The sequence below is a fragment of the Oncorhynchus masou genome, chromosome 4, assembly GCF_036934945.1.
Source record: "Oncorhynchus masou masou isolate Uvic2021 chromosome 4, UVic_Omas_1.1, whole genome shotgun sequence".
Lineage (NCBI taxonomy): Eukaryota > Metazoa > Chordata > Actinopteri > Salmoniformes > Salmonidae > Oncorhynchus > Oncorhynchus masou.
Window position 1 is genome coordinate 4,344,060 of NC_088215.1, and position 72,089 is coordinate 4,416,148.

The window sequence follows — 72,089 nt, forward strand, 5'->3', positions numbered from 1 at the left end:
GGTATAAACAATATGATTTCATGTGGCACAAAATAAAAACACATTCTCAGTCAAAAATATAAGTCAGAATACAGCCTTTCTATTCTCTCATGTGATTTCAGGTTCTCTGACTGGGAAAATGTCCTTCCACACAGAGAGTTTTATTGTGTCTTCTTATGCTCCTTCAGGCTCCTTGACCAGGTAAAACTCTTTCCACAATGGGAACATTGGAAAGGCTTTTCACCTGTGTGTCCTCTCATGAGCCTTAAGGTCCCCCTACTCTTGAAAATCAGTTTTTACACTGGGAGCAGTGGTAAGGCTATTCTCCTGTGTTTGCCCACTCATGCTCCTTCAGGCTCCCTAACTGAGTAAAACTCATTCCACAGTGGGAACAGTGATAAGTCTGGTCCCTCTCTTACCAAAGACAGAGTATTTAGTTAAATACTAAGAAGAGAACTGAATTAAACCTCCATAAAATTAAACTTTCTTCCTGCGAGGCTAGATTCCTCAAAGACCTGAAGTCAGTTTTCAGAACATATCATAATTTTCAGAACTTGGTGGCTGCCCTAATAATAAAAATGTAGAACATAAAATGTAACCTTGCTTTCATGTTTATAGGCTGAGCAGAGCTCTATAATATGGAATGGGAAAGGGGGATACCAAGTCAATACCATTCAACTGAAATGTGTCTCTGAATCAGAGAGGTGCGGGGGGCTGCCTTAATCGACATTCACATCTTCGGTGCCCGACTTTTCTTCTGTGTGTATTCTCTCATGCCTTTCCAGGATAGCTAACACGGTAAAACTCTTTCTACACTGGGAACATTGGAAAGGCTTTTCTCCTCTGTGTCCTATCATGAACTTTTAGGTCCCCTACTCAGGAAAATCTATTTTTACACTGGGAGCAGTAGTAAGGATTTTCTCCTGTGTGTATTCTCTCATGCTCTTTTAGGTTATTTAACAAAGTAAAACTCTATTCACACTGGGAACAGTGGTGAGGCTTTTGTCCTGTGTGTACTCTCTCATGTCTTTTCAGGTTAGCTAACACGGTAACACGGCTTTCTACACTGGGAACAATGGAAAGGTTCTTCTCCTGTGTGTGTCCACTCATGAGCTTTTAGGTCCCCTGATCGGAAAATCTCTTTTCACATTGGAAGCAGTGGTAAGGCTTTTCTCCTGTGTGTATTCTCTCATGCCTTTTTAGGTTATTTAACAAAGTAAAACTCTATTCACACTGGGAACAGTGGTGAGGCTTTTGTCCTGTGTGTGTCCATGCATGCGCCTTCGGGCTTCCTAACTGAATAAATATCTTTGCACATTGGAAGCAGTGGTATGGCTTTTCTCTTGTGTGTGTCTTCTCAAGCAGTTTTTGGTTCCTTAATCAGCAATAACTCTTTCCACAGTGGGAGCAGTGGTGTTGTCTCACTGGTTTGGGTGTCTCTGGGTCTGGTTCCCCTGAAGGACTCTTCCCGCTGTCAGAGTGAGAGTCTGGTCTCTCTCCTGCCAAAGACAGAGTATCTCGTTAAACAGAGACCTGAATGAAACCTCCACATGATAAAAGTGTCTTCCTACGAGGTTTAATCTAGACTTGATCCCTCAATAAAAGAGCAGAACTGGTCATCACAGAGTGGCTGGAGTGCTTTGTAGGCTGGCTTAATCTATTTGAATTCAATACATTTTTTTACAGCTTCCCTTTTGATAAAAAAAAAGCTTTCCTTACATGTTTGCCTATGGAAGAAGTGGTAAGAAAGTGACTTTTTGTAACTGAATGCAAAAACATTCATGAGACACACCGTACCAGTCAAAAGTTTGGACACACCTACTCATTCATGGGTTTTTCTTTATTTTTACTATTTTCTACATTGTAGAATAATAGTGAAGACAAGCCAACTATGAAATAACACATATGGAATCATGTAGTAACCAAAAAAAGTGGTAAATAAATCCAAATATATTTTAGATTCTTCAAAGTAGCCACCCTTTGCCTTGATGACAGCTATGATGACAGCTTTGCACACTCTTGGCAGTGTCTCAACCAGCTTCACCTGGAATGCTTTTCCAACAGTCTACCCACATATGCTGAGCACTTGTTGGCTGCTTTTCCTTCACTCTGCGTCCAAATCATCCCAAACCATCTCAATTGGGTTGAGGTCGGGTGACTGTGGAGGCCAGGTCATTCGATGCAGCACTCCATCACTCTCCTTTTTGGTGAAATAGCCCTTACACAGCCTGGAGGTGTGTGGGGTCATTTGTCCTGTTGAAAAACAAATGATAGTCCCAATAAGCGCAAACCAGATGGGATGGCGTATCGCTTCAAAATGCTGTGGTAGCTAGACAGGTGTGTGACTTTCCAAATCATGTCCAATCAATTGAATTTACCACAGGTGGACTCCAATCAAGTTGTAGAAACATCTCAACAATGATCAATGGAAACAGTATGCACCTGAGGTCAATTTCAAGTCTCATAGCTAAGGGTCTGAATACTTATGTAAATAAGGTATTTCTGTTTTTAATTTTTAATAAATGTGACATTTTTTCTCCAAACCTATTTTCTCTTTGTCATTACAGGGTATTGTGTGTAGATTGATGAGGATTTGTATGTATTTAATCCATTGTAGAATAAGGCTGTAACGTAACAAAATGTGGAAAGACTTAAGTGACAAAAAAGGAGGTTAAAGACATTGATATATATATATTTTTTATCTCTCTTAGATTCAGGACAGACAATTCAGAACAAACTCCCTTTAGATGTTTTGGGGGAAACAATGTTACTGTGGTTACTGTTGTTCCATGTAGTGAATGTTATGCAATGCATTAGTATATGGGTTATAGCAGTATGGCCAAATATTTTTTGTTGATACGTCCATGGGTCTTACAGTTCAAAATCCAATAGCAAAATGATCCTTGGTATAACCTTCTTAAAACAGTACAATACAGGGGAAGCCCTTCATGTTGCTTTGAGAGACTAGTCAAGGATCATATCACCTCCACCTTACCTGTCACCCTAGCCCCATTTCAATTGGATCTGGACAAGAGGAATACCTATGTAAGAATGCTGTTCATTGACTATAGCTCAGCATTCAACACCATAGTCCACTCCAAGCTCTTCATTAAGCTGGAGGCCCTGGTTCTGAACCCAACCCTGTGTAACTTTGTCCTGGACTTCCTGACGGGCCACCCCCAGGTGGTGAAGGTAGGAACAAAACACCTCCACTTCGCTGATACCCACAAGGAAGGGTGCGCAGCCCCCTCCTGTACTTCCTGTTCACCCATGGCTGCGTGGCCACGCAAGTCTGAATCAACAAGTTTGCAGACGACACAACAGTATTACCAATATTATGCAAATTAATTACTTAAAAATCATACAATGTGATTTTCTGGATTTTTGTTTTAGATTCCGTCTCACAGTTGATGTGTACCTATGATAAAAAATGACAGACCTCTACATGCTTTGTAAGTTGGAAAACCTGCAAAATCGGCAGTGTATCAAATACTTGTTCTCCCCAATGTACATAGACTTGGAATCACTGGCCATTTTAAAAATGGAACACTATTCACTTTTGAATAATATTTACGTATTTTGCATTACTCATCTCATATGTATATACTGTATTCTATCATATTCTACTGTATCTTAGTCTATGCCGCTCTGACATTACTCCCCTAAATTTGTATATATCTTTAATTCCATTCCTTTAGATGTGTGTATTGTTGTGAAGTTGTTCGATATTACTGCACTGTTGTCCTTGAGTGTCCCAGCCAGTATACCACTCAAGGACAACAGTGCGAGCCTGAACTCCTTCCACAGTGGGAACAGTGATAAGGCTTCTCTCCAGTGTGTCCCCTCTCATGTGCGCCGCCCGGACTTGAACCCGATCAAACATCTCTGGAGAGACAAGAAACTAGCTGTGCAGTGATGTTCCCCATCCAACCTAACAGAGCTTGAGAGGATCTCCAGAGAAGAATGGGAGAAACTCCCCAAATACAGGTGTGCCAAGCTTCTAGCAACATACCCAAGAAGACTTGAGGCTGTAATCGCTGCCAAAGGTTTTTCAACTAAGTACTGAGTAAAGGGTCTTATGTACACTTATGTAAATGTACGAATGCGCCGTTGTCATCACACTTCCATGATTAGTAAGAACTAGGGTAGACTTGTAGGAATATTGTTTTTTATGATTCATACATACTTTCCTAACACTAAAATGTACCTAAGTAATCTACAAGATCAGAGTATTTTTAAATCTACCACTTGGAGACGGATGATGACTTCCTTTAATCAATAGATTAGATTCTAGAACTAGATTCTGTTCTCTCCATGTATTCTATAGAGTATGTTGACAACATTCTAATTAAAAGGTATTCAACCGTATTTAAATGGCTTAAGATGGTATGTACTCTAAACCCTACTGAATGAAAACTCCATGACAAAATCTGTTGGCCAACAATTGTGAGGGTTTTCAGCAAGGTAGCAACACATGCAGAGTGTGCGTAGGCAAGGCATCGAGATCGGCCCCGGTCTCCTGGTAAAACACCAGACACCTCCTCCTACTAAAACACAGACACCTCCTCCTGCAGCATTTATGTTCATTTTGAGAAATTGGCACTAGTCTCAGGGTAAAAAACTACTATGCCCCCAAAAAAACACAACACCTGTCTATGAATTTGAGAGGTTACATTGCTCCAGATACTCAACTAGTCTAAAGAAGACCAGTTTTATTGCTTCTTTAATCAGAATAACAGTTTTCAGATGTGCTAACATAATTGCAAAAGGGTTTTCTAATGATCAATTAGCCTTTTAAAATGATAAACTTGGATTAGCTAACACAATGTACCATTGGAACACAGGAGTGATGGTTGCTGATAATGGGTCTCTGTACGCCTATGTAGTTATTCCATTTAAAAAAACAGAAGTTTCTAGCTACAATAGTCATTTACAACATTAACAATGTCTACACTGTATCTCTGATCAATTTGATGTTATTTTAATGGACAAAAAATTGCTTTCTTTTAAAAACAAGGTCATTTCTATGTGACCCCAACCTGTTGAACGGTAGTGTACATCTACATCCTCCCATGTCGCTGAACCATTGATCAATAATTCCCTTTTACAGGAAAAAACACTATTTCCATTGATTGTTAGTACTGTATTGACCTCTCGTCCTCTGTCTCTCTCGTACTCTCTGCCTTGTGTATTTATCTTCAAAATATTCTTATAGTCCCAATTTAGAATCAAATAGACTTCCCAAAAATAATATGGCATTTACTTTATTTCACCTTTATTTAATCAGATATGTCAACTGAGAACCAATTCGCATTTACAATGACAATCTGAATGAAGATATACTAATATCAATCTATTTAATAATTAACATGTTTGAAATTATATAGTGAACAACATTTAGGGGTTTACACTTGCATTCAATCAATCTTAAATTCATAATCAAAACCTAATATTTTTTAAACTATTGTAATCTGATTTTCGACATGATCATGTCTTGAGCTTAACAAAAAAAGTAGATCTATTTTTCAGTATGTTTTCATTCATACAATATGATTTAACGGAGCATGAACAAAAACAATTTCTCAATAAAAAAATAAGTCAGAACATAGCCTCTCTATTCTCTCGTGTGATTTCAGGTCCTCTGACTGGGGAAATGTATTTTCACAATGAGAGCAGTGGTATGTCTTCTCCTCCTGTCTTAGTATGTTGGAAAAGCTTTTCTCCCATGTGTATTCTCTCATGCTTTTCAAGCTCACTAACTGGGTAAAACTCTTTTCACACCGGGAACATTAGTAAGGTTTTTCTCCTGAGTGTATTCTCGCATGCTCCTTCAGGCTCGCATACCACCTAAAACTCCTTCCACAGTGGGAACAGTGATAAGGCTTCTCTCCAGTGTGTCCCCTCTCATGTGTTTTCAGGCTCCCTAACTGAGTAAAACTCTCTACACAGTGGGAACAGTGGTAAGGCTTCTCTCCAGAGTGTATTCTCATATGTATTTTCAGGTTCGCTAACCCAGTAAATATCTTTCCACACTGAGAGCAGTGGTAGGTCTTCCTATCTTCTGTGCGTATTTCTTCATGTTGTTTCAGGTACCGTAACTGGGTAAACCTCTTTCCACACTGGGAACATTGGAAACACTTTTTTCTTGTTTGTGTCCTCTCGTGCTCTTTTAGGTTCCCTAACTTGGTAAAACTCTTTCCACAGTGGGAGCAATCATAAGGGTTTTCTCCTGTATGCGTTCTCTCATGTACTTTCAGGTTCCTTAACCCCTTAAAACTCTTTCCACACTGGGAACAGAGGTGTTGTCTTGCTGGTTTGGGCGTCTCTGTGTCTGGTTCCCCTGAAGGACTCTCCCCACTGTCAGAGTGAGAGTCTGGTCCCTCTCCTACCAAAGACAAACAGAGTATCTAGTTAAATACTAAACAGAAAACTGAATTAAACCTCCATAAAATAAAACTGTCTTCCTGTGAGGCTAGATTCCTCAAAAACCATGTTTATAGGCTGAGCAGAGCTCTATAATAATAGATAATGTCATGTTTATAGGCTGAGCAGAGCTCTATAATAATAGCTAATGTCATGTTTATAGGCAGAGCAGAGCTCTATAATAATAGATAATGTCATGTTTATAAGCTGATCAGAGCTCTATAATAATAGATAATGTCATGTTTATAGGCTGATCAGAGCTCTATAATATATAATGTTTATAGGCTGAGGCCTGAAGTGTTCAGGGACCAGTTGAAGTAGAACAGAGCTCTATAATATACACTGCTCAAAAAATAAAGGGAACAGTTAAAAAACACAATGTAACTCCTTGTCAATCACACTTCTGTGAAATTAAACTGTCCACTTAGGAAGCAACACTGATTGACAATACATTTCACATGCTATTGTGCAAATGGAATAGACCACAGGTGGAAATTATAGGCAATTAGCAAGACAGCCCCAATAAAGGAGTGGTTCTGCAGGTGGTGACCACAGACCACTTCTCAGTTCCTATGCTCCTGGCTGATGTTTTGGTCACTTTTGAATGCTGGCGGTGCTTTCACTCTAGTGGTAGCATGAGACGGAGTCTACAACCCACACAAGTGGCTCAGGTAGTGCAGCTCATCCAGGATGGCACATCAATGCGAGCTGTGGTAAGAAGGTTTGCTGTGTCTGTCAGCGTAGTGTCCAGAGCATGGAGGCGCTACCAGGAGACAGGCCAGAACATCAGGAGACATGGAGAAGGCCGTAGGAGGGCAAAAACCCAGCAGCAGGACCGCTACCTCCGCCTTTGTGCAAGGAGGAGCACTGCCAGAGCCCTGCAAAATTACCTCCAGCAGGCCACAAATGTGCATGTGTCTACTCAAACGGTCAGAAACAGACTCCATGAGGGTGGTATGAGGGCCCGACGGACGTCCACGGGTGGGGGTTGTGCTTACAGCCCAACACCGTGCAGGACGTTTGGCATTTGCCAGAGAACACCAAGATTGGCAAATTCGCCACTGGCGCCCTGTGCTCTTCACAGATGAAAGCAGGTTCACACTGAGCACATGTGACAGACGTGACAGAGTCTGGAGATGCCGTGGAGAACGTTCTGCTGCCTGCAACATCCTCCAGCATGACCAGTTTGGCGGTGGGTCAGTCATGGTGTGGGGTGGCATTTCTTTGGGGGGCCGCACAGCCCTCCATGTGCTCGCCAGAGGTAGCCTGACTGGCATTAGGTACCGAGATGAGATCATCAGACCCCTTGTGAGACCATATGCTGGTGCGTTTGGCCCTGGGTTCCTCCTAAATCAAGACAATGCTGGAACCCATGTGGCTGGAGTGTGTCTGCAGTTCCTGCAAGAGGAAGGCATTGATGCTATGGACTGGCCCGCCCGTTCCACAGACCTGATTCCAATTGAGCACATCTGGGACATCATGTCTCGCTCCATCCACCAACACCACGTTGCACCACAGACTGTCCAGGAGTTGGCGGATGCTTTAGTCCAGGTCTGGGAGGAGATTGCTCAGGAGACCATCCGCCACCTCATCAGGAGCATGCCCAGGCGTTGTAGGGAGGTCATACATTATGAGTTAGTGATGGCAGTTTAGCAGTCTGACGGCCTTCAGATAGAAGCTGTTTTTCAGTCTCTGGGTCCCTGCTTTGATGCACCTGCACTGACCTTGCCTTCTGGATGGTAGGTAGCGGGCTGAACAGGCAGAGGCTCGTTTGGTTGTTATATTTAAAGGCTATATAGTGTTTACATTTATCAAGGGTGCCAATAATTCTGGACCTGATTGTATATCTTAAATGACCACGTTTTCACTAATTTGATGACAAATCGCCAAGTAATTCAAAAAGGTCAGGGGACCCTGGCTGGAAGTATGATGTAATGCCACTTTCACACGGTATGGCTGAGCAGACCCCTATCAGGCCTCTCAGTTCCATTACAATACACAGAAGGCATCTTCGGTACGGGGGGGGGGTTTAGAGCCCCTATGCTCGATCTGAACATTTACGCACAACGCTTGCGGTACGGTTTTGGAAGCATAAGGACCTATTCATTCATATCAGCCAGAAACTATTTTTTTAAACTAAAGGTTAAATTGATACACACCTTTATAGGGTTAAAGTTGTGTTCCCACTCGGCCATATCTCCATGTGCCATGGAACACAGAGGGGTTCAACTGTGCTAAATAGGTCTCTAACATGCTCTGAACACCCGCGTGGAATGGAAGAAGGCCTCCAGAAATGGGTCGTAACTGAAAAATACAGTCGGCTGCAACTGTGACGAATCACTGAAACATACTGTCAGTTGCAACTGTATTAAAACACTGAAACATACTGTCAGCTGCAACTGTGATGAAACACGGAAACATACTGTCAGCTGCATCTGTATTAAGACACTGAAACATACTGTCAGCTGCAACTGTTATGAAACACGGAAACATACTGTCAGCTGCAACTGTATTAAAACGCTGAAACATACTGTTGGCTCCAACTGTGATGAATCACTGAAACATACTGTCAGCTGCAACTGTGATGAGTCACTGAAACATACTGTCAGCTTTAACTGTGATGAAACACTGAAACATACTGTCAGCTTTAACTATGATGGATCTGGTTAAAACAGTGTGCAGTAAGTGTGAAATTATTTTGATATGATATGAAAGTATTATTTGAAATGATTTTAGATGTGATATAAAAGTATTATTTGAAATGATTTTGATGTGATATGATAGTATTATTTGAAATTATTTTGATGTGATATAGAAGTATTATGTGAAATTATTTTGATGTGATATGAAAGTACAGCGATTTATGTTTCTAGAAATGTATCGCAATTGAGAACCGATTCACATTTAGAAGGAATATTTGACTATTTTGGCTGCCCGAGCCAGTCTACCTCTGAAAATAACATACAGTCCTTGGACCTTGAGGAGTAACGGGGGCAGCAATCAGCAGTTGAAACAATAACAAAGCGTACTCCTTGCCTGTTTTGGTAAAAAGCTGAGGGATGGGGCTGGAGAAATGCAACCATCCATGATATCAACATTATAGTTTTAACCATGTTTTGAGGATATACAGTGTTTTTTTATATTTACTGGCAAACATTAGAATTAAAAAAAAAACTTGTATTTTGGGTTCTGATGGGGTACAACAGTTGAACTAAGCTCATGAGGAATATATAAGTGAATACTTCAAGAAACAGATGGTACTTATCATTAATGTATACGTCCCAAAATGGATGTAACAACTGCTGATTGCCCCTTTACGACTACATATTCGGCTAATCTAATAGGAGATATTGAGGACTACAGTATTTCAAGCATTGTCATTGGATGCATTTGATCAATTATAAGGTTTTGTTGATGGTCCACTCTTGCTGTTCTACACGTTACAGTGAAGCATCAGCGATTCCTACAGAACAACATTAAAGTGTAGAACTCCTTTACTGCATATTGGTTCAACGACTGCAGAGACGGTACTTACTGGTGTTAAACAGATCTCCAACCTCCACTTGTTCCTCATTCTCCTCTTTCAATGTGACAGTCATCTCCCCCTCCTCCTCTTTCACTCCAAAAACTGCATCCTCCTCTTTCTCTTCCTCTTCTTTTACAGTAACATCCTCCTCCTCTTTCACTCTGAACGGTCTTTCTCTTCTCCTTTCACTGTAACAGCCTCACCCTCTACTTGCTTTTGTATTGTAACATCCTCCTCTTCTTCCTCCTCTTTAATGAGAGCTTCTTTCTCCGTCCAGCAGACCTCCTCTTCTTTATCAGGAGGAGAGTAACTTAGTGAACTCATGGTCGGAGATGTTAGCTAGCTAGCATTAGTGACTAGCCTAGTTCTAAGCTAATTTAGCAAACCAGCTAGCTGACAAACAACATAAATATATAATTAAATGGGCCAACAAGTACATACGGAAGAAGTGTGTTTAATACACAGTTTTATTTTTCATTTATTTAATAAAAGTTTAATATTAAGTCGTTCAAAGAGAAGCATATGTTGATTGATTCGTGTTTAATGAGTGAGTATTTAAAACAAACTTTACACACCACTACATATTTCCATTGAACCATACTTCTGACATGAGGCATATCTTTTATCATAGCCAAAATGTGGTTTATTCAATTCTTACAATTTTCACGACTTTGTCAATCAACTTGTTATTAATAAACCAGCTATGGTTTAGTGTTTCTGTATCAAAATGGACTTTTAACAAATTCAAATCCTTTGGAGTAATTTTGACCCAAGCCAAAAGCACCTTTGATAAATAGGACATTTATTTCAAATCAAAATCACATTATAATTGGTCACATACACATGTTTTGCAGATATTTTTATTATTATTAGCGAATTGCTTGCGTTTCTAGCTCCGACAGTGCAGTAATTTCTAACAAGTAATATCTAACAATTTCACAATATATACCCAATACACACAAATGTTAAGTATTTGAATCTAGGTTTCTCTGTAGACATGATCCATCCCACCAGAGGGTGGAGGGGCACCTTATCAGTGGTTTTGACCAGATTGACACCTGCAGACACACAGTATAGTGCCTCCCTTGTATTCTCCTAAGATTGGATTTTTCTATACCATGTATCACATGACTGTGTACAAAACTGCCAGCGGTAGAATAATCTGCCCAGTGATATACAGTGCATTCGTAAAGTATTCAGACCCCTTCACTTTTTCAACATTTTGTTACATAACAGCCTTATTCGAAAAGAAGTTCCCCTCATCAATCTACACAAACATAATGACAAACCATTTGCAAATGTATTTACTTAAGTGTTCAGACCCTTTGCTAAGAGACTTGAAATTGCTTTCAGGTGCATCCTGTTTCCATTGATCATCCTTGAGATGTTTCTACAAATTGATTGGAGTCCACCTGTGATAAATTCAATTGATTGGACATGATTTGGAAATGCACACACCTGTCTATATAAGGTCCCACAGTGTCGGAGTGAAAACCAAGCCCTGAGGTCAAAGGAATTGTCCGAAGAGCTCTGAGAAAGGATTGTGTTGAGGCACAGATCTGGGGAAGGATACCAAAACATTTCTGCATCATTGAAGGTCCCCAAGAACACAGTGGCCACCATCATTCTTAAAATGAAAAAGTTTGGAACCACCAAGACTCTTCCTAGGGCTGGCCACCCAGCCAAACTGAGCAATCTTGGTATTTTGGTATTTTATTAGGATCCCCATTAGCTGTTGCATAAGCAGCAGCTACTCTTCCTGGGGTCCACACAAAACATGACACAAATCAATAGACAAGATCAGCTCAAGTACAGAACTACATACATTTGGGAGAAGGGCCTTGGTCAGGGAGGTGACCAAGAACCCGATGGTTACTCTGACAAAGCTCCAGAGTTCCTCTGTGTCGATGGGAGAACATTCCAGACGGACAACCATCTCTGCAGCACTCCACCAATCAGATCTTTACGGTAGAGTGGCCAGACGGAAACCACTCCTCAGTAAAAGGCACATGACAGCCTGCTTGGAGTTTGCCAAAAAATACAGAAAGGACTCTGACCATGAGAAACAAGATTCTCTGGTCTGATGAAACCAAGATTAAACTCTTTGGCCTGAATGCCAAGATTCACATCTGGAAGAAACTTGGCACCATCCCTACTGTGAAGCATGGGGGTGGCAGCATCATGCAGCGGAGAAGTTTTGCAGTGGCAGGGACTAGCAGACTAGTCAGGATCGAGGGAAAGATGCAAAATACAAAAAAAAATCCACTGATGAGGCTCATAGAACAGGGGAGAAATAATTAGGGTTCTACATTGTGACGTCATTAAAATACTCCTATTACAATGTTACAACATTCTACATTGTGACATCATTAAAATATTCCTACTACAATGTTAAAACATTCTACATTGTGCCATTATTTCATTGATATCAGGAAACAACTCCTTCATGTATGTATTTTCTGATGCTTGATCAGAGATCTTTTATCAGAGTATCTCTTGTCACATTGATCACAGCTATGAAGTTTCTCTCCTGTGTGTGTTCTCTGGTGTGATACTAGGCTGCTTGACTGAGTAAAACTCTTCCCACATTGATTACAGCTGTAAGGTTTCTCTCCTGTGTGTGTTCTCTGGTGTGATACTAGGCTGCTTGACTGAGTAAAACTCTTCCCACATTGATTACAGCTGTAAGGTTTCTCTCCTGTGTGTGTTCTCTGGTGTGATATCAGGCTACTTGACTGAATAAAACTCTTCCCACATTGACAACAGCTATAAGATTTCTCTCCTGTGTGTGTTCTCTGGTGTAGAGTCAGATGGCTAGATGTAACAAAACTCTTCCCACATTGATTACAGCTATAAGGTTTCACTCCTGTGTGTGCTCTCAGATGTACTATCAGCCAGCTTGAGTGATTAAAACTCTTCCCACATTGAGTACAGTTATAAGGTTTGTCTACTGTGTGTATTTTCAGGTGGGATTTTAAATCTGTTGAACTAACAAAACTCTTTCCGCAGTCAGAGCAGTGGTAAGGTTTCTCTCCTGTGTGCGCTCTCAGGTGTACTATAAGACAGCTTGAGTGAGTAAAACTCTTCCCACATTGATCACAGCTATAAGGTTTCTCTCCAGTGTGAATTCTCTGGTGAGTTTTCAGGCAGCTTGACTGAGTAAAACTCTTCCCACATTGATCACAGCTATAAGGTTTCTCTCCAGTGTGAATTCTCTGGTGAGTTTTCAGGCAGCTTGACTGAGTAAAACTCTTCCCACATTGATCACAGCTATAAGGTTTCTCTCCAGTGTGAATTCTCAGGTGTACTTTTAGTGATTCTGATCTTAAGTAACTCTTCCCACAATCAAAACAGTGGTGAGATTTATCTCCTGTGTGTACTTGCTGGTGTATTTTAAGTTCTGATGAAGATTTGCAACGTTTCCCACAGTCAGAGCAGCAGTGAGATTTCCTATCTGTGGGTCTCTGCTGGCGTTTCTTGAGGTGTTCTGAAGTGGAGAGACCCTTCTCTGCCTCGTTAGCATCATGATGTTGAGGCTCCCCAGAGGATCCACGATAGTCACATCTCTCTCCTGTGTGAACAACAAGTCAGACAGATGATTAAAGGCCCACAACAGCAGAAATCCACTGTTAAAGGTGATGCCAAAAGCGTAGCCATGATGTTGTACAACAATTGACGTCTGTAATGAATGTTAAAATTACGTCAGAATTGTCTTAGTCCTATAGTCCTATTTAGTCATATTTTCACAATAGTAGTAACATCGATGTTTGTAGGCTAGAAATAAGTAAAAGTTGTTGAAATCATAAGCAGTATGCCAGGCTACTTTTGGTCTCCAATATAGGCCCCTTTCTGTGTTTGCTAAAATTGCAACAAGGGTGATGCACACGCAATTTGGGTGCAGAAACACCTCCCTGGATTATAAATCATTTCATATTTCAGGTGAAACATGGAAACTAAAATGTCTCATGACATTTCAAAAGCTGATGACCAGATAATTTTGTGAATAATCCCACTAGGCTACTCTGTAATGTGTTGTCATTCTAAATGTCCTGAATAAAGAAAAATAGCTCTGTGTGTTGTACAATAGCATATACATCACGGAACAGTTCTCTCTCTACACCTTATGAGCTAAGTATCTCTGTGTCCAGACAGACTAACGAGACCCTACTATAAATCAAGCAGACAATAACATTATAAACATCAATTTGTTAAGGATGTTGTATCCAACGTGGAGCATGGCATAACCGTCTTTACCAGAGTAATGAATGAAGAAGCATTTTGATTGTTGTTGCATGTCTTGATGTTTGTCATTTGACTGGCATGCAGAAAATGATTTCATGGATCAGCTGATGATAGTTGAACATGTGACTGTAACTAAACAGCTACTGTATTAAGTATTATGTGTAATTATTGAAGAACAGCATTAATGCGTGTCGATTTGGGTGTTGTGAATCAACTTAAGGTGACTCTCGGATTTAGCAAACTGAAATAATTTAGGATTTCTGTGCCCATGAAAACTGTTCTTCCAGCGCAAGGAGACACTAAATGTTATGTAGTTATTAGAGAGCAATTCAGAGACCTGAAAACAAAAAACTGTCCGACAGCAAGATCCAGTATTTAAGTTTAACATATGACAAGCTTAACGTTATGACTATAACTACTGTTCCCTGAAGGAGGGAAACTAGGTACAACATACTATTAAATCCACATGTTATGACTATAACTACTGTTCCCTGAAGGAGGGAAACTAGGTACTATTAAATCCACATGTTATTACTACAACTAATGTAGCACACGCAGATCGGTAGAAATGGTAAGAAATTGGCACTCCAAATGGAAAAAGTTTGCAGATTTTACCGGAAACTTCAGGAGCATAACGTCACAAATTATGAAGGCCAGCAGCAGGTCGGTTGGTTATTTTCTTCTGGTTATATTGATCTCTGGCTTCTTCAAGGCATTTGTGTTAATTATTTAAGCAAACGCTTGAAGCATCAGTTCAGTTCAAGTTCTGCACATACAGTTGATTTGATTAAACACAATACAGTTGATTTTACTAAACACAATACAGTTGATTTTACTAAACACATACAGTTGATTTTACTAAACACACGTGTGTCTATATGGAAAAATATATGTCATACCATTTCAACCTACCAATTGGTAGAAAGAAAAAATCTACTTTTTATTTATTTATCTGGGACAGCCCTAGAACATACAACATACATGCATTCAGACCCCTTCCCTTTTACACATTTTGTTACGTTACAGCCTTATTCTAAAATGGATGACATTTTTAAAAGTGCTCAATCTGACATTACAATACCCCTTAATGCCATCACAATACCCCATAAAAGTGAGAAAAAAGATTAGCGGTTGTATCTCTGTAGGACATGCCAGTAGGCTACAGTAGATTGTATCTCTCTAGGTCATGCCAGTAGGTTACAGTAGGTTGTATCTCTCTAGGACATGCCAGTAGGTTACAGTAGGTTGTATCTCTCTAGGTCATGCCAGTAGGCTACAGTAGGTTGTATCTCTCCAGGTCATGCCAGTAGGCTACAGTAGGTTGTATCTCTCTAGGTTATGCCAGCAGGCTACAGTAGGTTGTAACTCTCTAGGTTATGCCAGTAGGTTACAGTAGGTTCTAACTCTCTAGGTTATGCCAGCAGGCTACAGTAGTTTGTATCCAAGAGGAAACAATGATCAAAGAGTTGAATTTGGTCAACAACAAAATTAATGGCTTATTTGCTATGTGAGGTTTACTTGATCCAACAGAAGCTATGTGGACACGTGACATACCAACAACTTTGATAAAAACACTATAGGAGTTGTCTCCAGATCACTATGGATATTCATGCTAGTAGCTCTCTCTAGCCACCTCTACCGGGTGAACTGTATAGAACGGTGTGTTCATCTCTGTCAGATATGAACCTCTACCAGGTGGACTGTATAGAACGTTGTGTTCATCTCTGTCAGATATGAAACTCTACCAGGTGGACTGTATAGAACGTTGTGTTCATCTCTGTCAGATATGAAACTCTACCAGGTGGATTGTATAGAACGGTGTGTTCTAATAAAACACTATAGGAGTTGTCTTCAGATTGCTATGCATATTCATGCTAGTAACTTAGCATCTATCTCCATTGAATACAGGCGGTTGACGTCAACAACACTCATAGAATATTAAAAAAAAAATAGATTACAATAAGAAGAAGTATCCACCAATCCAAAGAAAGGGCAGGCGGGAGCTAAAGAACCCTCAGTGCCGCTTTGTGGACAACGACTCCCCTTGTTTGGGCAGAGAGACATCTTGTCAGTATATCCATAATCTTTGGTGTAGCCAACCCAACTCTCACGTGGCACGGTGTGTAGTAAATCATCACTACATTAAAATCACTACATGCCGTGCCCCCCAGTCTGCGGTCAGCAGATAGAACCTACTCAAATATATATGTTAAGTCACTTTTTGGAAACGGAACGGAGAAAACAAGGGGTAGCTTGTTGTCTACGTCTTCTGATTCTAGACATATCAGTTATCATCCTAGGGCCCTCCGTTGAAGAGGTATTGACAAGCCAACTCCGAATATCCAAAGTTAAAAACACATTTAAGGCGGTACTTACTGGTGTCAATCAGATCTCCTATCTCCACCTCTTCGTCTTTCAATGTGACAGCAATCTCCCCTTCCTTCTTCACTCCAAAAACTGCATCCTCCTCTTCTTTAACTGAAACGTCTTTCTCTTTTTTTACTGTGACATCCTCTTCATCCTTCTCCTCTTTCACGACAATGTTCAGGCCCAGAGCTTCTTTCTCCGTCCAGCAGACCCCCTCTTCTTTAACAGAAGGGTAGAAGTTTAGGGAGCTCATGGTCGGGGACGTTAGCTAGCTATCATTAGCAACTAGGCTAGTGCTAACTTAACCAGCCAGCTACTATAGCTGACTAATAAAAAATAACGTAATATTAAATTAAATAGGTTAAGAAGTAGATACGACAGAAGTGTGTCTAAAACACAGTAGCTAATATACACCGAAAGCGTATAAATAGCCGAAAGATTCAAGCTGTGTTGGCTAGAAAGCTACCGCGGTGGTTGAACGAGCTGTTTCTGAAGAACCGTCCACTAGATTATACGTCACGCTGGCATGCGTGCCTGAAAGACGCACATCGCCGTCTGCTGACTGGAGGGGAAACGCAGTTGAGGATCATATTTTATTTTCAGACAAAGAAGATATTTAAATGGATTTAATTAAATTATACTATTATATTGAGACATAGAAAGACCTGACTGTGTTGATTGATTAGTGGGAACAAAACAATGTTTACTACAGCACATTTAAGGCAGTTTCATTAAGTCAAACAACATCTTAATAAGTAGCCAGCTACTGAAGGTCTATACTGCTCCTACATGGTGCAACAATACATCATGTAGATGTATATAATGAACAGACTAGGTCTATACTGCTCCTACATGGTGTAACAATACATCATGTAGATGTATATAATGAACAGACTAGGTCTATAATGCTCCTACATGGTGTAACAATACGTCCATTCAAAAGTTTGGGGTCACTTAGAAATGTCTTTGTTTTTGAAAGAAAAGCACATTTTTTATAAACAGTGTGCAGGCCTTCTTGTTCTTTAACAAAGATTTTGTAAACAGTGTTTTTGCATGCAGCAACTCAACCAGTCTCTGAACAGTTGATGTTTAGATGTGTCTGTTACTTGAACTCTGTGAAGCATTTATTTGGGCTGCCATCCGAGGTGCAGTTAACTCTAGTGAACGTATCTTCTGCAGCAGAGGTTACTCTGGGTCTTCCTTTCCTGTTGCGGTCCTCATGAGAGCCACCCATACCTTGTCACAACACAACTGATTGGCTCAAACACATTAAGAAGGAAAGAAATTCCACAAATTAACATTTTACTAGGCACACCTGTTAATTGAAATGAATTCCAGGTGACTACCTCATGAAGCTGGTTGAGATTATGACAAGAGTGTGCAAAGCTGTCATCAAGGCAAAGGGCGACTTTCCAGCCAATTGTGTCAAAAATAGGTTCATTACTCAAGGCTTTGAGCAACACAGAATTTAGAACAGCCAAATTATTATAGATGGTGTTCCACACCCCGTAGAGCGTGCTCAGCGTAGCCTTTATGTCATTATTATAGATGATATTCCACACAACGTACAGCGTGCTCAGCTTAGCCTTTATGTCATTTACTAAACCACTGGCCGTGTTCGAGAGCATCAAATCCATGCTGCATCGTGGGTAAATGGTGACTGGCTGACTGATTTATAAATAATAATGAGTAGTTATTTATGATGCAAGGATCAGATCAGTCAGTCGGCAGTCACCTGCACTGTCGCCTGCAATGTCGAACAAGCACAATACCAAACCAATCAAATCAAATCAAATGGTTTTTGTCACATTCACTGAAAACAACAGGTACTGAGTCAATGTGCAGGCGTACAGGTTAGTAATGAGGCTATATACAGGGGGTACCGGTACTGAGTTAATGTGCGGGGGTACAGGTTAGTAATGAGGCTATATACAGGGGGTACCGGTACTGAGTCAATGTGCAGGGGTACAGGTTAGTAATGAGGCTATATACAGGGGGCACCGGTACTGAGTCAATGTGCGGGGGTACAGGTTAGTCGAGGTAATTGAGATAATATGAGCATGTAGGTAGGAGTAAAGTGACTCTGCATTGATAAAACAGCGAGTAGCAGAAGCGTAAAAAAAGGGGGTGGGGGGGTCAATCTAAATAGTCCAGATGCCATTTGACTACTTGTTCAGCAGTCTTATAGCTTGGGGGGAGAAGCTGTGAAGGAGTCTTTTGGACCTAGACTTGGGGCTCTGGTACCGCTTGCAGAGAGAAGAGTCTATGACTTGGGTGACTGGAGCCTTTGACAATTTTTGGGGCCTTCCTCTGACACTGCCTATTCTTGGATGGCAGGAAGCTTGGCCCCAGTGATGTATTCTGCTGTACACACTACCCACTGTAGCGCCTTACGGTCGGATGCTGAGCAGTTGCCATACCAGGCGGTGATGTAACCGGTCAAGATGCTCTCAATGGTGCAGCTGTAGAACTTGTTGAGGATCTGGGGACCCATGCCAAATATTTTCAGTCTCCTGGGGAGGGGGGGGGGGGGTCTTGTCGTGCACTCTTCAAAACTGTCTTGGTGTGTTTGGACCATGATTTTTTTTTGATGTTGACACCAAGGAACTTGAAACTCTCAACCAGCTCCACAACAGCCCCGTCGATGTTAATGGGGGCCTGTTTGGCCCTCCTTTTCCTGTAGTCCACGATCACCTCCTCTGTCTTGCTTACATTGAGGGAGAGGTAGTTGTCCTGGCAACACACTGCCAGGTCTCTGACCTCCTCTGTCAGGGAGAGGTTGAAAATGTCAGTGAAGACAATTGCCAGTTGATCCGCGCATGCTCTGGGTACACGCCCTGGTAATCCGTCTGGCCCCGCAACGTTGTGAATGTTGACCTGTCAAAAGGTCTTGCTCACATCGGCTACGGCGAGTGTGATCACACAGTCATCAGGAACAGCTGGTGCTCTCCTCTAATGCTTCAGAGTTGCTTGCCTCATAGCGAGCATAAAAGGCATTTATCTCGTCTGGCAGCTTGTTTCCACATTTTCTTCAGGTGAGGGACTTGGGCCTGGTCTCCAGAAAGCAGTATATACTTCGCATCAGACTCGTTAAAGAAAAAATAATTGTCAAGTTCGAGGTGACTAATCGCTGTTCTGAAGTCCAGAAGCTCTACCGTGTTCCCACTAGAGAACACAATCCCACAGTGCATGAAAGCATGAGGTGTGGCAAACGTTAGCAAGCTTGAGCTAGATACCAAGCTAGCATACGAAACTTGGTAGGACAGAGTAGATACTCCACATGACGTTGAGATATAGTGCATTGTGGGTAGTTTAGAAGATATCCAGAAATAAGTCACAAAATATGTAATAAAGCAAAAACACAACTGTTTGTACTTATAGGTAACTAGATCGTGACTACAACTCAGGCTTTAACCACACTGTATTGTTACTCTGGTGAGTAAAAACTCATGCTTCCTACACTTTAACATGTCTGAAATAAAATATACATTTTACTCAACTGCGTTACCCACTCCAGCAGGTGGCGGTGTGGGAATTTAAGGCAATGCTGCTGGTGTGACGTATAATCTAGTGGACGGAACGCTTCTTTCAACAGCAGCAACAGCTAGTCAGCCACGTCTATAGCTTGCTAGACAAAATAGCCGAACCAATAAAGCTCTTTAGACACTTTCGTGTTTATTAGCCACTGTATTGTAAAACCCACTTCTGTCGTCTAGTTAGTTATCCGATTTAACATCATATTTACCCTGTTGTTATTAGACAGCTAGCGGGCTGGTTAAGTTAGCATTAGCCTAGCTAGCTAACATCCCCGACCATGAGGTCACTAAGCTACTCTCCTCCTGCTAAAGAAGATGAGATCTGCTGGACAGAGAAAGATGGTCTGTGCCTGAACGTTGTTGTGAAAGAGGAAGAGGAGGCTGTCACAATACAAAAACAAGTAGAGGGTGAGGCTGTTATAGTGAAAGAAGTAGAGAAAGACGTTACAGTTAAAGAAGAGGAAGGCGTGTTCAGTGTGAAACAAGAGGAGGAGGATGCATGTTTTGGAGTGAAAGAGGAGGAGGAGATGACTGGATATCTGGGCTCGGTTTCCCAAACGCATCTTAAGACATCCAATGGTTCTAACTGTGAGCGGGCCCTGAGTAACACTAGTAAGTACTGTCTTAAAAACAGAGGCATGAACTCTGCAGTTGTTGAACTGATGTGTGGTGTTAAAGGGGAAATATGCAATAGCTACATCCATATTTTGACTTTTTAAATGTGTTTATTTATAGCCATTGATTCTTGAAGAATATAACACATGCCTCATGAGCTTAGTTCAACTGTTGTACCCCATCAGAACCCAAAATAAGCTTATTTTTTTACTCCAAAATTTAGAAACAATGTAAACCAAAATTGTTTAGCCTCAACATGGTTAAAACTATAATGTTGATATCATGGATGGTCAGTCCTTCCATCCATAGGTCTGTCAATGACTTTGAAAGTAGTTACATTTCTCCAGCCCCATCATCATCTTATTACCAAAACACTGGTGGAATGACAGCTTTGTTATGGTTTCAACTGCAGATTGGTTGGTTGATTGTGTGGCTTTTTTAAAGGGGCTATCTAGGATTTAAACGGCAACAAAATGTCAGCCCTGAGACTTGGTTTGGTAAACAGCTGAGGGATGGGGGCTGGAGAAATGTAACCACTCTCAAATTCATAGAGAAAGCTATTGTAGCAACCGTAACCCTACACCTAGCTACCCCATCAAGAAGTTCAGACTTCTTGGCATAACAGTTACAGTGCCTTGCGAAAGTATTCGGCCCCCTTGAACTTTGCGACCTTTTGCCACATTTCAAGCTTCAAACATAAAGATATAAAACTGTATTTTTTTGTGAAGAATCAACAACAAGTGGGACACAATCATGAAGTGGAACGACATTTATTAGATATTTCAAACTTTTTTAACAAATCAAAAACTGAAAAATTGGGCGTGCAAAATGATTCAGCCCCCTTAAGTTAATACTTTGTAGCGCCACCTTTTGCTGCGATTACAGCTGTAAGTCGCTTGGGGTATGTCTCTGTCAGTTTTGCACATCGAGAGACTGAAATTTTTTCCCATTCCTCCTTGCAAAACAGCTCGAGCTCAGTGAGGTTGGATGGAGAGCATTTGTGAACAGCAGTTTTCAGTTCTTTCCACAGATTCTCGATTGGATTCAGGTCTGGACTTTGACTTGGCCATTCTAACACCTGGATATGTTTATTTTTGAACCATTCCATTGTAGATTTTGCTTTATGTTTTGGATCATTGTCTTGTTGGAAGACAAATCTCCGTCCCAGTCTCAGGTCTTTTGCAGACTCCATCAGGTTTTCTTCCAGAATGGTCCTGTATTTGGCTCCATCCATCTTCCTATCAATTTTAACCATCTTCTCTGTCCCTGCTGAAGAAAAGCAGGCCCAAACCATGATGCTGCCACCACCATGTTTGACAGTGGTGATGGTGTGGTCAGGGTGATGAGATGTGTTGCTTTTACGCCAAACATAACGTTTTGCATTGTTGCCAAAAAGTTCAATTTTGTTTTCATCTGACCAGAGCACCTTCTTCCACATGTTTGGTGTGTGTCCCAGGTGGCTTGTGGCAAACTTTAAACAACACTTTTTATGGATATCTTTAAGAAATGGCTTTCTTCTTGCCACTCTTCCATAAAGGCCAGATTTGTGCAATATACGACTGATTGTTGTCCTATGGACAGAGTCTCCCACCTCAGCTGTAGATCTCTGCAGTTCATCCAGAGTGATCATGGGCCTCTTGGCTGCATCTCTGATCAGTCTTCTCCTTGTATGAGCTGAAAGTTTAGAGGGACGGCCAGGTCTTGGTAGATTTGCAGTGGTCTGATACTGATAGATTTGCAGTGCTGCACTGAAAGTAAAGGGGCTGAATAATTTTGCACGCCCAATTTTTCAGTTTTTGATTTGTTAAAAAAGTTTGAAATATCCAATAAATGTCGTTCCACTTCATGATTGTGTCCCACTTGTTGTTGATTCTTCACAAAAAATACAGTTTTATATCTTTATGTTTGAAGCCTGAAATGTGGCAAAAGGTCGCAAAGTTCAAGGGGGCCGAATACTTTCGCAAGGCACTGTATAAAGACCTGAATGTGTTGATTGATTAGTGCGAAGAAAAACATCTTTACTCCTGCACATTTAAGGCAGTTTCATTAAGTCATACTAAATCTAAATAAGTAGCAAGCTACTGTCGGTCTAAACTGCTCCTACATGGTGTAACAATACATCATGTAGATGTATATAATAAACAGACTAGGTCTATACTGCTCCTACATGGTGTAACAATACATCATACTACCATTCAAAAATGTGGGGTCACTTAGAAATGTCCTTGTTTTTGAAAGAAAATCATATTTTTTTAATTTATCATTTATAAAAACCTGTTTTTGCTTTTTCATTATGGGGTATTGTGATGACATATGGGGTATTGTGACGTCATTGTGGGGTATTGTGATGTCATTATGGGGTATTGTGAAGTCATTATGGGGTATTGTGTTTACATTGACGAGGGGAAAAAATGATTTAATCCATGTCAGAATAAGGCTGTAACGTAACAAAATGTAGAAAAAGTGAAGGGGTCTGAATACTTTCCGAATACACTGTGTATATATAGGGGCAGTAGTTAGTGGCATCACTTCATGAAACATGAGGTACAAATATATAACATAGTTTCAAAATATCAACATTCAAAATATACCAAGTTGGAACTGGAAATGCCAGCCAAGTCACAATCCTAGAGATTCACTGATGATCAACCTCCTCCTTCACATCTGACCCCTGATGATCAACCTCCTCCTTCACATCTGACTCCTGATGATCAACCTCCTCCTTCACATCTGACCCCTGATGATCAACCTCCTCCTTCACATCTGACTCCTGATGATCAACCTCCTCCTTCACATCTGACTCCTGATGATCAACCTCCTCCTTCACATCTGACTCCAGTGATGAATCCAGAGCGTCTTCTGTTTTGGGGGAATCCCGATGGATGACGTCACCCAATAGGCCGTCATCACGACCACCGCCCACAAGTTAATTGTCATTCAGGTTATCAATGAGAAGAGCATCAGCAATATGTTCTTTCTGGTAACTTGTCTCATTTAATGGATTTAAATTGGCAGGTGCATAGGGAGAAACCCCATTAAAACACTTTTAACTGTATCAAAGTCTGTGGCCTGTGATGTTGGGACAAATGATAGTCCCTTATTATACAAGAGACAAAATTCACAAATTCTACAGCACAACGGCAGAGTCATGTCTTAAGTTGTAAAACTAACAATGACTCCGTAATCCTTCTGGGAATGTGCCAAAATGTTATGACATCATAAAGTTATGGGAGGAGTTAGAAAGTTGGCTGTCAGAAGTACAGTTATACAATGTAAAAATACTTTTGATCCGTCTGTCTGTATATTTCAAGACATGGCATATGAGGATGCAGTGAGATACCCGATGGTTGGACGATACTTTTCTAATCAGTCATCATAAATATACTTAAAACCTGGAAATCAGCCAATCCTCTGTTGATAATTCAATAGAAAAGTAAAATGCTTTATTATCTGAAAGTTGAAAATGACAAGAGAGAAATAAAATGGTGCTGATGCGGGCGCTGGAGATGGGTGTGTGTTCTATTGGGTCTGGGCAGGTGTGATGTAGTTAATGGAGATGGAGGTGTGTTCTATTGGGTCTGGGCAGGTGTGATGTAGTTAATGGAGACGGGGGTGTGTTCTAGTGGGTCTGGGCAGTTGTGATGTAGTTAATGGAGACGGGGGTGTGTTTAACGTTTGCAAGCTTGAGCTAGATATCGACCTAGTGTGACCTTCCTGGCCCCGTCTCTCAAGTCAGTGAGTCAACATAGGAAGGAGCAATGGATGGATAGTTCATTTATTTCCAAACGTGCAATGATGGAACACACACAGTATGGATGAATGATCTGTAGTGACGGGATATAAATAGCACTCCCACAGCAATTCTACATAAATCTGCCCCATAATATACTCACAAAAAAACAGTTGAAATGTCTATCAAAGTTATTGTGATCGTATAGTGGATTTAACAATTCCTACTAATTCCTAATTTACTATAATAAAAAATAAATACAGTATTTCCATGTGTCTCATATTCACCATATCAGAATAAACTGTCATCCATTTATCAATCAAAAATATCAAATAAACCTGAAAGATTCCTCAAATTACTCAATGTCCCACTGGTAGCGAAAAGGTATAATACACCTAATCTAAAAAAAACTGGGCTAATAAACTCGCTGCTGTTCATGAGTTTATAAAACATATACTTTATACATTTGTCATAAATTACCTGCATTGACGGGACAGACAATAGTCGACAGGGTAGCGGTCTAAGGCACTGCATCTCAGTGCTAGGGGCGTCACTACCGCCCCTTCTTCAAAACCAGGCTGTATCATAACAAGCCGTGATTTGGAGTCGCATAGGGCAGTGCACAATTGGCCCTGCATCTTCTGGGTTAGGGTTTGGCAGGGGTAGGCGTCAATGTAAATAAGAATTAATTCATAACTGACTTGCCTAGTTAAATAAAGGTTCAATATATTTAAAAAATGTAACTTCATTACACCGTTACACTGGCATACAAACTCAGTAGTACAGAGTTGATCATCCATATGACGTTGAGAAATACTGCATTGGGACTAGTTTGGTTGAGTTCACAAAATAAGTTATTACATATATTAACGCAAAAACATAACTGTTTGTACTTATAGGTAACCGTATCGTGACTACAACTGGCTTACTAAGACTTTATTGTTACACTGGTGAGTAAAATCTCATGCTTCCTACACTTTAACCTGTTTTCTGAAGATACAATATACATTTTACTCAACTGCGTTACCCACTCCAGTCAGCAGATTGCGGTCTGGGAATTTAAAGCGATGCTGTTATTGTGACATAATCTTGTGGACGGAACGCTTCTTTCAACAATTAGTCAGACACCTCGGTAGCTTGCTAGACAAAATAGCCGAACCAATAAAGCTCTTTAGATGCTTTAGTGTATATTATCTACTGTGTTTTAAACCCACTTCTGTCGTCTAGTTAGTTATCCGATTTTATTTCATATTTACAGTGTTGTTATTCGTCAGCTAGCGGTCTGGTTAAGTTAGCATTAGCCTAGCTAGCTAACATTTCCGACCATGAGGTTACTAAGCTACTCTCCTTCTGCTAACGAAGAGGTGGATATCACAGTAAAACAAGAAGTAGAGGGTGAGGCCGTTACTGTGAAAGAAGAGGAAGACACTTTCAGAGTGAAAGAGGATGAGGATGCAGTTTATGGAGTGAAAAAGGAGGAGGAGGGAGAGATGACTGTTACATCGAGAAAGGAGGAGGAAGAAGAGGAGGAACCTGGATATCTGGGCCCGGTTTCCCAAACACATCATATTAAGGCATCCAATGGTTCTAACAATGAATTTAGCCATAAGATGGTTTTGAGAAACCGTTCCCTGATTAAGACTAGTAAAGTACTGTCTTAAAAACAGAAGCACAAACTCTGCAGTTGTAGAACTGATGTGTGGTGTTAAAGGGGAAATCTGCAATTGCTACATCCATATTGTGACTTTTAAATTATTTATTTATAGCCATTGATTCTTATAAAATATAACACATGCCTCTTGAGCTTAGTTCAACTGTTGTACCCCATCAGAACCCCAAATAAGCTTTTTTTTACTCTGTTTAAAAACAATGTAAATCAACACTATCGCCTCAACATGGTTAAAACTATAATGTTGATTTCATGGATGGTCAGTCCTTGCATCCATAGGTATTTCTGTCTGTAGTTACATTTCTCCAACCCCATAATCATCTTATTACCAAAATAGTGGTGGAATGACAGATTTGTTATTGTTTGAACTGCAGATTGCTGGGTTGTGTTTTTTTTTAAACAGCAACAAAATGTCTGCCCAGAGACTTGGTTTGGTAAACAGCTGAGGGATGGGGGAAGGAGAAGTGTAACCACTCTCACATTCATAGCGAACACTATTGTAGAAACCGTAACCCAACATCTAGCTTCCTCGTCAAGAAGTTCAGACATCTCGGCATAACAGCTATAAGGTGTTGGCTTGACAGTCGCTTGACCCAGGTTTGAGTTCAGCTCAGGGCTACCCCCGAATTCACTACACTGTGAGTACAAGGACTGGCCATGCTTGAGGTCATAATGATAGTTTAACCAGGTTTCTAGGATATATAGTATATTCTAGAATGACCTGTGTAGATTTCCTTTGGGGGTCAAATTGTTAGAGCTGTTGTTAGGTCATTATATAATATTCAGCCAATTTATTTTCATGCCATTACATCAATATGCCCAACCAGAAGAGAGAGAACTCTTCCTTGCACCACCTGCTGGCCTTCATAAATTCTGAAGTTGCTGGTAATAGGCTACACAAGCAATCAGCAACCGACATTTGGAGTGCAAATTCATCTGACCATTTCTACCAATCTGCACATGGAGTAAAACAAACATACAGTCAATAATACAGTAGAAAAAGTCTATATACAGTGTGTGCAAATGAGGTGAGATAAGGGAGGTAAAGGCAATAAATAGGCCATGGTGGTGAAGTAAATACAATATAGCAATTAAAAACACTGGAATAGTAGATTTGCAGTAGGTGAATGTGCAAAGTAGAAATACTGGGGTGCAAGGGAGCTAAATAAGTAAATACAGTATGGGGATGAGGTAATTGTTTGGGCTATTTATAGATGGGCTATGAACAGGTGCAGTGATCTGTGAGCTGCTCTGACAGCTGGTGCTTAAAGCTGGTGAGGGAGATACGTGTTTCCAGTTTCAGAGATTTTTGTAGTTCGTTCCAGTCATTGGCAGCAGAGAACTGGAAGGAGAGGCGGCCAAAGGAGGAATTGGCCCTGGGGGTGACCAGTGAAATACACTTGCTGGAGCGCGTGCTACGGGTGGGTGCTGCTATGGTGACCAGCGAGCTGAGATAAGGCGGGACTTTACCTAGCAGGGTCTTGTAGATGGCCTGGAACCAGTGAGTTTGGCGACGAGTATGAAGCGAGTATGAAGCGAGTACAGGTCGCAGTGGTGGGCAGTATATGGGGCTTTGGTGACAAAATGGATGGCCCTGTGATAGACTGCATCCAATTTATTGAGTAGAGAATTGGAGGCTGTTTTGTAAATGACATCCCCGAAGTCGAGGATCGGTAGGATGGTCAGTTTTACGAGGGTATGTTTGGCAGCATGAGTGAAGGATGCTTTGTTGAGATATAGGAAGCCAATTCTAGATTTAACTTTGGATTGGAGATGTTTGATGTGAGTCTGGAAGGAGAGTTTACAGTCTAACAAGACACCTAGGTATTTGTAGTGGTCCACATATTCTAAGTCAGAAATGTCCAGAGTAGAGGTTGACCGATTATGATTTTTCAACGCCGATACAGATTATTGGAGGACCAAAAAAGTTGATACCGATTAATCAGACAATTTAAAAAAATGTATTTGTAATAATTACAATTACAACAGTACTGAATTAACACTTATTTTAACTGAATATAATACATTAACAAAAATCTATTTAGCCTCAAATAAATAATGAAACCTGTTCAATTTGGTTTAAATAATGCAAAAACAAAGTGTTGGAGAAGAAAGTAAAAGTGCAATAGGTGCCATGTAAAAAAGCTAACATTTAAGTTCCTTTCTCAGAACATGAGAACATATGAAAGCTAAGATAAGAGGTTTTAGGTTGAAGTATTTATAAGACTATTTCTCTCTATACCATTTGTATTTCATATACGTTTGACAATTGGATGTTCTTATAGGCACTTTAGTATTGACAGTGTAACAATATGGCTTCCATCCCTCTCCTCGCCCCTACCTGGGCTCGAACCAGGAACACATCGACAACAGCCACCCTCGAAGCATTGTTACCCATCGCTCCACAAAAGCCGCGGGGAACAACTACTCCAAGTCTCAGAGCGAGTGACGTTTGAAACGCTATTAGCGTGCACCCTGCTAACTAGCTAGCCATTTCATATCGGTTACACCAGCCTAATCTCGGGGGTTGATAGGCTTGAAGTCATGAACAGCTCAATGCTTGAAGCACAGCGAAGAGCTGCTGGCAAAACGCACAAAAGTGCTGTTTGAATGAATGATTACGAGCCTGCTGCTGCCTACCATCGCTCAGTCAGACTGCTCTATCAGCTATCAAATCATAGACTTAATTATACATAATAACACACAGAAATACAAGCCTTTGGTCAGTAATATGGTCGAATCCGGAAACTATAATTTCGAAAACAAAACGCTTATTCTATCTGTGAAATACGGAACCGTTCCATATTTTATCTAACGGGTGGCATCCATAAGTCGAAATACTGTTGTTACATTGCAAAACCTTCAATGTCATGTCATAATTATGTAAAATTCCAGCAAATTAGTTTGCAACGAGCCAGGCGGCCCAAACTGTTGCATATACCCTGACTCTGCGTGTAATGAACGCAAGAGAAGTGACACAATTTCACCTGGTTAATATCGCCTACTATCCTGGATTTCTTTTAGCTAAATATGCAGGTTTAAGAATATATACTTCTGTGTATTGATTTTAAGAAAGGCATTGGTGTTTATGGTTAGGTACAGTCGTGCAAGGATTGTGCTTTTTCTGCAAATGCACTTTTGTTAAATCATCCCCCGTTTGGCGAAGTTGGCTGTCTTTGTTAGGAAGAAATAGTCTTCACACAGTTCGCAACGGCCCAAACGGTTGCATATACCATGGCTCTGTTGCAAGAGAAGTCACACAATTTACCTAGTTAAAAGAAATTCATGTTAGCAGGCAATATTAACTAGATATGTAGTTAACTAAAAATGTACTTGTGTATTGATTTTAAGAAAGGCATTGATGTTTATGGTTAGGTACACATTGGAGCAACGGCAGTCCTTTTTCTCAATTGCGCACCGCATCAATTATATGCAAAGCAGGACACGCTAGATAAACTAGTAATATTATCAACCATGTGTAGTTAACTAGTGATTATGATTGATTGCTTGTTTTTTATAAGATTTTATAAGTTATAAGTTTAATGCTAGCTAGCAACTTACCTTGGCTTCTTACTGCATTTGCGTAACAGACAGTCTCCTCGTGGAGTGCAATGAGAGGCAGGTGGTTAGAGTGTTGGACTAGTTAACTGTAAGGTTGCAAGATTGAATCCCCGAGCTGACAAGGTAAAAATCTGTCATTCTGCCCCTGAACCAGGTAGTTATTAACCCACCGTTCCTAGGACGTAATTGAAAACAAGAATGTGTTCTTAATCTTAACTGACTTGCCTAGTTTAATAAAGGTAAAATAAAAACTCACTTAAATTTAAATCCTTTAAATAAAGGCATATTTTTTTTGGGGGGGGGGCCAAATCAGTGTCCAAAAATACCTATTTCCGATTGTTATGGAAACTTGAAATCGGCCCTGATTAAATCGGCCATTCCGATTAATCGGTCGACTTCTAGTCCAGAGTGGTGTTGCTAGGAAGGTGTAGGCAGCAATCGGTTGAAGAGCATGCATTTAGTTTTACTTGTATTTAAGAGGAGTTGGAGGCTACGGAAGGAGAGTTGTATGGCATTGAAGCTCGTCTTGAGGGTAGTTAATGAACACAGTGTCCAAAGAAGGGCCAGAAGGATACAGAATGGTGTTGTCTGGGTAGAGGTGGATCAGAGACTCACCAGCAACAAGAGCGACACCATTGATGTATACAGAGAAAGAGTTGGTCCAAGAATTGAACCCTGTGGCACCCCTATAGAGACTGCCACAGGCCCGGACAACAGGCCCTCTGATTTGACACACTGAACTCTATCAGAAAAGTAGTTGGTGAACCAGGCGAGGCAATCATTTGAGAAACCAAGGCTGTTGAGTCTGCTGATGAGGATGTGGTGATTGACAGAGTCGAAACCCTTGGCCAGGTCAATGAATACGGCTGCACAGTATTTTTTCTTATCGGTGGAGGTTAAGATATCGTGTAAGATCCTTGAGCGTGGCGGATGTGCACCCATGACCAGCTCTGAAACCGTATTGCATAGTGGAGAAGGTACGGTGGGATTCGAAATGGTCAGTAATCTGTTTGTTAACCTTTTGCGTGTAGGGGGCAGTATTTCTACTTTTGGCTAAAAAACGTACCCATTTGAATCTGCCTATTTCTCAGCCCCAGAAACTAGAATATGCATATAATTGTCAGAGAACACTGTAAAGTTTCCAAAACTGTAAAAATATTCTCTGTGAGTATAACAGAACTAATATTGCAGGCGAAAACCTGAGGAAAATCCAATCAGGAAGTGCCTCTTATTTTGAAACCTCTCTGTTCCTATGCATGCCTATCCTCCATTTAAAGGGATATCAACCAGATTCCTTTTTCTATGGCTTTCCAAATGTGTCAACAGTCTTTAGACATAGTTTCAGGCTTTTAGTTTGAAAAATGAGCGTGAAAGATCGCATTACGTAAGTGGATAGGTGGGGGCTCTCGAAGATCTTAGAAAGGCAGGGTAGGATAGATATATGTCTGTAGCAGTTTGGGTCAAGAGTGTCCCCCTCTTTGAAGAGGGGGATGACCGCAGCTGCTTTCCAATCTTTGGGAATCTCAGACGACACGAAAGAGGTTGAACAGACTAGTAATAGGGGTTGCAACAATTTCGGGCAGATAATTATAGAAAGAAAGGATCCAGATTGTCTAGCCCGGCTGGTTTATAGGGGTCCAGATTTTGCAGCTCTTTCAGAACATCAGCTGACTGAATTTGGGAGAAGGAGAAGTGGGGAAGGCTAGGGCGAGTTGTTGTGGGGTGTGCAGTGCTGTTGACCGGGGTAGGGGTAGCCAGGTGGAAAGCATGGCCAGCCGTAGAAAAATGCTTCTTGAAATTCTCAATTACAATGGATTTATCGGTGATGACAGAGTTTCCTATCCTCAGTGCAGTAGGCAGCTGGGAGGAGGTGCTCTTATTCTCCATGGACTTTACAGTGTCCCAGAACTCTTTTGAGTTTGTGTTGCAGGAAGCAAATTTCTGCTTGAAAAGGCTAGCCTTTTCTAACTGCCTGTGTATATTGGTTTCTTACTTCCCTGAAAAGTTGCATATCCCGGGGGCTGTTTGATGCTAATGCAGAATGCCACAGGATGTTTTTATGCTGGTTAAGGGCAGTCAGGTCTGGAGAGAACCAAGGGCTATATCTGTTCCTGGTTCTAAATTTCTTGAATGGGTCATGCTTATTTAAGATGGCGAGGAAGGCATTTTTTAAGAATAACCAGGCATCCTCTACTGACTGGGTGAGGTCAATATCCTTCTAGGATACCTGGGCCAGGTCGATTAGAAAGGCCTGCTCGCTGAAGTGTTTCAGGGTGCGTTTGACAGTGATGAGTGGAGGTTGTTTGGCCGCTGACCCATTACAGATACAGGCAATGAGGCAGTCGCTGAGATCTTGGTTGAAAACAGCAGAGGTGTATTTAGAGGGCAAGTTGGTTAGGATGATATCTATGAGGGTGCCCGCGTTTACGGCTTTGGGGTTGTACCTGGTAGGTTCATTGATAATTTGTGTGAGATTGAGGGCAACAAGCTTAGATTGTAGGATGGCCGTGGTGTTAAGCATATCCCAGTTTAGGTCACCTAGCAGCACGATCTCTGAAGATAGATGGGGGGCAATCAGTTCACTTTGTTTACTTGCTGTTTGAGGTGGAAAAAAAGTGTTTTGAGAAGCTCCATAGCTCATTAGTGGTGGTGTGTTAAGACGATCAGAAATACTATCAGACATCCCCAAATGGGCACATTTATAGGCTTACAGTTGCTCGCTGGACAGGTAAACTAGTCCTACTTCTATATGAGTAATCAGGTGTGCGTCCTTACTCAACACATTGACAGGAGTGTTTCAAACAAAAGACAATGAATACATTTACAAAACTGACCCATCTTGCAGGGTCAGGTCTGGGTGGTCTGGCATGGGCCGTTTAATTTAGTGTCTGGGTCGGCATGGGAATGATTGTATTTCTCCATAGAATATTGTACCGAAGTTGACTGACTGAAAGGGAGTGTAACTTTATAACTATAACTAGTCAATTACTCCTGAAGGAGGGAAACAAGGTAAACCTGTTTGTCCCCGCCCCTTCCTGGGTCGTTGAAGAGCGATATTAAATTTAATATGACCTAAGGCTTGCATTTCTGTGTTTATAATATTATAATTAAGTCTATGATTTCATATTTGATAGAGCAGTCTGACTGAGCGGTGACTCAGTGGTGGTAGGCAGCAGCAGGCTCATAAGCATTCATTCAAACATTCATTCAAACAGCACTTTCCTGTGTTTGCCAGCAGCTCTTCGCAATGCTTGAAGTACAGCTCTGTTTATGACTTCAAGCCTATCAACTCCCAAGATTAGGCTGGCAATACGATAGTGCCTATAAGAACATGCAATAGTCAAAGTTATATGAAATACAAATGGTATAGAGAGAAATAGTTATATAACTCCTATAATAACCTCAACCTAATGCTACCTAATATAATGTTTACATACCCTACATTATTCATCTCATATGTATACGTATATACTGTACTCTATATCATCTACCGCATCTTTATGTAATACATGTATCACTAGCTACTTTAACTATGCCACTCTGTTTACATACTCATCTCATATGTATATACTGTACTCGAGACCATCTACTGTATCTTGCCTATGCTGCTCTGTATCATCACTCATTCATATATCTTTATGTATATATTCTTTATCCCCTTACACTTGTGTGTATAAGACAGTAGTTTTGGAATTGTTAGTTAGATTACTTGTTGGTTATTATTGCATTGTCGGAACTAGAAGCACAAGCATTTCGCTCCACTCGAATTAACATCTAAAATTTGATATATTTTACTTTCTTTTCAATGGGTTTCATTGGGAATCCAGATTTCTCAGGGACCTTCTTGCAGTTCCTACCGCTTCCACTGGATGTTACCAGTCTTTAGAAATTGGTTGAGGTTTTTCCTTTGTGTCATGAAGAAGTAGCCCTGTTCAAAATGAGGGCCACTTCAAGTGTACTGTTTGTTGGAGGCACGTGACCAGAAAGGTAGCGTCAGTTTTTCTTCCTGTATTGAACACAGATCATCCCGTCTTCAAAATTATCGATTACTTACTTTAAAAAATACCTAAAGTTGTATTACAAAAGTAGTTTGAAATGTTTTGGCAAAGTTTATAGGTAACTTTTGAGATATTTTGTAGTCACGTTCCGCAAGTTGGAACCAGTGTTTTTCTGGATCAAACGCTCCAAATAAATGGACATTTTGGATATATATCAACGGAATTAATCGAGCAAAAGGACCATTTGTGATATTTATAAGACATATTGGAGCGCCAACAGAAGAAGCTCGTCAAAGGTAAGGCATGATTTATATTTTTATTTCTGTGCTTTGTGTCGCGCTTGCAGGGTTGAAATATGAAATAATATCTTTCTCTTTGTTTACGGAGGTGCTATCCTCAGATAATAGCATTGTTTGCTTTCACCGAAAAGCCTTTTTGAAATCTGACATGTTGGATGCATTCACAACACATGTAGCTTTAATTTGGTATCTTACATGTGTGATTTCATGAAAGTTAGATTTTTATAGTAATTTATTTGTATTTGGCGCTCTGCATATTCTCTGGCTTTTGGCCAGGTGGGCCACATATCCCAGAGAGGTTTTAATCATCTGTCTGACTTTGTCGTTCACACAGGTGAGAGACGGGACAATCGTGGGTCCTCTGTGGAGCCTCAACAACATCATGATGGCGAAGAGGCAGAGAAGAGTCTCTCCACATCAGAACATAAGAAACACCAGCAGAGACCCACAGGGAAGAAATCTAACTGCTGCTCTGACTGTAGGAAAATATTAAACCCTTCAGTAGAACTTCAAATACACCAGAGAACCCACAAAGGAGAGAAATCTTGTAGCTGTGATCAATGTGGGAAGAGTTTTACCACATCTGGCTCTCTGCCTTTACACCAGAGAACCCACAAAGGAGAGAAATCTTATAGCTGTGATCAATGTGGGAAGAGTTTTGGTCAATCCATCAATCTGAAAATGCACCAGAGAAGACACACAGGAGAGAAACCTTATATCTGTGATCAATGTGGGAAGAGTTTTGGTCAATCTAGCCAGTTGATATTACACCAGAGAACACACACAGGAGAGAAACCTTATAGCTGTGGTCAATGTGGGAAGAGTTTTGGTCAATCTAGCCAGTTGATATTACACCGGAGAACACACACAGGAGAGAAATCTTATGGCTGTGGTCAGTGTGGGAAGAGTTTTTGTCAATCTGGGCAGCTGACTGTACACCAGAGAATACACATAGGAGAGAAATCTTAGTTGTGATCAATGTGGGAAAGGTTTTCCTACATCTGGCTGTCTGACTTTACACCGGAGAACACACACAGGAGAGAAACCTTATAGCTGTGGTCAATGTGGGAAGAGATACTCTAGTAAAAGATCTCTGATCAAACATCAGAAAATACATACATGAAGGAGTTGTTTCATGATATCAATGAAATAATGTCACAATGTAGATTATTTTAACATTATAGTAGGAGTATTTTAATGCATGTCAATGTAGAACCCTACATGTTTGCCCCTTGTTCAATTGATGTTAGCCTCATGGAAACAATCCAGGCTCTGAATTGAAAGAGTTACTATTTATGTGATTGAACAAAACGTGACTAACAAAAAAGAGCTGTGTTACACTTACCACATTTGTGACCCACTGGAATCACAATGAAACACTCCAAAATGTTTAGGTTTTCAATATATCCCAAACTGTTTCTGCATATTGGTTATTGATTTGGACACGTTAAAACTGTGTTTTGACATTGCACTATTCCCATTTAGCAAAATGTCATTGAAAAGACGTTGAAAATCAGGCTATAACCGACGTCCAATATATGTTCGGTTGTCGTTGAAAGTGAAAGTTGAAAAGATGTCTTTTTGGGTCGTTTTTTCAATGACTTGAAAACATCTTAATTTCAACATACTTGCAGTTTATACACCTATAATCAATTATTTTATTAATAATCTAACATAACTCCAGTATTTTATTGACAACATTCAAGTGCTAATTGTCTTTATTCCACTACTGAAGAAGCATGACTCAAATCACCTCATATTTCAAACATGCCTTACCATTAAGTGAATTATTGCCACTACATATTAACAAAGGGGCGTACATTTGGTTTTGATACTTCATATTTACAATGATGTAACATTTAGTAATCATAGTTATTATTAATGCAATCAACTTGACATTTTTACCCTGCTTTTTACTGTTAAGCCCCTGAAAACATGGGAGAAATAATCACGAGAGTGATACGGTGTTGTATTCTCAATTCAACTTTAAGTTCAATCTTTACAAAAGTAACACATTACAAAAACAACAGAAAACCCATTATACAAATAACACAGCAAAATATCTTATTAACCACGCACATGTTCATTCACAATCGACATAAAATGGCAGCTACTCTCAGTACGATGCTATTCTTCACTTCAACCGAGCAGGGCTAATGTTACTCTCTTCAAACTTAACTCGAACTTCCTCAAGTCGTTACTAAAACACACCTTAAACACTCTTGACATGTTAGTGAGTTATAACATTTAAATTCCTATTTTTATCATCAATAAAGTACCTGAAAACAGGGGAGAAATAATCACGAGAGTGATACGGTGTTGTATTCTCAATTCAACTTTAAGTTCAATGAGAAAAGACCGCGATTTTCCCCAGGAATATAGGTGGAGACCAGAGCAATCGATCTCCGGCTCATATATTAAGAGCATTTTGTAGATCACAGATTAACACTTTTAGGCACCACAAAATAAAGTAATCAATATAACGTTTACACATTACTCTCACAATTCGTACCCTTTGACAGATTTGAACTTTAACACAATTATATGAATGTTATCAATCTCTATCAACTAATACTGAATGCATATTTTTAACCTGAGATGTTTTAAGATCCTCACATACTATGAACTTACTAATACTTTTTAATGTATAACAGGCTATGAATATTTCCTTTAACCTGTCACATTACCATGGATCACAATTTATTTTGACCGCATGCTTTTCCGTATTGGATATGAGTTTTGTTTGGGCTCTTTCCAAGGGGACAAGAGTTCTAGAAGCTAGTGAGTTTTAGGATTCTATAGAAAGACAAAGGAGAAGAAAATAATATGCTTGTATATTATTATTTAGAAATGTGTTTTTAATTGTTGACGGCTAGACCATGTTTATATTGTAGAAGGTGAAGCCCTGTAGTTGATTTAATTGTTGACAAGTATTGTAAAAATGTAACCAATTACAGAATTAAATGTATGTGAAGACACCATGTTTATATTGTAGATGATTATGTGAAATGGAAGTTGTAGAGATACTCTGAATGATCGACTATAAAAAGCCAACTGACATTTACTCCTGAGGTGCTGACCTGTTACACCACTGAGTTATTATTTGACCATGCTGGTCATCTATGAACATTTGAACATCTTGGCCATGTTCTGTTATAATCAATACGGTGCGTTTTTCTTGGAGGGAAAGAGAGATGGAGCCTTGGGGGAGAGAAACCTTTGCGAGGACCATTCTGATGGGGCATCTGAAGTTGAAGGTGAAAGATGTCCTCTGCCTTCAGGGGAATCCGGTGGAGAAAGGGTTTGATGTGACTGTACATTTGGAAGAACAGCACGACGAGATTATGAAGATGGTGAGGGAAGGGAAAGAAGAAGGACCCCTGTGCCATTACACGGTGACCAGCCTGGCAAGGAACAACTTCAGGGTGGTCACCGTAACCATGTACAATCCGCATGTGAAGGATGAAGTGGTGAGGGCCTTTCTGGGGAGATATCAAACAAATCAAATCAAATTTATTTGTCACATACACATGGATAGCAGATGTTAATGCGAGTGTAGCGAAATGCTTGTGCTTCTAGTTCCGACAATGCAGTAATAACCAACAAGTAATCTAACTAACAATTCCTTATCTACTGTCTTATACACAGTGTAAGGGGATAAAGAATATGTACATAAGGATATATGAATGAGTGATGGTACAGAGCAGCATAGGCAAGATACAGTAGATGGTATCGAGTACAGTATATACATGTGAGATGAGTATGTAAACAAAGTGGCATAGTTAAAGTGGCTAGTGATACATGTATTACATAAGGATGCAGTCGATGATATAGAGTACAGTATATACGTATGCATATGAGATGAATAATGTAGGGTAAGTAACATTATATAAGGTAGCATTGTTTAAAGTGGCTAGTGATATATTTACATCATTTCCCATCAATTCCCATTATTAAAGTGGCTGGAGTTGAGTCAGTGTCAGTGTGTAGGCAGCAGCCACTCAATGTTAGTGGTGGCTGTTTAACAGTCTGATGGCCTTGAGATAGAAGCTGTTTTTCAGTCTCTCGGTCCCAGCTTTGATGCACCTGTACTGACCTCGGCTTCTGGATGATAGCGGGGTGAACAGGCAGTGGCTCGGGTGGTAGATGTCCTTGATGATCTTTATGGCCTTCCTGTAACATCGGGTGGTGTAGGTGTCCTGGAGGGCAGGTAGTTTTCCCCCGATGATGCGTTGTGCAGACCTCACTACCCTCTGGAGAGCCTTACGGTTGAGGGCGGAGCAGTTGCCGTACCAGGCGGTGATACAGCCCGCCAGGATGCTCTCGATTGTGCATCTGTAGAAGTTTGTGAGTGCTTTTGGTGACAAGCCGAATTTCTTCAGCCTCCTGAGGTTGAAGAGGCGCTGCTGCGCCTTCTTCACGATGCTGTCTGTGTGAGTGGACCAATTCAGTTTGTCTGTGATGTGTATGCCGAGGAACTTAAAACTTGCTACTCTCTCCACTACTGTTCCATCGATGTGGATAGGGGGGTGTTCCCTCTGCTGTTTCCTGAAGTCCACAATCATCGCCTTAGTTTTGTTGAGTGGCGGGGGGGGGGGGTAATTTGTCCTCCCGGTTTGCCTCAGCCCCTTGCATTTTAGTGGATGACTCCAGTGAGGGGTCGGTGGGCTGTTTGTTAGAGGGATCCCAAATCGTGGAGGAGGAGGTGGGGTCCCCTACATGCAGCCCCGAGGCAAACGGAGGGGGGGATGGTGGGTGGGGAGGGAGGACCCAACACACTGCCTGGGTCATGGGTTGGGATGGAGGACGGGGGGGCGTCAGGAGAGGAGAGGACGTCCCCGCCGGTGGAGATAGACCAGGTGAGTCTCCTGTTTTTTCTTTGGTTTTTTATTTTTTTATTTGTTGTTAATAATTAAATGAATAGTTCTGTTTCTTTTTTTAGTCTAAATGTTAGGGGGTTAAGGAATAATGTTAAAAGGAGGGCGGTTTTTTGTTATTTAGAGGGGGTGGGGTTTGATTTCTGTTTTTAACAGGAGGTTCACCTGAGGGATGGTGGGGATGTGTGTAGATTTAAGAGGGAGTGGGATAAGGGGGAATCTTTTTGGGGCATAGGAGGGGTGCACTCAACAGGAGTAGGGATTTTGTGTGGGCATAGAGAGGTTAAAATAGAGAACACTTTTGTAATAATGCAGGGTAGAGTTTTGGGAATAGATGTTAAGTTTAGAGAAGCTAGATATAGGTTAATTGGGGTGTATGGGCCACAGGTGGCGGCAGACAGGAGGGAGATGGTGGACTGTCTGGCGCCCCTGTGTGTTACAAACAGGCACTTGGTGATAGGAGGAGACTTTAATATAGATTTAGGGGTAGGCGGTGATAGCAGAGCAGGTGCCATCTCTGGGCTAATGGCTTGCCATGGTCTGGTTGATGGTGGCCTGCACACTACTCCGGCAATGGTCGGTCCTACATGGCGCAACTCCAGGGGGGTTGCGCGGAGGCTCGACTACATTTTTGTATCCAGGCTTTTGGGTCAGTTGTCTGGGCGGCTGGTGCCTGTTTTCTTCACGAATCACGACGGGGTGTTCCTGCAGGTGGGGTCGCCAGTCTGCCTCTTCGGTAGGGGGTACTGGAAGTTAGATCGGGATATACTGGAGGAGCAGGCTTTCGTTGACGCATTTTTTTGTTTCTTTCGGAGGCTTGACGGCCTCCGGTCCATGTGCGAGGGGGTGTTAGAGTGGTGGGATTTAGTTAAGGTGAGGATTAGGGCTTTTATAATAGGATATTGTAGAAGGAAAAAAAGGGAGGAAAGGAGGGAGGTGGATCATATCCAAAGGTTAATTGAACTCGAGTACGAGGCAGGCAACCTCGGCGGGTCGATTGACTGGGAGAGATCTGCAACCCTAAAGGCGCAGCTCAGGGAGCTGCAGGAGCAGAAGGCTCGAGCTTTCCTGGAGCGTGCGCATAGTGGCTTTCTAGAACATAATGAGACTTGTTCCGCTATGTTCTTTAAGTCGGTTAGGGCCAGGCAGAGTAGGAAGGTAATGCATGGCGTTAGAAAAGAAGATGGTAGTATAGTTAGAAAACCAGAGGAAATGGTCAGGGAGACAACTGATCATTTCCGAGGGTTTTTTTAAAGAAAGGGAGATAGATGTAGAGCAGGGAAACGTGTTTTTAGAACACTTGTCCCGGCGGCTGCCGGAGGACATTAGAGACGTGATGGAGGCCCAGATCTCACTAGAAGAGGTTGAGAGCGCTCTTAGGAGGATGGGAAAAGGGAAGGTGCCTGGGATGGATGGGCTGCCGGCTGAGTTTTACCTCAAGTTTTGGGGTATACTTGGTCCAGTGGTCCTCGAAGTCTTGAAGGCCATCCTTGAGACGGGGGTCCCGGGGGGATCAATGGCTGTTGGTGTGCTGTCGCTTCTTTATAAGAAGGGGGAAGCAACTGAACTTGGCAACTGGCGGCCGTTGACCATGCTGTGTGTAGACTACAAGATTCTTGCAAAGGTTTTAGCAGACCGGTTGCGCACAGCCCTTCCCTACGTCGTCCATGAGGATCAGACGTGCGGGGTAGAGGGCCGCTCAATAAGATGGAACCTACAGTTGATCAGGGACTCCATCGCCTGGGTTGAAGATAGAGGGCAGCCTGTAATGGTAGCAGCGCTAGATCAGGCAAAAGCCTTTGATCGCGTGAATAGATCTTTTCTATTCAGGGTGTTAGGTAGATTAGGATTTGGGGAGAAGTTTATAGGATGGATCCGTACATTATATGTCGGAGCGGGGTTTCGAGTTAGTGTAAATAGTCACTTAGGTGACGTTTTTGACCTCTCGTCTGGGGTCAGGCAGGGATGCCCAGGCAGGGATGCCCACTCTCGGCCCTCCTCTTCGTACTGCCTCTGGGGGCTGCCATTAGGGCAGACACAGGGGTGGAGGGCTTGTTGATCCCTGGGAGCGGTGGGCTGCGTGTTAAGATGACGCAGTACCCCGACGACACTTCCTTGCTGTTATGTAAGGACTCGTGCCTGACAAGGTCCCTTGCCATCATTGGAGATTTCACCCAAGCGTCGGGGGCAGTTCTGAATCATGCAAAATCTTCCGTTAAGTATTTCGGAAGATGGCGCGGTAGGATGGATGTGCCCGGGGGGTTATCTCTCTGTGAAGGGGCCCTGAGGATTCTCGGGGTCCATTTTGAGACCTCTGGCTCAGCGACGCTAAACTGGAACATGCGTATTGCAGTGGTACAGAGGAAGCTAGCAATGTGGAAGGCTAGGTATTTGTCTTTTATGGGCAAAGTCCTGGTCCTAAAGGTGGATGTGTTGCCGTCTCTTTTGTATTTCGCATACATCTACCCATTGCCGGCTTGTCTGAGGAGGCCTCTAGTGAGGCTTGTGTTTCAGTTTATGTGGAGTGGCAGGTGCGAGTGGGTCGCCAGGGCACGCATGATCTGTCCCATCGGGGAGGGAGGTAGGGGGGTACCACATTTCCCCCTCAAGCTGGACTCAATTTTTGCTTCTTTCTTGTTAGCGGAGCTTGCTCAGCCAGTGATACACCCGTCCGGTTACCTCCTGCGGGTGTTCTTCTCGTACCAGGCGAGAAGCGTAATGGTGTGGTCTAACGCGGGTCCTCGGGCGGAACAGCTGCCGTGGCACTTTGGCCATGCGGCAAAGTGGCTGCGTGCGCACCCCGAGGTTGAAGTTGCCCGAGTAGGTTTAGATCACAGGCACCTGTACGAAGAGGTCAGGCACGCAGGGAGTCCTGCGCCTGTAGGAGGGATTTTGTTTTGACATGGGCTAGGCTAGAGAGAGGCGTAGGGAGAGCAAAGGGAACGGATAGGGACAGGTTTCTGCTCTGGCTTCTCATGAGTCTCTTTAAAAAGGGACTGTGGGAAGCCAGGAAGAATTTAGTCAAGACAGGGAGAGATTGGGGGGTGGAAGGGATAGTGAGAAGGGTGGAAGGTGATTTGAGGGGGAGGATGAAGAGGGAGGAGAGGAAGTGGGGGAAGCATGCGGCACGGGAGAGGTGGAAAGGGGGTTTAGGGCTGGGAGTGTTAGAGTGAGTTTGGTAAGGGGATAGATTAGGGAAGGGGAGATAGGGAAAGGGTTAGGTATTGGTTAGGTATGACGGGGAGGGACGATGCTCCCCTGAGGTTTGTTTTTGTTTGGTGTTTGGTGATTTGGTTTTGTAAATATAAGTAATTAAGAATGAATGAGAGATATGATTTTGTAAAGTGTGAATGGTATTGATTGTAAATAAATTATTTTAACCACCTTTTTGGTTTACTTCCTGTCTTTAAGTTTGGTGTGGGTTTTTCTTTTGTTTGCCTCTTCTTGGGCAGATTTAGTGGGTCTCATGGTGGATGTCTTTTATGTCCCAGTTGTTGTTACTAGTCAACTTTCAATGGACACCCCCATAGTGTCTTTCAGAGCCCCTCCAATAAAACAAGCTTATATTTTGGGTTGATATTGCATCCAATTATTAATATTTTAATCAATGGCATTTCCTTCGGATGCTCATTAGTCTTTCAGTTGTTATTCTTATGTTTTTTATCCTCTTATGTTTGTTGTTACTAAATATTTGTTTATTTTCATTTGTATTTGTTTTTTTCCTGTGAAGCCATTGTGTTGAATCCATGTCTGAAATGTGCTGTATAAATAAAGCTTGATTTGACTTCAACATATTGCGAAACAAATGAACCCAATGACTGACCAATCAACAGACTCTTGGTCCCTCTTAGTATCCCCCTTGCCCCTTTGAACTAGACCAGGTTCTGTGTTACAGCTGCTCTCTCCTCCTCAATGCCATGAACTAGACCAGGTGATGTGTTACAGCTGCTCTCTCCTCCTCAATGTCATGAACTAGGTCCAAAGCCCTCTCCTCTGTGGTTTCCCCAACCTAAACTCCCAAGTTAAAACATTAGTATTGTGTTGTTTAAAAATTCATATGACTTACTTTCTTTGCATTATTCAAGGTCTGACAACACTGCGTCTTTTTAGTTATTTTGGACAGTTATTATTTTCTGCAAATAAATGCTCGAAATGACAATATTTCCACAGCATAAACTCACTGAGATGAGGTCCAAAGCCCTCTCCTCCACGGTGTCCCCAACCTAAACTCACTGAGATGAGGTACAATGTCCTCTCCTCCACTGTTTCCCCAACCTAAACTCACCTCAGTGGAGGAGAGGGCTTTGGACCTCATCTCAGTGAGTTTAGGTTGGGGAAACAGTGGAGGAGAGGGCTTTGGACCTATTCTCAGTGAGTTTAGGGAAACAGTGGAGGAGAGGGCTTTGGACCGATTCAGACCTTGCCAGTGTGCCAGGTGGACAATGTAGGACAATGTATTCCAAGGTCAGTAACTTATAACCACAGAACCACCACAGACCGTTTATGCGAAACTAAAAACACCTAAGTATAAGATTTACTGGCATGGTCTAGTATGTCACCGCCTCAATGACACCATATGTCACCGCCTCAATGACACAATGATGGCTGAGGTACGAGTAAAACATGACATATTATTTTCTAACCATTCACAATGCTGGCTGAGGTATGAGTAAAACATGAAATATTATTTCCTAACCATTCATTGGGGGGTGGAAGGGATAGTGAGAAGGGTGGAAGGTGATTTGAGGGGGAGGATGAAGAGGGAGGAGAGGAAGTGGGGGAAGCATGCGGCACGGGAGAGGTGGAAAGGGGGTTTAGGGCTGGGAGTGTTAGAGTTTGGTAAGGGGATAGATTAGGGAAGGGGAGATAGGGAAAGGGTTAGGTATTGGTTAGGTATGACGGGGAGGGACGATGCTCCCCTGAGGTTTGTTTTTGTTTGGTGTTTGGTGGCTGAGGTACGAGTAAAACATAACATATTATTTCCTAACCATTCACAATGCTGGCTGAGGTACGAGTAAAACATGACATATTATTTCCTAATTGTAAAAAAAAAATCAAGGCTTTCGCTCAGTGGGCTTTTCCATTGTCGAAGAAAGCAGGGAAAGTGTTATGAGTAACAGAACTGCCTGAGATGTGGGGTAAGGGAAAGCTGCTCACTGATTGGCTGTAGTGACAAGGGTCCCTCCAAAAATCTATCATTATTCCAACTGACATGTCAAATTCACAAATTCTACAGCACAACTACAGTGATGTCTTAAGTGTAAAACTAACAATGACTCAATAATCCATGCCTTCTGGGAATGTTATGATGTCATAAAGTTATGGGAGGAGTTAGAAAGTTGGCTGTCAGAAGTACAGTATTATAATGTAAAATTACTTTTATCTGTCTGTCTGCATATTTCAAGATATGGCATATGAAGATGCAGTGAGATACCTGATGGTTGGATGATACTTTTCTCATCAATCATCTTAAATATTATACTTAATTAAAACCTGGAAATAAACCAATCCTCTCTTGCCAATTCAATAGAAAGGTAAAATGCTTTATTATCTAAAAGTTGAAAGTGACGGAGAGAAATAAAATGGTGCTGATGCGGGCGCTGGAGATGGGTGTGTGTTCTAGTGGGTCTGGGCAGATGTGATGTAGTTAATGGAGAAGGAGTGGCTTCGTAAGAAGCATTTCAAGGTCCTGGAGTGGCCTAGCCAGTCTCCAGATCTCAACCTCATAGAAAATCTTTGGAGGGAGTTGAAAGTCCGTGTTGCCCAGCAACAGCCCCAAAACATCACTGCTCTAGAGGAGAACTGCATGGAGGAATGGACCAAAATACCAGCAACAGTGAGTGAAAACCTTGTGAAGACTTACAGAAAACGTTTGACCTTTGTCATTGCCAACAAAGGGTATATAACAAAGTATTGATAAACTTTTGTCATTGACCAAATACTTATTTTCCACCATAATTTGCAACTAAATTCATTAAAAATCCTTCAATGTGATTTTCTGGATTTTTTCCCTCATTTTGTCTGTCATAGTTGAAGTGTACCTATGATGAAAATTACAGGCCTCCCATCTTTTTAAGTTGGAGCACTTGCACAATTGGTGGCTGACTAAATACTTTTTTGCCCCACTGTAGTTAATGGAGATGGAGGTGTGTTCTAATGGGTCTGGGTAGGTGTGATGCAGTTAAAGTTTGTATGATGTTGTTGTTTGTATGTTTTGTATTTTTTTTAAAATATCAAATAAAATATTTTAATTTCCAATGCAAAGTAACACCTCACAGTTATATTTTTGGAGTTATAACATTAAACCAATCAGAATTCAGAAGAATGCCAAAGTCAGGTGTGAAGTAATATGGAGGACCAGCCTATTCCCTACGATGTCAGCTACAACAAAAATAACTTTAAATGTAGAACTTTAAATTAAAGCAATTATTTGCGCTCATGACTTGGGTGATTAAAGAAAATCACAGTTGTTGAAATAGATAATGCCATCAAATCAAATATCAAAGAATGTTAGCTATATGCAGTTATCTTAGCCAGCAAGCTAACGTTAGCTATTTAGCCAACTAGCTGTTAGCCTAACCAGTGTCGCCAACCAGAAAGGTTATGGTCAACGAGACCAACTACCGGAGACCAGTTAGAACCCAACTAGTGTAACGGTTGTGAAATAGCTAGCTAGTTAGCGCTTGTTCGCGCCCGGGTATGGGCGAGGGGACGGTCTAAAGTTATACTGTTAGATTGATGCTGTTGACCCGGATCACTGGTTGTTGCGGAAAAAGGAGGAGGTCAAAAGGGGGGTGAGTGTAACGAATGTGAAATAGCTAGTTAGTTAGCGGTGGTGCGCACTAAATAGCTTTTCAATCGGTGACGTCACTTGCTCTGAGACTTTGACGTAGTGATATCTGCAAGGGCCGTGGCTTTTGTGGAGCGATGGGTAACGATGCTTCGTGGGTGACTGTTGTTGATGTGTGCAGAGGGTCCCTGGTTCGCGCCCGGGTATGGGCGAGGGGATGGTCTGAAGTTATACTGTTACACTAGCAGTAAGCTAAGGTGGAAAGAGTTACAAAACTCCCGTAGTCTAATTCACAGAAAACATGCTGAAAAGTAGTGATGGGGAAACAAAGCTTCCTGAAGCATCTTCCAGCCAATTGTGTCAAAAATAGGTTCATTACTCAAGGCTTTGAGCGACACAGAATTTAGAACAGCCACATTTTTATAGATGACGTCCCACACCGCAGCAGCATAGCCTTTTTGTCATATATTAAACCACTGGCCGTGTTCGAGAGCATCAAATCCATGCTGCGTTGTGGGTAAACGTGACTGGCTGGCTGATTTATACATAATAATGAGTAGTTATTTATTGTAATGTCTTAATACTTAGTACTTATTTATGTAATAAGATAGACTCTGAATGCAAGCAATTGAACTGGAGCTTCACATTTACTCAAACAAGTTAGTACCAGAATAACATAGAACAACACTGTGCATGACCAAGGGTGCTCCCGCCTTAAAGGGGACATCAGTAATTAACAGAACATAACGTTCCTTCTCTTATACAATCAGAGTTACTTTTACCAAACCACAACTGAAACATTTCCCAGAACTTGTTGTAGTTATTTTGCATCTTGAACTTGAACAATACGTTTTTGTTTGTTTGTTTATAAGTCTAGTCTGTCTGGTGGACGGTGCCTTCGTTCTGGGTAGCGCCTCGGATTGTCTGGAGGCTCCTGAACATCCTCAGTGTGTGCTTGTTCCATTATAGCTTCTGCTATAGCAGCACCTTCATCAACACGTTCCCTTCTTTCAGCCTGGTGTCGCTTTTACTGCCCCACCGTCCTCAACTGCCCCCTGTGTGTCACTCTCAGGATCTCTCTGTGCCTGTTCTCTCTCGATTGTTGGTTCTGTTTTCCGTGGAATGCATTTGGTTAATGTGACGCTGCCACATTATGTCTGGGCTCACTTCAACCTGGTAAGTTCTGGGTCCCGTTTGTGTGTGTACGGTCCCTCTTGTCCATTTCCCTCCTCTTCTGTCGTCTCGCACCATCACTTCCTGTCCTGTTTGGAGATGGCGCTCCCGGCCACCGGAGAGCATCTTGGCTTGTTTGTTCAGCACTTCATTACGCCTGTTTGGCTTCATGATGTCCAGCTGTGTGCGGAGAGGCCTCCTGAACATCAGTGCGGCTGGGCTTTCATTTGTCGTGGCATGTGGGGTGTTTCGGTAGGAGGCCAGGAACTTGACCAGTTTTGTTTGCAAAGTCCCTTCGTCTCGTTTTGCTGCACGGAGTCCTTGCTTTAGGGTTTGCACAAAGCGTTCTGCCAACCCATTGGTGGCAGGGTGGTACGGAGCTGAGGTTGTGTGTTTGATTCCATTTACTGACATGAATCTTGTAAACTCGTAACTTACAAAAGCTTGCGCGTTGTCACTTACCAGCTGCAGTGGCAAACCGAAGCGTAACGTGGCAAACGTTGTTCTGAGACACTATCGTCTGAGCTGAGGTGGAGGAGTCAGTGCAAAACACCTCTGGCCATTTGGAATGGGCATCAACTAATAACCAGAAACATGTGCTTTTCAAAGGGACCAGCGTAGTCCACATGAATTCTCTGCCATGGCTCTGCGGGCCATTCCCATGGGTGGACTGGGACAGGAGCAGGCATGTGAAGGGTTTCCAAACATCCGCTACAGTTCTTTGCCATATTTTCTATCTGTTGGTCCAGACCTGGCCACCAGAAGTGGCTCCTTGCGAGCAGCTTCATTTTGACAATTCCAACATGACCTTCATGTAGTTGCTGCAAGACTAGATGTTGGCATTTCTGGGGTATCATGACTCTCATTCCCCACATCAAACATCCTTGGTACGTTGTAATTTCGTTTCTCCGCTGGAAATACGGAGTCAGCTCCTTTCTGTCAGTAGCTGGCCATCCTGACATGGTGTAGGTGTACACTTTTGACAAGGTCACATCTTTCCTTGTCTCATGTTTGATAACTGTGCTTGTGACCGGTAGTGACTCGAGCTGAGCGGTATGGAACATGTCCACTGCATCCACCCGCCTTTGTCTTTCTCTTGTACACGGCAGTCTGGTTAATCCATCTCCATCTGGAGGGATGACGGCTTAAACTCAATGTCATACATATGACTGGCAAGGAACAGGGCATATCGCTGTAACCTGGCTGCTGTCATTGCCCGAATGCCTTTCTTTGGACTGAAAATGGAAAGCAACGGCTGGTGATCTGTAACCAGTGTGAAACGCTTGCCATATAGGTATGCGTGGAATTTCTTGACGCCCCACACTAGTGCCAGTGCTTCTTTGTCGATTTCTGAGTAGTTTTTCTCTGCATCATTCAATGTTCGTGACGCAAATGCAACTGGCCATCTTTCAGTGTGTGTGAAAGGACGGCCCCTAATCCATAAGGGGACGCATCACAAGCCAACTTCACTGGCATTTCAGGGTCGTAACGCATCAGGACCTGTTCAGATGTTATGAGCCGTTTTGCCTCCAGAAATGCATTTTCACACTGCTCTGTCCACCGCCATGTCCTATTCTTTTCCAGGAGCTGACTTAGAGGCTGGAGTACTGCTGAAAGGTTTGGGAGGAATCTTCTGTAGTAATTGATCAGTCCCGTGAAAGATCTCACTTCTGTGATATTTTGTGGTCGTGGTGCCTGTACCACTGCCTCGATTTTGTCCTGGGTTTTGTGCAATCCATTGCAGTCAATCTCATGTCCACAGAAGACAATCTTGTCTTTGAAGAACTCACTTCTTGAAGTTTGCCTGTAGACCATACTCTTTCAGTCTTTTCAGGACCTCTTCCAGGTTAGCCAGGTGCTCTTTGTCGGTGCGTCCTGTTATGATCATGTCATCCAGGATACACTGGGTTCCTGGGATTCCTTGCAAAATCTGGTCAATAGTTCGTTGCCAAATGTCTGGGGCTGATGCAATGCCAAAAACCAGGCGGTTATACCTGTATAGACCTTTGTGTGTGTTTATTGTCAGGTACTGTTTGGAACTCTCTTCAACCGGTAGCTGCAGGTAAGCCTGTTTCAGATCGATTTTACTGAAGTTTTTTCCACCAGCTAGTGCAGCAAATATTGAATTGACAACATTGAATTCACAGTTACCTTGAAGTCCCCACACATTCTAACAGACCCGTCTTTCTTCACAATAGGAACTATGGGTGTGGCCCATTCGCTTCTGTCCACTTTCGTCAGGATCCCTGTATCCTGCAAGCGATCGATTTCCGCTTCCACCTTTGGTCTCAGGGAGTATGGAACAGATCTGGCTTTGTAGAATTTTGGGGTTGCGTCATCTCTTAGTACAAGTTTTGCTGTGAAGCCTTTTACTGTTTCCCATCTGATCACTGAAAACTGTGTTGTATTTCTTCCGCAAGTGTTCCAGTGTTTGGTCTGTGCCTTCCTCTTTGGACTGGAACGTGTGGAGCATTTTCAAGTCACACCAATTCAGCTTTATTTTTGAAAGCCATTCCCTGCCAAATAATGAGGGGCCAGTTCCAGGCACCAAATACAGCTGTAACTGCTGTGTTTGCCCCCCATAATGCACTCTGACCTGCAACGCCCCCATTGGGCTCAATCTCTCTCCTGAGTATGTCTTCAGCAACACATTTGTGTTCTTCAGCTTGATAGCCTTAAAGTGCTCATTGTAGACGGTAGTGGAAAGTATAGACACTGCAGATCCTGTGTCCAACTCCATTTTGAGGGGTTTGCCTTCGATATCTGGTATCACCCATATTATGCTACTGCTGGGAGAAGTCACTGTGTTTAACTCCATTGTACCAATTAATCCTTCATCTGAATCACTGCCACTGTTCTCTGCTAGTGCATTCATAGACCCTTTAATTTTCTCAGTTTTCCTGTTGTGACTGAATTTTGCTTTGCAAGCTCTTTGAATGTGCCCCCTTCTACTGAATTTGTGACAAATGTCGTCTTTGAAATGGCAGACCCCTGCTCTGTGACCATCTCTGTCACACCTGTTGCATTTTTCGGCCACTCGGGGGCAATGTCGACTGCGTGAAAACTTGTGCAGGGAAATTTATGACAGGTCAGTACTTCTTTTACTTTGCAACTCAAATGCATCTTTAGTTGCGATTTCCGTAGCCACAGCAATTTCAACAGCCTTTGCAAACGTGAGCTCTGATTCTGTGAGCAAATGTTTTTGAATGTGTTCATGTTTCAGTCCACAAACAAATCTATCCCTTAATGTGTAATTTAGGTTCTCTCCAAACTGGCAATGTTCAGACAGTACATATGTAGCAGTGTTGAAGAAACGAACACCCTCCCCCTCATTCTGATCTCTCTGGTGGAAACGAAAAAGTTCCGCGATGAGGTGTGGTTTAGGTGATAGGTGATTTTGCAATATCTCCACAATCTCTGTGAATGTTTTATTTGAGGGCTTCAGAGGGGCAGTCAGATCTCTTAGCAAACTGTATGTTTTTGGGCCAATTAAACTCAACAACGCTGGTACTCTTTTGTTATCAGCAATGTCGTTTGCAATGCAGTACTGTTCCAGTCGTTCAATGTAAGTTGCCCAGTTTTCTTGCGTGTCATCAAACACATCTATTTTCCCGATGCTAGCCATTCTCTTTACCTCCGGCTCCACGGGTCTTTTATCTGCCGCCTTGTTCTCGTCAGCTCTCCCCTCGTCTTCACTGCTTGCTAGCTGTTGTGCTACAGGGTCTAAATCTTCCTCTCTTCCTACGAACTCCATCTGTATTCGTGATGCACACTGCAGGTAATCATCCTCGTCGCCATTGTAGTGTCTTAACACTTAGTACTTATTTATGTAATAAGAAAGACTTTGAATACAAGCAATTGAACTGGAGCTTCACATTTACTCAAACGAGCAATGTCGAACGAGCCCAAATTGATCATGTGCTGCTGATAAAGTGACAATCCTTTGAATTATACCGCTTAGCGTCTCCAGTACATGCCTCCAGTACATGCCTCCAGTCTCAAACTTAACCCCGTTCCTGCTGAAGAAGAGGAGGTCTGCTGGATGGAGAAAGAAACTCTCATGGAAGAGGAGGAGGCTGTTACAATACAAGAACAAGAAGAGGTTGAGGCTGTTACCGTGAAATAAGAAGAGAAAGACGTCTCAGTTAAAGACGAGGAAGACTCATTCAGAGTGAAAGAGGAGGAGGACGACGTTTCTATGAAAGAAGATGAGGGGGAGATGACTGTCTCATCGAACAATGAAGAATAGACGGAAACTGGATATCTGGACCCGGTTTCCCAAACGCATCTTAAGGCGTCCGATGGTTCTAACGATGAACGGGCCCTGATTACCACTCGTAAATTCTGTCTTAAAAACAGAAGCTCAAACTCTGCGGTTGTTGAACACTTGAAAATTTGCGTAATTCTTTAATCACTAGGCCAAAGGGCCTAGATAGTTACAGTTAAGTTTGGTGTGTGGTGTTAAAGGGGAAATTTGTAATTGCTTCATCCATATTTTGACTTTTTAAATTATTTATTTATAGGCATTGATTCTTGAAGAATATAACACATGCCTCATGAGCTTAGTTCAACTTAGTTTACCCCATCAGAACCCAGAATATGCTTTTTTTTGTTTCTAAACATTGGAGTAATGTAAACCAACACTGTATAGCCTCAACATGGTTAAAACTATAATGCTGATATCATGGATGGTCAGTCCTTTCATCCATAGGTCTGTCTTTTCATCCATAGGTCTGTCTATGAATTTGAGAGTAGTTACATTTCTCCAACCCCATCCATCTTATTACCAAAATAGTGGTGTAATTACAGCTTTGTTATTGGTTGAACTGCAGATTGGTTGATTGATTGTTGTGTGGCTTTTTTAAAGGGGCAACCTAGTTTTTAAACAAATGTCTGCCCAGAGACCTGCGCTGTGTTAGAATACTCATCACAATGTTAATTGAGTATATAGTTTGCTTATTATAGTATGATGTAGTTAGTATACCAAAAGTTCCCGGATGTCGTACTAAATTCGCCAAAATATGACATTTACACGCGGTACTTTAGGGCCCATAATGCAATTCTTCAGGAAATGGGCGTGGCTTCACAACTTTTTCAGATTTGAAGAAAATGGAGGAAAATATTCAGCCGAAGTCCAACGAAAGCGGATACAAATGAACTGCTTTAAATAATTATGACAAATGTTGAGTAAATGTAACAAAGTAATGACTTTTCAAATAAGTTACACTACACGTTATGTTAGCCACACTATCCTTACAAAATGCATAGCATATCTTTACAGCAGTACGTATCGGTATGTTAACTAGCTACCTAACGTTAGTTGGCTACTTATACATCAAACTTGCCAGTATAGTAACTCAATTCTAACTAATTACCAAACGTTTAGTGACTTGAATAGAGCGCAGAATAACTGATGAATTTAATAACGCTCAACACCTGTGGAATATGTCCAGGTGTCAGTAAACATCTGAAAAAAAGGTCAAATTAAATTGTTGCCAACAGCACAGTTAGTCACCAACGCTCTGGATAACATGAAAAAAGCCTAACCAGCTCTGCTTGTGTCTCGCAAGTTATCCAACATTAGACAGTTACCTTGGTTGGTTTACTGTCATTGGGAGGTCAGAACGCTTGGATCAACCCTACTCCTCAGCCATATAGTATTAGTGGCGTTATACGAGCTTATGTTTTGGTCTCTGGTGGGGTAATACGGTTTAAACATTTGAGGCATTAATAAGTTATATTCTTCAAGAATCGGTGGAATCAATGGTTATATAGTAAATGGGTCTTTCTATAACTGCCAGTGTAGATTTCCTGTTGGGGTCAAATTGTTAGAGCTGTTGATAAGTCATTGTATAATATTTTGGCAATTCTTTTCATGCCATTACATTAAAGGTGAAATATTGTCTTTTCTTAGCAAGGTGTTGCTCAAATAATCTCAGCTGCTAATCGCTAGTTACCAGGCTAGCTAGCTTGCTAACTGTATTAAGAGTCAGAGCAAACGTAGCTATGTTTTTTTTCTTTTCTCTCCTTTATTTACCCAGGTAGGCTAGTTGAGAACAAGTTCTGATTTACAACTGTGACCTGGCCAAGATAAAGCATAGCAGTGTGAACAGACAACACAGAGTTAAACATGGAGTAAACAATTAACAAGTCAATAACACAGTAGAAAGAAAAAAAAGAGTCTATATATATACATTGTGTGCAAAAGGCATGAGGAGGTAGGCGAATAATTACAATTTAGCAGATTAACACTGGAGTGATAAATGATCAGATGGTCATGTACAGGTAGAGATACTGGTGTGCAAAAGAGCAGAAAAGTAAATAAATATAAACAGTATGGGGATGAGGTAGGTAAATTGGGTGGGCTATTTACCGGTGGACTATGTACAGCTGCAGCGATCGGTTAGCTGCTCAGATAGCAGATGTTTGAAGTTGGTGAGGGAGATAAAAGTCTCCAACTTCAGCGATTTTTGCAATTCGTTCTACTCACAGGCAGCAGAGAACTGGAAGGAAAGGCGGCCAAATGAGGTGTTGGCTTTAGGGATGATCAGTGAGATACACCTGCTGGAGCGCGTGCTACGGGTTGGTGTTGCCATCGTGACCAGTGAACTGAGATAAGGTAGAGCTTTACCTAGCATGGACTTGTAGATGACCTGGAGCCAGTGGGTCTGGCGACGAATATGTAGCGAGGGCCAGCCGACTAGAGCATACAGTTCGCAGTGGTGGGTGGTATAAGGTGCTTTAGTAACAAAACGGATGGCACTGTGATAAACTGCATCCAGTTTGCTGAGTAGAGTATTGGAAGCTATTTTGTAGATGACATCGCCGAAGTCGAGGATCGGTAGGATAGTCAGTTTTACTAGGGTAAGTTTGGCGGCGTGAGTGAAGGAGGCTTTGTTGCGGAATAGAAACTTTCTAATCTTTGGGAATCTCAGACGTTACGAAAGAGAGGTTGAACAGGCTAGTAATAGGGGTTGCAACAATTTCGGCAGATCATTTTAGAAAGAGAGGGTCCAGATTGTCTAGCCCGGCTGATTTGTAGGGGTCCAGATTTTGCAGCTCTTTCAGAACATCAGCTATCTGGATATGGGTGAAGGAGAAATGGCTTGGGCGGGTTGCTGTGGAGGGTGCCGGGCAGTTGACCGGGTAGGGGTAGCTTGGTGGAAAGCATGGCCAGCCGTAAAAAAATGCTTATTGAAATTCTCAATTATAGTGGATCTGTCGGTTGTAACAGTGTTTCCTAGCCTCAGAGCAGTGGGTAGCTGGGAGGAGGTGCTCTTATTCTCCATGGACCTTACAGTGTCCCAGAACTTTTTTGAGTTTGTACTGCAGGATGTGACTTCTGTCATCTGATCACTCCAAGCTGTATTAGGTTCAGATCTACCAGGATGGACCTTTGACATCGTCTGAATGCAGCCAGGCTACTGAATATAAATAAGCAATAAATAAACAAGAAGAGGTGGGGTGAATGAGTGAGGAAAAGAACATGACACCAATGACCTTCATAATAACAAAGAACAAATGTGGGAAAATTAACTTTGATACAGCCAGAATTTGCACTAATGTAAATAAACATAGATGATGGAACATATTCCCTTTTTCTGACGTGATGAACCACTAATTGAACATAATATTTACCATCTAAACCATTTGTGACCTCTCACCTCTCTTTCTATAGAAGTGTTCTTCCTAACCAGTCCCTCAACAGCTCTCTGACTGAGCTCCACCCTCACTGGGTCTTCAGAGGAGAGGAAGGCTGAGGAGGGATGGAAGGATGAATGGATCAGTCAGTCAATAAATTGTAGAGCTGCTGTCTGACAAAATCACTATTTTAGTAGTTCATTAAAGTAAATAAGGCTTTATGACTGCTGAATACCAACTATCAATCACTTAAATCATGTATTTTCAGGTAGAGATAAATCCTTGGGACGTCCCTAGCCCGTTGAAGTTGACATTTAAAATGGTTAAGGTTAGGGGTTAAGGTTAGGGTTTGGGGTTGGGATGTCCCAAGGATCCCGGATAGCATTGACCATTGTGCATTCTTCTGTCTCTTTCACATAGCAGGTGATGGGTTCTGACTTCTGAACTCGAAAATATGAAATATCCTTATTATGTGAAATTGAATTAAACAATAATGCATGTTGATGCTAATATGATGTACAATATTCCATGATGTTTCTATATGATAACAATAGCCTAATATATTTAATATGCTATATACTATTTTTTAAGAGTTTCACTAATTCATTTTAATTAACTTAATTATTATGATTCAACATCAGTTCACCGTCTCATCTCATACTGTATTGGAGCAGCAGCAGCTGACTTGATCGTTGATGCTAATCAGCATGTTTGAAAATGAGAGTAAATGGATCCGACTACAACTCTTAAAATGAAGGGTTCAACTGGAGTTGTTCTCAGATCCCTTAAGAACCGTAGGGTTCTTGGTCAGTGAAAAATAGCCCCAAAAGGTTCTTCAAAGAACTTGTCAGAGTGGGTTCATCGAGGAACCTCCGTTGTTGCTGGACTTCTTCCGGGAACTTCGCAATTACAACTGAAAACGATGGTGACAAGTTTGGATGCGACAACAAGTTAAAGAGGTTAAGTTGGGTTGATGTTTGGCTCTGAATATGTCTCGAAACCATGGGTTCCTCTACAGGAACAACACCCCCCCGTTCAACTCAAACGGTGGCGCAGGGAATGCAAAAATATTATTAGAAATATTTAACCTCCACACATTAACAAGTCCAATAGCTCAAATGAAAGATAAACACCTTGTTCATCTACCCAGCGTGTCAGATTTCTAACATGTTTTACAGGGAAAACATAGCACATATTTATGTCAAACCACCACAAAGACAGACGATATGCAGCCATTTTGTCGTACAAAAGATGCAATCACAAACGCAGGATTAAAAGAAAAATCATTCACTAACCTTTTGAAAATCTTCATCCGATGACAGTAATATGACATGTTACACAGTACATTTATGTTTTTTTTCGATAATATGCATTTTATATCCATAAATCTCGGTTTACATTGACGCCATGTTCAGAAAATGCTCAAAAATGTCCGGAGAAATTATAGAAAGCTAAGCCAGATAACAGAAATACTTATAAACTTTGACTAAAGATACATGTTCTACATATAGTTAGAAAGATACACTGGTTCTTCATGCAACCGCTGTGTCACATTTATTTTTAACGTTACGGAATTAGTTTACTATGCAATAATCTGAGACGGCGCTCAGACATAAGAATATTTCTCCACTATGTTGGAGTCAACAGAAATACAAAATTACAACATAAATATTCCCTTACCTTTGATGGTCTTCGATCAGAATGTAGTGGAAGGAGTCATACTTACCCAATACATCGTTTTGTTTCATCATGTTCAATTCTAGTGTTCATGTAGTAGCATATGCTACCACTTTCAGCTCAAATGCCCAAAAAATTACTTCTGGCCCAGAATAATTGCGCATCAAAACTTCCAAATTACATATGATAGGTCGATGAAACTGGTCAAACTAAGTGCAGAATCAAGCTTTAGGATGTTATACACGTACAAAACGAATGGCATTCCAACCGGACAATCCCAGTTCATCTAGGGCTGGCTGGAACAAAAGGAAGCTCTTTGTCCAAAGCGCGCCTCACGCACATGAAAATCATCACGACACCCACAGTTTTTCGCCTCATTGGGTCGAAGTTCACATCATTTTCACCATTAACCACTCTACTGAATGGGGACATCTAATGGAAGACATAGAAAGTGTTTCCAGATCCATAACTGGTTGGGAAGGGAGGGGGCGATGACGTCAAAGTTGACCCAACTTTCAGGATTCCAAAACTAGTTTGCAAGATTGCCTGCCCTGTGAGTTCTGTTATACTCACAGACACAATTCAAACGGTTTTAGAAGCTTCAGAGTGTTTTCTATCCAATAATTATTATTATATGCATATATTAGCAATTTAGGACAGTTTTTATGCAGTTCACTTTGGGCACGCAATTCATCCAAAGGGGAAATACTGCCCTCTATCTCTTACAGGTTTTAAATTGGGTTGATGTTTGGCTCTGAATATGTCTCGAATGGTGGTTTTCTGTGAATATCTTCCATAACGTTACTATAGTTAATTACCGTAAATATTAGAAAGCCAGGATTGACCGTCGGCGTTGTATGAGCTACAGTACAGTACCGTTATCTAGCTGGATAACGTTATGTCCTAACGAGGCAGAACTAGGTTTGGATTATTTCCCTGAACTACATTCTTTCCTATATATTGTATATCCTTTCCATAAAGCCAACATGGCTTTACACTCATTAACCTAAGTTTCCAATCTAGAGCAGTTCTCACCTTTGTGATAATGAACTAACTAATGTTAACTAACTAACTAACTAACTAACTAAGAATGGTGACCTGTCCAGACGAGATGTTACGACAAACTGAATCGTCAATGGATGACTTCCTCTTATATAGCCTGCTACAGCATGCAATACTATTAACTCACAAGGGGCATAACATTACATGTACAATACTATCCCATTTTGGAGATGTTACATGGACAATACTATCCCATTTTGGAAACGTTACCTGTACAATACTATCCCATTTTGGAGACGTTACATGGACAATACTATCCCATTTTGGAGACGTTACATGGACAATACTATCCCATTTTGGAAACGTTACATATCCGCCCCCTTGTGGAGGGAAATTAATATCTTAGATGGTAGCTGTAGATGGGATTCAAATGCATAATGGTATTAATGTCTAGCTCTTTTGAATAAATGCCCTTCAGAATCCAAACACAGTATTGTCACGATTGCGTATAATCTTTCAAGTCAGCCTGAGAAATATTGAACAATTTGTGTACAAAGATATCTTGAAATGTGATACTAGGCCTGTGTGGCAGTACTGTTACTGTATGGCAGTACTGTATTGGCTAGTGCTTTCTCCAATATGTTCTTCTATTTTACATTACATTGTATGTCGATGCCATTTATCTTTCAATGTTTCATATATATATAGTTTTTTTTACACTTGTAAGACTATTCTTTGAAACATTTTCACTTCCTTTGCTAAATTCTTGTAGGACAGAACATGGAGACAATGCAATTGGGATCAAGAAGAAGGTACAGATATGTTGTAGGACAGCTGCATTTGAAGTGTACATCTAACCTACATAGCAGTCAATACAAACTGAAATCTATTAGCATACAAATGTGTGCAAATTATCAGAAATTAATCAAGGCCATGGAATGGATATAGACAAAAAGAGAATAAGGACTAGCAGAGGTAGAGAGGTGAGGATATTTTGACAGTCCATATCTCTGCGAGGAACTATAGATCTCTGTGAGGAACTAAATCAAATCAAATCAAATTTTATTTTGTATTTTGCTATATTGTATTTACTTTGCCACCATGGCCTTTTTTTGCCTTTACCTCCCTTATCTCACCTCATTTGATCACATCGTATATAGACTAGTTTATACTGTATTATTGACTGTGTGTTTGTTTTACTCCATGTGTAACTCTGTGTCGTTGTATGTGTCAAACTGCTTTGCTTTATCTTGGCCAGGTCGCAATTGTAAATGAGAACTTGTTCTCAACTTGCCTACCTGGTTAAATAAAGGTGAAATAAAAAACAAATAAATAACATCTCTCTAGGTCATGCCAGTAGGTTACAGTAGGTTGTATTCAAGTGGAAACAATTATCAACCCAATGTGGAAAGTGTCGAATTTGGTCAACAACAAAATCAAATCAAATTTTTATTTGTCACATACACATGGTTAGCAGATGTTAATGCGAGTGTAGCAAAATGCTTGTGCTTCCAGTTCCGACAATGCAGTAATAACCAACAAGTAATCTAACTAACAATTCCAAAACTAATATCTTATACACAGTGTAAGGGGATAAAGAATATGTACATAAAGATATGAATGAGTGATGGTGCAGAGCAGCATAGGCAAGATACAGTAGATGGTATCGAGTACAGTATATACATATGAGATGAGTATGTAAACAAAGTGGCATAGTTAAAGTGGCTAGTGATACATGTATTACATAAGGATGCAGTAGATGATAGAGTACAGTATATACGTATACATATGAGATGAATAATGTAGGGTATGTAAACATTATATTAGGTAGTCGTTTAGCTCAGTTACCTTAGCTTTCTTGGGAACAGGAACAATGGTGGCCCTCTTGAAGCATGTGGGAACAGCAGACTGGTATAGGGATTGATTGAATATGTCCGTAAACACATCAGCCAGCTGGTCTGCGCATGCTCTGAGGGCGCGGCTGGAGATGCCATCTGGGCCTGCAGCCTTGCGAGGGTTAACACGTTTAAATGTTTTACTCACCTCGGCTGCAGTGAAGGAGAGACCGCATGTTTCCGTTGCAGGCCGTGTCAGTGGCACTGTATTGTCCTCAAAGCGGGCAAAAAAGTTATTTAGTCTGCCTGGGAGCAAGACATCCTGGTCCGTGACTGAGCTGGATTTCATCTTGTAGTCCGTGATTGACTGTAGACCCTGCCACATACCTCTTGTGTCTGAGCCATTGAATTGAGATTCTACTTTGTCTCTATACTGACGCTTAGCTTGTTTGATAGCCTTACGGAGGGAATAGCTGCACTGTTTGTATTTGGTCATGTTACCAGTCACCTTGCTCTGATTAAAAGCAGTGGTTCGCTCTTTCAGTTTCACGCGAATGCTGCCATCAATCCACGGTTTCTGGTTAGGGAATGTTTTAATCGTTGCTATGGGAACGCCATCTTCAACGCACGTTCTAATGAACTTGCACACCGAATCTGCGTATTCGTCAATGTTGTTGCCTGACGCAATACGAAACATGTCCCAGTCCACGTGATGGAAGCAGTCTTGGAGTGTGGAATCAGCTTGGTCGGACCAGCGTTGGACAGACCTCAGCGTGGGAGCTTCTTGTTTTAGTTTCTGTCTGTAGGCAGGGATCTGCAAAATGGAGTTGTGGTCAGCTTTTCCGAAAGGGGGGCGGGGCAGGGCCTTATATGCGTCGCGGAAGTTAGAATAACAGTGATCCAAGGTTTTGCCAGCCCTGGTGGCGCAATCGATATGCTGATACATTTTAGGGAGTCTTGTTTTCAGATTAGCCTTGTTAAAATCCCCAGCAACAATGAATGCAGCCTCAGGATGTATGGATTCCAGTTTGCAAAGAGTCAAATAAAGTTCGCTCAGAGCCATCGATGTGTCTGCTTGGGGGGGAATATATACGGCTGTGATTATAATCGAAGAGAATTCTCTTGGTAGATAATGCGGTCTACATTTGATTGTGAGGAATTCTAAATCAGGTGAACAGAAGGATTTGAGTTCCTGTATGTTTCTGTGATCACACCACGTCTCGTTAGCCATAAGGCATACGCCCCCGCCCCTCTTCTTACCAGAAAGGTGTTTGTTTCTGTCGGCGCGATGTGTGGAGAAACCCCGCCTGGCTGCACCGCATCCGAGAGCGTCTCTCCAGTGAGCCATGTTTCCGTGAAGCAAAGAACGTTACAGTCTCTGATGTCCCTCTGGAATGCTACCCTTGCTCGGATTTCATCAACCTTGTTGTCAAGAGACTGGACATTGGCGAGAAGAATGCTAGGAAGTGGGGCACGATGTGCCCGTCTCCGTAGTCTGACCAGAAGACCGCCTCGTTTCCCTCTTTTACGAAGTCGTTTTTTTGGGTTGCCGGCTGTGATCCATTCCGTTGTCCTGGTTGAAAGGCAGAACACAGGATCCGCTTCGCGAAAGTCATATTCTTGGTCGTACTGATGGTGAGTTGATGCTGATCTTATATTCAGTAGTTCTTCTCGACTGTATGTAATGAAACCTAAGATGACCTGGGGTACTAATGTAAGAAATAACATGTAAAAAAACAAAAAACTGCATAGTTTTCTAGGAACGCGAAGCGAGGCGGCCATCTCTGTCGGCGCCGGAAGTAGTTACCGTTGATCTCCGTTAGGAACTATTGTTCTCTGTGAGGAACTATAGATCTCTGTGAGGAACTATAGATCTCTTTGAGGAACTATAGATCTCTTTGAGGATCTATAGATCTTTTTGAGGAACTATAGATCTCTTCGATGAACTATAGATCTCTTTGATGAACTATAGAGCTCCGAGCTCTCATATCACAGTCACACAATGCTATTCTCAAACACACCTAATCAATTAGTTGTTTTTTTAACAATATTTTAACCTGCAGGAATATTTTCACATTTCTATCTCATGGTTATGTCACGCCCTGGTCTAAATATATTATGTTTATTCTTCATTTATTCGGTCAGGCCAGGGTGTGACATGGGTTATTGTGGTGTGTTTTTGTCTCAGGGTTTTGTGGGATGTCTAGTGTTAGTCTATGGCTGCCTGAGGCGGTTCTCAATCAGAGTCAGGTGATTATCGTTGTCTCTGATTGGGAACCATATTTAGACAGCCATATTCTTTGTGTGTTTCGTGGGTGATTGTCCTTAGTGTCCTTGTTCCTGTCTCTGTGTTAGTTTACACTAGTATAGGCTGTTTCGGTTTTCGTTACGTTCTTTTGTTTTGTAGTATTTGTATTGATTCGTGTTTACGTTTGTTCATTAAACATGGATCGCAATCTACACGCTGCATTTTGGTCCGACTCTCCTTCACCGCATGAAAACCGTTACAGAATCACACACCACAAACGGAACACGCAGCGTGTCAACAGGCAAGAGCCACAGGAGAAAAAGGACTTTTGGACTTGGGAGGAAATCCTCAACAGGAGAGGACCCTGGGCTAAACCAGGGGAGTGTAGCCGCCCCAAGGAGCAACAAAAGGAGGTATCGACATGGGAGGACGAATTGTTTGGAGAAGGACCCTGGGATCAGCCTGGAGAATATCGCCGCCCCAAAGAAGAACTGGAGGCGGCAAGAGCTGAGAGGCTTGGTATGAGAAGAAGCAACAGCAGCAGCAGGAGCAACAATATCGGGACTACACTACTTGGGAGGAAATAGACAGGTGGGCGGTCAACCCAGGGAGAGTGCCGGAGCCCGCCTGGGATTCACTGGAGCAGTGCGAAGAAGGTTATAGAAGAATGGAGATGGCAAAGCAAGCACGGCCGCACGGAAGGAAGCCCGAGTGTCAGCCCCAAAAATTTATTGGGGGGGGGGGGGACTGATAGGGAGTATGGCTATGCCAGGTAGGAGACCTGCGCAAACTTCCTGTGCTTACCGGGGGGCTAAAGAGACCGGGCAGGCACCGTGTTATGCTGTGGAGCGCACGGTGTCTCCAGTGCGGGTGCATAGCCCGGTGCGGTACATACCAGCTCCTCGTATTGGCCGGGCTAGATTGGGCATCGAGCCAGGTAAAGTTGGGCAGGCTCGGTGCTCAAGAGCTCCAGTGCGCCTGCACGGTCCGGTCTATCCAGTGCCACCTCCACACACCAGTCCTCCGGTGGCAGCTCCCCGCACCAGGCTTCCTGTGCGTGTCCTCGGCCCAGTACCACCAGTGCCAGCACCACGCATCAGGCTTACAGTGCGCCTCGCCTCTCCAGCGCTACCGGAGCCTTCCTCCTCTCCTGCGCTGTCGGAGCCTCTCCAGCGCTGCCAGAGTCTCCCGCCTGTTCAGCGCAGCCAGAGCCTTCCTCCTCTCCTGCGCTGCCGGAGTCTCCCGCCTGTTTAGCGCAGCCAGAGCCTTCCTCCTCTCCTGCGCTGCCGGAGTCTCCCGCCTGTTTAGCGCAGCCAGAGCCTTCCTCCTCTCCTGCGCTGCAGGAGCCTCCCGCCTGTTCAGCGCTGTCGGAGCCTTTCTCCTCTCCTGCGCTGCCGGAGTCTCCCGCCTGTTTAGCGCAGCCAGAGCCTTCCTCCTCTACAGCGCTGCTGGAGTCTCCCGCCTGTTTAGCGCAGCCTGAGCTGTCAGTCTGCATGGAGCAGCCAGAGCTGTCAGTCTGCATGGAGCAGCCAGAGCTGTCAGTCTGCATGGAGCAGCCAGAGCTGTCAGTCTGCATGGAGCAGCCAGTCTGCAAGGAGCTGCCAGTCTGCAAGGAGCTGTCAGTCTGCATGGAGCTGTCAGTCTGCATGGAGCAGCCAGAGCTACCAGTCTGCAAGAAGCCACCAGAGCTGCCAGTCTACATGGAGCAGCCAGAGCCGCCAGTCAGCATGGAGCAGCCAGATCCGTCAGTCAGCCAGACTCTTCCAGATCTGCCAGTCAGCCAGACTCTTCCAGATCTGCCAGTCAGCCAGACTCTTCCAGATCCGCCAGTCAGCCAGACTCTTCCAGATCCGCCAGTCAGCCAGACTCTTCCAGATCTGCCAGTCAACCAGATTCTTCCAGATCTGCCAGTCAACCAGATTCTTCCAGATCTGCCAGTCAACCAGATTCTTCCAGATCTGCCAGTCAACCAGACTCTTCCAGATCTGCCAGTCAGCCAGGATCTGCCAGAACCGTCAACCAGCCAGGATCTGCCGGATCCAACTACCTGGCTGAGCTTCCTCTCAGTGCTGGGCTTCCTCTCAGTGCTGGGCTTCCTCTCAGTCCCGAGATTCCCCTCAGCGCTGAGCTGCCCCTGTCCCGAGCTGCCCCTCTGTCCCGAGCTGCCCCTCAGTCCTGAGCTGACCCTCAGTCCAGTGGGGTTCTGGGTGAGGACTACTAGGCCATGGTCGGCGGCGAAGGTGGACTATCCTAGGACGCGAGGAGGGGGGACTAAGACATTTATAAAGTGGGTTCCAAGTCCCGCGCCGCCACCATGGACAGACGCCCACCCGGACCCTCCCTATTGTTTTGATGTGCGTCCGGGAGTCCGCACCTTAGGGGGGGGGGGTTCTGTCACGCCCTGGTCGAAATATCTTATGTTTATTCTTCATTTATTCGGTCAGGCCAGGGTGTGACATGGGTTATTGTGGTGTGTTTTTTTTTTTTTGCCATATTCTTTGTGTGTTTTGTGGGTGATTGTCCTTAGTGTCCTTGTTCCTGTCTCTGTGTTAGTTTACACTAGTATAGGCTGTTTCGGTTTTCGTTACGTTCTTTTGTTTCGTAGTATTTGTATTGATTCGTGTTTACGTTTGTTCATTAAACATGGTTCGCAATATACACATGCTGCATTTTGGTCCGACTCTCCTTCGCCGCATGAAAACCATTTACAGGTTAGTTCCTAGGATAATGTAACTCATACATTTACAATACTTCTAAAATGGGGCCCAGGTTTAAAACAAATAAAGGTGCACCTTACTATCTTATACTACATCATAAATGGTCTTAACTAGTTGACACAGATTCTAGTTGTTTTCATCCAGTTCACACAGATAGCTGCCTCAGCCTCAGACCCTCCTGACTGGGCCCTGTTTACACCTCCATACAGGAATACACACTCAGGTCCTATGAGGCTTTTCTAAAAACTACACTTTGCGTGTTTCGCTCACCTCTTTTTTAAAAACTAGGTTTGAGATGTGGTATCCACTCGGCTCGCTGCCTCTCAGATCAAAGGTAGGTCCATCTGCTCCATTCCCAAAGTGTGGTCTCCCTGAGATCCCAAGTTTGAGGGATCCCTGGTGCACCATTTACCCAGGTCGTCAGGAGCGGTCACCATGTGAAGATTAACATCCCCAAATGTGGTTAATTTCTTTCATATCAAATGAGGAAACAAACTTATCACACATGTCAGAGTTATTCTTAAACTAAATCTTTATTCACTTAATAATAATGGAGCAGGTCAATACAACACACACATATAAAGTGAATCAATTGAGTGCTCTACGATAATGATGGCTGGTCGATGAATCACCCCCAGATGATTCGTTGAGAACCACGAGACAAAAGTACAAAGGTCTTTTACAGCCAAGATACACCCCTTTCAACCTACATGACAAACAGTATAGAACGGGTCACAAGGTTTAGATTTGAAAGATACTTATAATTCTCAGCACACAGTATCTGCTGTAAAAACTGTACTCTTTGTGTATAGACCAGGGTCTGGCTCATCTCTGCCTGGTAGCATATAGAACAGAAACATTAACTTATGCACTGGAATGCGGTCTCTTTAGGTTTTATCACCCAAAAGACATTGTAAATCTCCTGTCAGTGATTTCTCCCAGAGGCACATCCTCAGTAGAACACACAGACACAATAGTTCTAAGAACCCTCTATTATGTTGCATAAAACAACCATTTGATCCAACAAAAGTATTTTAACATAATGTTGCAGTTTTGCTCTCAGTGTCAGTTGAAAGTTGCCTAGTAACAACAACTGGGACATGAAAGACACCCACCATGAGACCCACTAAATCTGTCCAAGAGGCAAACAAAAAGAAAAACCCACACCAAACTTAAAGACAGGAAGTGGAGCAACTAAAGGTGTTGACTCTCCACATCAATCAAAACAACTGGAGCACTGGGCCAGACACTCTTAAATAGAACCTGGACCAGCTCAGGTGAAACACCTTCCCACTAAACGAGTTGGACAAGCCAGCACAGGTGTAACACATACTGACTAACAGAAATGGAAAAACCAAACACTAACACCTTAATAAGAGAATGCTCACCACCAACAGAAAACAACTTCCCTTTCACATTATAATCAACGACAATGCTTCAACTTCACCAATATAAACATGGGGTCTACTGGCTGTGAACAATTAAAAACAAGAAAAAAAAAACCTTGTCTTCCTAAAACTCAGTAGCTTCTAGAACTCTTGTCCCCTTGGTACGAGCCTAAACAAAACTCATCTCCAATAAGGAAAAACGTGCAGTCAAAATAAATGGCAACGCACTGGCTAAATGCAAAACAAAACTTTTTGACTGCCCACAAACAGCAACCAAGTTGTCCTTACCACGGACATGTCTGATTTCAAGAGGAAACTCTTGCAATATCCGTAATAACTTTCAACCTCACCGCGGAGCTTCTCTCTTTTCGGGTTTCACTCGATAGGCATGTTGAATCGGGGCCCAGTCCCCAATGTCATGCTCTAGTGCATTTGGGTTGGCACATCTGAGAATCAACCATGATATTCTAAAATCAGGGCAACAATGTCAATATAATTGTACCCAAAAAATTGTCAGTTGGTTGCATAAATGAATATCACTACTAAATGTTTCATGAAATGTAAATATGAAATATTTGATTGCATAGTCAAATTTTCAACATCTTTTCAATGACATGTTGCTAGGTGGAATAGCTTAGGAATAACATGTACAAATAAATAACCAACGTGCAGAAACAGTTTGGGGATAAATTGAAAACATAAACATAACATGTGCAATGTACACAAACATCTGCCACAATAATCATATTACTTGTATTTTTTAAACAAGTACCTTATAAACTGCAAACTGCATAAGCAACAAAAACCAAGTTGTCCTCACCATAGACACAAGTAACAGAAATGCTGTTGTTTTGACAAGTAGCAATAAATCACTGATCTCAATTAGGGGGGAAATCAGGTTGTTCGTGCTTTTGAAACTAACACAACTAAAAAAACACATGGGAGATATCGTTTACCTCACTGGTTAGAGGACAACCTGCAGATGACAGTCAGCTACATTTTGGAGTGCTGCATATCAATTTACAAAGGAATGCAACACTTATTTGTCATCACTCATCGATATCATGTTGAAATCAATTGTGCTGAGAGGAGGGAGATGAGGTTGCACGTCCTGTTAAAACTAATAGCTAAAAAAACACACGGAATCTGGGAATAATGTGTACATCACTGTTTAGAGGACAACTTGTATAAAACAGCTAGCTACATTTTGAAGTGTTGCATTTTGATTCAAGTGGGTCACCAACATGGTAAGTGGCACAGCTCTTTTTGTGTTAGTCACTTTTTGTTAAATCACATAAATAGTAACTCTCATTTCAGAGCCTGGATTTTTCCCAGGGCTAATATCCATATCACGCTGAAATCAATTGAAAGGGGCAAACATTCAGGTTTCTACATTGTGAAATACCTTAAAATACTCATACTACAATGTTAAAAACATTCTACATTGTGACATTTTTTCATTGATATCATGAAACAACTCCTTTATGTATTTTCTGATGTTTAATCAGACATCTTTTATCAGAGTATCTCTTCCCACATTGATCGCAGCTATGCGGTGTCTCTCCTGTGTGTGTTCTCTGGTGTCCCGTCAGGCCATTTAGCCGAGTAAAACTCTTCCCGCATTGATTACAGCTGTAAGATTTCTCTCCTGTGTGTGTTCTCTGGTGTCGAGTCAGATGGCCAGTTCTACCAAAATTCTTCCCACATTGAACACAGCTATAAGGTTTCTCTCCCGTGTGTGTTCTCTGGTGCACTGTCAGATCTCCAGATTGACCAAAACTCTTCCCACATTGACCACAGCTATGAGATTTCTCTCCTGTGTGTGTTTTCTGGTGTCGAGTCAGATGGCCAGTTCTACCAAAATTCTTCCCACATTGAACACAGCTATAAGGTTTCTCTCCCGTGTGTGTTCTCTGGTGCACTGTCAGATCTCCAGATTGACCAAAACTCTTCCCACATTGATCACAGCTATGAGGTTTCTCTCCTGTGTGTGTTCTCTTGTGTAGTGTTAGATGGCTTGATGCAGCAAAACTCTTCCCACACTGATCACAGCTATAAGATTTCTCTCCTGTGTGTATTCTCTGGTGTAGAGTCAGAGTGTTAGATGCAGCAAAACTCTTCCCACATTGACCACAGCTATAAGGTTTTTCTCCTGTGTGAGTTCTCTGGTGCACTGTCAGAGCTCCCGATTGAACAAAACTCTTCCCACATTGATCACAGCTATAAGATTTCTCTCCTGTGTGTATTCTCTGGTGTCGAATCAGTACTCTAAATGCAGCAAAACTCTTCCCACATTGACCACAGCTATAAGGTTTTTCTCCTGTGTGTGTTCTCTGGTGCACTGTCAGAGCTCCAGATTGACCAAAACTCTTCCCACATTGACCACAGCTATAAGGTTTCTCTCCTGTGTGTATTCTCTGGTGTACAGTCAGAGAGCCAGATGTAGCAAATCCCTTCCCACATTGACCACAGCTAGAAGATTTCTCTCCTGTGTGGATTCTCCGATGAATTTTAATGCCTGATGAGGAGGTGAATCTCTTCCCACAGTCAGAGCAGCAGTGACTTCTCTTCCCTGTGGGTCTCTGCAGGCGTTTCTTGAGGTCTTTTGATATGGAGAGACTCCTCTCTACCATGTCAGCATCATGAGGTGGTTGAGGCTCCCCAGAGGATCCACGGTAGTCCTGTATCTCTCCTGTGTGAACAACAGTCAGACAGATGATTAAAGGCCCACAACAGAGGTAATCCACTGTAAAAGGTGATACCAACAGCGTAGCCATGATGTTGTACAACAATTGACATCTGTAATGAATGTTAAAATTATTTGACATTTGCCTTACAATGAGCAAGAATAGCCTCCCGGGTGGCACTGTGATTAAGGGCGCTGTACTGTAGCGCCAGCTGTGCCACCAGAGACTCTGGGTTCGCACCCAGGCTCTGTCGTAACCGGCCGCGACAATTGGCCTAGCGTCGTCCGGGTTAGGGAGGGTTTGGCCGGTAGGGAAATCCTTGTCTTATCGCGCACCAGCGACTCCTGTGGTGGGCCGGGCGCAGTGCGTGCTAACCAAGGTTGCCAGGTGCACGGTGTTTCTTCCGACACATTGGTGCGGCTGGCTTCCGGGTTGGATGGCGCTGTGTTAGGAAGCAGTGCGGCTTGGTTGGGTTGTGTATCGGAGGACGCATAACTTTCAACCTTTGTCTCTCCAATTGGATACCACGAAATTGGGGAGAAAAAGGGGGTAAAAAATAATAATAATAATCAGCAAGAATAGTCATATTTTTTCTTCGTTTCACATTAGTAGTAACATCTAAGATTGTAGACTAGAAATAAGTTATTAATGTTGTTGAAACTCTAAGCAGTGTGCCAGACGACTTTTGGTCTCCCTTTCTGTGCACGAAGGCAATGCACATGCAAGTTGTAGAAACTCCTCCCCACTAATGAGGAAACCCACAGTTATGGATGTAGTATATTTGCGTGGAGCAAAAATGGTGAGCAAAGATTTTAGTTTTCACAATATATTCTGAATGTGAAATGGGGGAAACTCAGGGGAGTAACCTCCATTTCCAGGTTGCTTATGATTGCATTTCACACTACTTTGGATTATAATTGTAAGGCTCGTTTGAATGTCCTTTTCAATATAATGTTTGCTACAGTATTAAGAATGATGTGTAATTATTGAAGAACCGCGTTAATAACACTATCGTTTTGGGTGTTGTCAATAAAGTTAAGATTGTATTTTATTTTTTTTCACCATTATTTAACCGGGTGGCCAGTTGAGAACAAGTTTTCATTTACAACTGCGACCTGGCCAAGATAAAGCAAAGCGGTGTGACAAAAAAACAACAGAGTTACAGGTGGGATAAACAACGTACAGTCAATAACACAATAGAAAATTACATATACAGTGTGTACAAATGGAGTAAGGAGGCACGGCAATAAATAGGCCATAGTAGCGAAGTGATTACAATTTAGCAAATTAACACTGGAGTGATAGATGTGCAGATGATGATGTGCAAGTAGAAATACTGGTGTGCAAAAGAGCAAAAATAGTAAATAAAAACATTGGGATGAGGTAGGCAGTTGGATGGACTGTTTACAGATGGGCTGTGTACAGCGATCGGTAAGCTGCTCAGATAGAGGATGCTTAAAGTTAGTGAGGGAGATATAAGTCTCCAACTTCAGCGATTTTTGCCATTCGTTCCAGTCATTGGCAGCAGAGAACTGGAAGGAAATGCAGCCAATGTAGGTGTTGGCTTTGGGGATGACCAGTGAGATATACCTGCTGGAGCACGTGCTATGAGTGGGTGCTGCTATGGTGACCAGCGAGCTGAGATAGGGCGGGGCTTTACCTAGCAGAGACTTGTAGATAACCTGTAGCCAGTGGGTTTGGCGACGAGTATGAAGCGAGGGCCAGCCAACGAGAACGTACAGGTCGCAGTGGTGAGTAGTGTATGGGGCTTTGGTGGCAAAAACGGATGGCACTGTGATAGACGACATCTAGTTTGCCGAGTAGAGTGTTGGACGCTATTTTATAGATGACATCGCCGAAGTCAAGGATCGGTTGTACGAGAGTATGTTTGGCAGCATGAGTGAAGTAAGCTTTGTTGTGAAATAGGAAGCCAATTCTATATTTAATTTTTGATTGGAGATGCTTAATGTGAGTCTGGAAGGAGAGTTTACAGTCTAACTAACCACCTAGTTATTTGAAGTTGTCCACATATTCTATGTCAGAACTGTCCAGAGTAGTGATGCTAGTCGGGCGGGCGGGTGCGGGCAGCGATCGGTTAAAGAGCATGCATTTAGTTTTACTTGCGTTTAAGAGCAGTTGGAGGTCACAGAAAGAGTGTTTTATGGCATTGAAGCTCGTTTGGAGGTTTGTTAACACAGTGTCCAAAGAAGGGCCAGATGTATACAGAATGCTTTCCAATCTTTAGGAATCTTGAACGATGCAAAAGAGGTTGAACAAACTAGTAATAGGGGTTGCAACAATGGCTGCGGATAATTTTAGAAAGAGAGGGTCCAGATTGTCTAGCCCGGCTGATTTGTACAGGTCCATGTTTTGCAGCTCTTTCAGAATATCAGCTATCTGGATTTGGGTGAAGGAGAAGCTGGGAAGGCTTGGGCAAGTATCTGCGGGGGGTGTGGAGTGGTTGGCCAGGGTTGAGGTAGACAGGGGGAAAGAATGGGCAGCTGTAGAAAAAGCTTATTGAATTTCTTGATTATCGTGGATTTAATCAGTGTTTCCAAGCGTCAGTGCAGTGGGCAGCTGGGAGATGATCTCCATAGACTTTACAGTGTCCCAGAACTTTTTGGAGTTAGAGCTACAGGATGCAAATTTCTGTTTGAAAAAGCTAGCCTTTGCTTTCCTAACTGACTGTGTGTATTGGTTCCCGACTTCTCTGAAGAATTGCATATCGCGGAGACTATTCGATGCTAGTGCAGTTTGCCACAGGATGTTTTTGAGCTGGCCAAGGGCATTCAGGTCTGGAGTGAACCAAGGGCTATATCAGTTCTTAGTTCTACATTTATTGAAAGGGGAATGCCTTTTTAAGATGGTGAGGAAATTACTTTTAAAGAACAACCAGGCATCCTCTACTGATGGGATGAGATCAAAATCCTTCCAGGATACCCGGGCCAGGTTGATTAGAAAGGCCTGCTCGCAGAAGTGTTTGAGAGAGAGTTTAATAGTGATGAGGGGTGGTCGTTTGACCGTGAACCCATAACGGATGCAGGCAATGAGGCAGTGATGCCAAGCTAGATGCTCATGTTTACGGATTTAGGGTTGTACCTGGTGGGTTTCTTGATAATTTGTGTGAGATTGAGGGCATCTAGCTTGGATTGTTGGATGGCCGGGGGGTTAAGCATTAGGTCACCAAACAGAACGAACTCTGAAGATAGATGGGGGGCAATCGATTCACATATGGTGTCCAGGGCTGGGAGCAGAGGGGGGGGGGAGGGGTCGATAACAGGCGGCAACAGTGAGAGACTTATTTCTGGAGAGATTCATTTTTAAAATTAGAAGCTCGAATTGTTTGGGCATAGACCTGGAAAGTATGACAGAACTCTGCAGGCCATCTCTGCAGAACATTGCAACTCCTACCCCTTTGGCAGTTCTATCTTGATAGAAAATGTTGTAGATGGGGGTGGAAATTTCAGAATTTTTGGTGGTCTTCCAAAGCCAGGATTCAGACATGGCAAGGACATCAAAGTTGCTAAAGCAGTGAGTAAAACAAACTTAGGGAGGAGGCTGATGTTAACATGCATGAAACCAAGGCTTTTACGGTTACAGAAGTCAACAAATGAGAGTACCTGGGGACACGCGGGGCCTGGGTTAACCACTACATCACCCGAGGAACAGAGGAATAGGATGAGGGTACGGCTAAAGGCTATCAGAACTGGTCGTCTGGTGCTTTGTGAACAGAGAGGAACAGAAAGGAGCAGATTTCTGGGCGTGGTAGGATAGATTCAAGGCATGCTGACGAGCGGCTCCCTCTGAACGGGTTATGCTGACGAGTGGCTCCCTCTGGTCGGGTTATGCTGACGAGCGGTTCCCTCTGGTCGGGTTATGCTGACAAGCGGCTCCCTCTGGTCGGGTTATGCTGACAACAGGTTCCCTCTGGTCAGGATATATTGACAACCGGCTCCCTCTGGTCATTTTTGTGTCATTTTTATTTAATCAAACAGCGTGCTTAGAGAATCAGACAAGTTCAGCACATATAGATTTTATAAAAACACATTGGGCGATTGGTAGAAAGAACAGAGACTCTTGGTTGACCAAGATGTATTTTAGTTGGGTAC

The 72,089-nt window shown here is 42.3% G+C and overlaps 3 protein-coding genes across 4 annotated transcripts in view; 1 reads left to right on the forward strand and 2 right to left on the reverse strand.

Annotated features, from left to right (window-relative positions):
• Positions 1-10,709: 10,709 nt before the first annotated feature.
• On the reverse strand, positions 10,710-17,046 carry LOC135521902 (zinc finger protein 501-like). The gene is made up of 2 exons (XM_064947702.1): positions 16,547-17,046; positions 10,710-13,499 (listed from the first exon to the last, which is right to left on the reverse strand). Exons 1-2 carry the CDS (start codon positions 16,788-16,790, stop codon positions 12,373-12,375), a joined length of 1,371 nt encoding a protein of 456 aa, XP_064803774.1. The 5' UTR covers positions 16,791-17,046; the 3' UTR covers positions 10,710-12,372.
• A 3,074-nt stretch (positions 17,047-20,120) lies between these two features.
• On the forward strand, positions 20,121-36,923 carry LOC135521905 (zinc finger protein 239-like). 2 transcript variants are annotated; one of them, XR_010452621.1, is made up of 2 exons: positions 20,121-20,685; positions 23,528-23,744. XR_010452621.1 is itself a non-coding variant. In XM_064947716.1 (2 exons), exons 1-2 carry the CDS (start codon positions 20,352-20,354, stop codon positions 34,912-34,914), a joined length of 969 nt encoding a protein of 322 aa, XP_064803788.1. In that variant the 5' UTR covers positions 20,121-20,351; the 3' UTR covers positions 34,915-36,923. The 2 variants fall into 2 exon arrangements, 1 of the variants encoding a protein (XP_064803788.1); XM_064947716.1 differs by lacking the exon at positions 23,528-23,744 and adding an exon at positions 34,280-36,923.
• Positions 36,924-66,237: 29,314 nt separating this feature from the next.
• The window catches only part of LOC135521879 (zinc finger protein OZF-like), a 7,455-nt gene continuing 1,603 nt past the window's right edge, over positions 66,238-72,089 (reverse strand). The window contains exon 2 of the mRNA XM_064947664.1: positions 66,238-67,985. Within this exon, the coding sequence (XP_064803736.1) occupies positions 66,760-67,985 (1,226 nt within the window). The 3' untranslated portion in view covers positions 66,238-66,759. The remainder of the gene's footprint in view (positions 67,986-72,089) is intronic.

Bases quoted from the DNA above. Each gene is read 5' to 3' on its own strand.
- LOC135521902 (XM_064947702.1), bottom strand. From the start codon at position 16,790: ATGAGCTCCCTAAACTTCTACCCTTCTGTTAAAGAAGAGGGGGTCTGC. The intron at 13,500-16,546 runs GTAAGTACCGCC...TTGTTCACACAG, and splicing joins AGGAGATCTGATTGACACCA to GAGAGAGATGTGACTATCGT.
- LOC135521905 (XM_064947716.1), top strand. From the start codon at position 20,352: ATGAGGTCACTAAGCTACTCTCCTCCTGCTAAAGAAGATGAGATCTGC. The intron at 20,686-34,279 runs GTAAGTACTGTC...TCGTTCACACAG, and splicing joins GCGGGCCCTGAGTAACACTA to GTGAGAGACGGGACAATCGT.